General features: G+C 34.4%; 2 protein-coding genes and 1 long non-coding RNA gene across 6 annotated transcripts; 1 reads left to right on the top strand and 2 right to left on the bottom strand.

Moving 5' to 3' along the window:
- Nucleotides 1-27,546: 27,546 nt before the first annotated feature.
- On the bottom strand, nt 27,547-47,032 carry LOC120168085 (uncharacterized mitochondrial protein AtMg00810-like). The gene is made up of 3 exons (XM_039176918.1): nt 46,938-47,032; nt 46,639-46,829; nt 27,547-27,977 (listed from the first exon to the last, which is right to left on the bottom strand). The coding sequence occupies exons 1-3, from the start codon at nt 47,030-47,032 to the stop codon at nt 27,547-27,549; spliced, it is 717 nt and encodes a 238-aa protein (XP_039032849.1).
- Nucleotides 47,033-54,716: 7,684 nt separating this feature from the next.
- LOC120167938 lies at nt 54,717-56,561 on the top strand. The gene is made up of 7 exons (XR_005520085.1): nt 54,717-55,170; nt 55,301-55,411; nt 55,505-55,662; nt 55,787-55,857; nt 55,945-56,032; nt 56,190-56,345; nt 56,489-56,561. It is a non-coding gene; the product is annotated as an uncharacterized LOC120167938 (long non-coding RNA).
- Nucleotides 56,562-57,959: 1,398 nt separating this feature from the next.
- Nucleotides 57,960-59,239, bottom strand: LOC120167933. Of its 4 annotated transcripts, none has more exons than XM_039176827.1 (5): nt 58,992-59,121; nt 58,869-58,953; nt 58,475-58,763; nt 58,308-58,385; nt 57,960-58,216 (listed from the first exon to the last, which is right to left on the bottom strand). In XM_039176827.1, the coding sequence occupies exons 2-5, from the start codon at nt 58,901-58,903 to the stop codon at nt 58,160-58,162; spliced, it is 459 nt and encodes a 152-aa protein (XP_039032758.1). In that variant the 5' UTR covers nt 58,904-58,953; nt 58,992-59,121; the 3' UTR covers nt 57,960-58,159. The 4 variants fall into 4 exon arrangements, with proteins under 4 accessions (XP_039032758.1, XP_039032757.1, XP_039032756.1 ...); XM_039176825.1 differs by adding an exon at nt 59,128-59,239 and having other exon boundaries at nt 57,964-58,216; nt 58,869-59,088; XM_039176826.1 differs by having other exon boundaries at nt 57,963-58,216; nt 58,475-58,745; nt 58,869-59,121.
- Nucleotides 59,240-62,484: the final 3,245 nt, after the last annotated feature.

Genomic DNA, 62,484 nt, shown 5'->3' on the forward strand with positions numbered 1-62,484 from the left:
ATAGATGTTCGATGAAATGCTTATGAGAAAAAAATGGGGTTAGAAATACAGAGTTTACAAATACTACTAAGATGAACTAAGTATTCTGAAATTATTTTTGTATAAATGGCTAATAATAATTTCTTCGTTTGATCATTGTGGTTAAAGATTTTCCAACAGATGATCAAATTTAATGAAATCCTAAACAGCGCATTTACCTCTCAGTCTCTTTCGCTCACATGCACTATTGTTTGGTTTTTGTTCTTCACTTTTCCGCCATGTAAAATTGTAAACCCAAGCAGTGGTCTGTCTTTCAGCTTTTCATTTACAAAAAAAAAATGGATGAAGAATTGCTAGAACGCAACGCTAATTGCGTTTATTTCTTAGCCTCTCCCCTCACTTGTAAGAATGTATTTATTTTCTCTTTTAGGCTATTCGGAAGTAAGTTTTTCCTCTATTGCACTTTTCCATTTTCAGCTCACATTGTGTGTTTTTTGTTGAAATTTTTATGTTTCTGGAACTACATGTCAATGATTTGGATATTCCGTGTTATTTTTGAACCAAAACCATCTAATTTTATTTCTTTCTTCTTAATCAAAACTTTGAGTACTCCTTATGAAAGATATTCAGTCCATTAGAATAGAAGTGAAAGAGGGTCCTAGGCTAAATTTTTTTGATCTTCTTGTTTGGGTTTTCTTTAAATCAGGGAATTGGTTGTGAGTATCGACATAGTGAAATTGCCAGGCTCAATCCAAGAGACTGATGGTACTAATTTACTGGGAATTGTATTGATTCGACCTATGGTTTTCAGTGTCCTGTGAGCTCGTATTCTTTTTAATAAGTTCATGTTGATTACAAGATTGATATATCGTGAACTAATTGGATTTTTTTCACATGTTTTGGAAATTTTACAGTTGAATTGTATTGAATTATAGCTTTAGAAGAAAATTTTGCATGCATGTAACTCGAAAGGCATCATGATTGGGTAGTATATTTGAAGCTGCTACTTGACCCTGTTATGATGCCTTTCAAGTTGCGAAAGAGACTGAGAGGTGAATGCGCTGTTTGAGATTCCATTATATTTGATCATTTGTTGGAAAATATTTAACCACAATGATTAAACGAATAAATTATTATATGTCATTTATATAAAATAATTCTAGCTTTGTTGGTGACTTTCAACAATGATACTTAGTTCATCTTAGTAGTATTTGTCAACTCTGCATTTCTAACCCCATTTTTTCTCACAAGCATTTCATTGAACATCTATGCTTCACCTGAGATGACTTGTATCTAACATTACACATTGAATCGTTGATGGTCCCGATAGTCCCTTCGTCGGGTCTTATCTCAATGAACCCTTATTTATGTCAACACCTCCACATAATTCAAAGTTAGATTATAATTTTCCATGCATCCTTGACTGAAAAGTTACGTTGGAAATGAGAAGAGAGAAGGGAAAAAAGAAATTCGAGATCGAAAAGAAATTTGGGGTTTAGAATAAAATTGAAGATTGCGTTGCAAGTTTTAAAAGTTGGGGGACCTAAATGCAAGCGCCTAAAAAGTTCAGTGATCATATTGCAAATGTACTAATGGCAGTGTAACGACGGGGACCATATTGCAAACGGATTAAATGTTGAAGGACTATATTGTAAGTTTTAAAAGTTGGGGGACCTAAATGAAAGATTTAGAAAATGTCAGTGACCATTACTATACTTTACCCTAATAATAATATTAATGGAATAAATATTCAATCAATTATATTAAAATTATTTAAATTTAAGTCATTTGGATTTTTTTAACTAATCACTAGTATTCATCTAATCTATTGATCGATTAATCCAAATCAGATTTTACAGAGGCTCATTATGTGATCGAACCTTCTAACCTAGTTTGCTGCATACACAAACATCAAGATTCGATCTACTGACTTTGCTTAAATAATCTAATATCTCATCCCACTATATTAATTGATTGTTGGTTAAGTCATTTCGATATTTTAATTCTTCCTTTAAATCAATTATATAAATGGTTGTCCCTTTTTCCCATATATATGGGGTAAGGGGGAGGTAAGATAGTAGGCTACCCCCAACACCAGATTGAGAGCAGCTTCCGTAAGAGACCTCCAAATTATGAAATGCCCTCCGTGGGACTCGATCCCACGACCTCAAGGTTAAGAACCTTGTGCTCTACCAACTGAGCTGGATGGTCATTTCAAATCAATTATATAAGTTTTAGTTATTTTATTATAAAGTTTTTGAGTTTCCATATAAAATAATTATATGTTACATATAACCACAATATAAAAAGAAAATAAGGGTAAAGTACATAATTGGTCCCTGACTATAATATACTATTTTATTAATTCCCTCGATTATTAAAAATTACAAAATGATTCTCTAACTATAAAGTGTTATTTTGTTTAGTCCCTCAACTATTAAAAGTTAAAAAAATGATCTCCCGACTATTCATTATGTTCTAAACTCATCTTTTTCTGTTAAAATATTGATGGTGTTTTGAGTTATACATTAATTTACTAATTGTGATATGTTAAAATATAATCCCATAATCTCAAACGATTATCGTATCTCAGTCATCATGTTAACGTCCAACTTAGACAATCGTCAATATTTTAACAAAAAACGAGTTTAAAATATAATGAATAGTCGGGGTGACCAATTTATAACTTTTAATAGTCGAGGAACTTAACAAAGTAACATTTTATAGTCGAATGATCATTTTATAACTTTTAATAGTCGAATGACTTAATAAAGTAATATCCTATAATTATGGGACCTTTTGTGTACTTTACTAAAAAATAAAATATGCAACAGAAAAGATAAAATAAGATAAACACATTATGAATAAAAGAACGTATAAAATTACTCATAAACTGAATTATATAGATATATAAATAGAAATTTATCAATTGATTTTATTGGTTAAAAAGAGTATTTTTATTTTTAGAGATTCCAAGTTTAAGCATTTACATCTATAAGCAGAGCTATCTCGAACATTTTCGAGCCCTTGAGCGAAAACTCAAAAATAGGCCCTTATTGAACAAAATTATATTTTATTACTTTAAACAATTAATTTAATATCATAAAAAATGATTATACTCTTTCGAACATTAGTTTCATAGTTTGGTTAAGAATACACTTTAAATAAGACTATGAGAATAAAAAATCGAATATGGGATATGGAGCTTGATTTTGAATAATAAATTAAACAATAAAGAATAGTGTATTATGTTAATGCTAGATTGAGATTAGAGGAGACTAAGAGTTAAAGAATATTTCGTAAATTGAAAAATGAGATTTGTAAAAAAAAATGACAAATACGATTAGATTTAATTCAAAATTAAATGAATTAACGAGAGAGATGAAGAAAGGGATGAGAAATTGAAAATTTTATGAAATTGAAAAAAAATAGAGCCTTTAATTTTAACTATAGAAATTGAGATTGAAAAAAATAGGAGCCTCAATTATAAAGGTATAATTGAGATTGAAAAACTTAGGAGCCTCAATTATAAAGGTAGAAAGTGAGATTGAAAAAACTTAGGAGACTCAATTATAAAGTTAAAAAAGTGGGATTAAAAAAATTAAGGACCTCAGTTATAAAGGTAGAAATCGAGATTAAAAAAATTTAGGAGCCTCAATGGTAAAGGTAGAAAAGGTAGAAGTGAGAATGAAAAAACTTAAGGGTCTCAATTATAAAGCTAAAACGTGGGATTAAGAAATTATGGGTCTCAATTATAAAGGTAAAAAAAAAGAGATTGAAAAATTAGAGACTTCAATTATAAAAATAAAAGGTGAGATTGAATAAAATTAGGATATCAATTATAAAGGTAAATTTGTTTTAAAAAAAATTAGAGGCCTAATTACAAAGATGAAAAAAAAAATAGGAGGCCTAATTACAAAGATGAAAAAATAGGAGCCCTAATTACAAAAATAAAAAATAGAGCCCCTAAGCAATCGCTGAGGACCCTCCTCCTAATAGCTGATCCTGTCTATGACTATATTTATATTATCAATGATTAAAAAAATTATACACACGAACCAAGTGACTTCCGTGGTAAATGAATTGTTGTTATTTCTTGAGGACTCGGGTTCGAACACCACAGATGCTAGGAGTGTGAGAGTTCAATACCAAAAAATTAAGAGTGTTCTTTGAACAAATACTATCTTATATTTACCCAAATTAATAAATTTTTTAAAGAGAAAATAACCTCAGTGACCAAAAATCCCATATAATATACGATTTTAACCAACTTTTTCCGGATTTGCCAAAATGACCAACAAAATCGCAATGCGATCGCTAATTCGCAACGCGATCTCCATTATCGCAAATTCGCGTTGCATTTTCGCAATGCGATAGTTGAAAATCGCGTTGCGATGGTCTACAGTATCGTTGCGATTTTCCCAATTCGCAATGCGAATAAGTAAATCGCAACGCGAATTGGGAAAATCGCAATGCGAATAAGTAAATCGCAACGCGAATTGGGAAAATCGCAATGCGATACTGACTATCGCAATGCGATAATAAAAAATCGCAACGAGATACTTACTTTCGCAACGCGATACTGACTTTCGCAACGCGATAATACATAATCGCAATGCGATTTTCAAAGCGCCATTAGTATCCTGGCCAAGTATTTTATTTTTAAATTCCAAACATGAATATTAATATATGGAACACTGAACTGTCCACAGTATATCCCGTAATCGCAACTCATAACCTAAAACCTAAAATCACAACTCAGTCCCATCTCCATCTCTCACTCTCACCCATCTCCGACGAAATCCGTCCCCATCTCCGGCGAAATCCGTCTATCTAAATCTCTCAGAGCCACCCTCACAATCAGAAATGGAAAATCAACCAAATCAACCAACGAGGGTTAGTTTTTTTTAATTATTTCTTTTTGAAATTTTTGCATTATTATTAGGTTTTTCATATTGAAATTGATGATAAGTTTACTGGTAATTTCAATAATAGATTAACCATTTCACTTAGATTGCTTATTAAATCAACCAAGAATCGCAACGCGAAATGCAAATCGCAACGCGATTTAGTTTCGCGTTGCGATCTCTCGTTGCGATAGTCATTTTCGTGTTGCGATTTCATTTTTAGAAACTATTCTTCTTCTGCAAATTGAAACTTGAATGAATTGCATTACTTCAACCAAAAAACAAAGACAAATACGAAATTCACAGTGTTGCATATTTAAGTTTGAAGAATAAACTACTACTATTTATGTTTATTATTGTTTTGGTATATCTTCACAGTGTAGTTTTTTGGTATATCTAATTTAGTATGTTTATTGTTTTTGTAGAACTTTATTCGGCTCAATTGACCTTGAGAAATAAAGTCAGCCTGGCCAAAACAATTGCGTCGAAGCTTTCACCTGCACAAAGAAAAATGTTTGAGGATACATGCTTCGGGCTATGGCTGAAAGTACAACATCCCGGTGGAGATGCGATGTTGACACACCTGTTTCTTCAAACCATGACTAGAGATCTACCAGAGACTATACAACGTCGTGATGAAGAGATATGGTTTGATTTTCCACCGGCGTATACGTGTTTTGGGCGGGAGGAGTTTTGCTTAATCACCGGTCTACGCTTCGGACACGATGATGTAGGTCGGTACACTAGACACATTACCCGCCCATCATGGCTATCCCGGGTTTTTCCTGAGCTGGAGAGGCCGAGTCTACACGTAGAAGACCTGACAAGATTTTTGAATAATAAAGATGGTTTTACTCGGATGGATGACGTCGACGTTGTCCGAGTATGCCTTCTAATTCTTTTGCATGCCGGCTTTTTAGGCAGAGAGGCCAGACAACCTATTCCAAATGATCTAATCAAATTGGTAGAAGACCTAAATGCGTGGAACCTGTTTCCGTGGGGCTCGTATTTATGGAAAGCTACATGGAATAAGTTATCGTCTGCCTTTGATGATCGAAAAAGTTTGCATGGCGATGGTTCCAAATACACTTTGACAGGCTTTATTTTGGCCTTTAAGGTAAGAATTTTTATATAATGTTTCCAAAATTATAAGTAATTATTTAACAATTACTAATGTTTGTTATTATATTGTTTGTAGATTTGGATATTTGAGGCCTTTCCCGCCATGAAGACATATGCAATAAAAACTTCAAATAATATTCCCAGGGCTATTTCCTGGAAGAGGAAACGAACCTTGCAATGGGAAGATTTACTAAGGTATACGACAATAAATAATGTAAGTTAACATAAATACTACCATATGTTTATAAACAAGTTATTACTAGTACACATTTAACTTTGTTTGAGCTTTTATATTGTTAGGAGGCCAACACTCCTCTACAGAGGCTGACACCCACGGAAGCTGAGCTTGCCACTGATTGGTGGCAAGCTAGTAAGCGTTTTTTTGATGGAACGGTTGATGAGCAGCCTCCACTTCGGGAGCCATCACCTCGCCCAGAGCTATCACCTCACCCAGAGCCATCATCTGATCGACCCGGCTATACACCTCCACAACGACAGCCATCACCTATTCTGTCACATCATCGAGCCTCTTCTCCACCATCACCGCAAGATAGGCGACCGGCAAAGATGCCACGACGTTTATCTCCCTGTTCTCCACCTCCACCTCAACGGGATGAGTTAGGGGAGTTACGTGATGAGGTCAATGCCTTGCGTGAGGAGGTCGGTACTTTACGCAAAGACGATGGTGCATGGCGTGTTGAGGTGTCTACATTACGCGGTGAGGTAGCCGCTCTACGTGAGATGGTAGCATCGTTGCAGAATGAGGTTCATACTCTACGCAACGAGGTAAGTTTAAGATTTTTCATACTCGTAATTCATTCGGTTGCTGCCAATCTTTTTTTGTTAGTATTTGTTTTTGGTTTTGTTTTTGTCTTTTGGTTGAAGTAATGCAATCCATTCAAGTTTCAATTTGCAGAAGAAGAATAGTTTACTTTCGCAACACGAAAATGACTATCGCAACGCGGAAATGGCTATCGCAATGCGAAATGAAAACCGCAACGACAAAATCGCAATGCGAAATGAAATCGCAACGACAAAATCGCAATGTGATTTGTGTTTCGCGTTGCGATTTTGTCGTTGCGATTTCATTTCGCGTTACGATTTTGTCGTTGTGATTTTCATTTCGCATTGCGATAGCCATTTCCGCGTTGTGATAGTCATTTCGTGTTGCGATTTTAAGTTTCGTGTTGCAAAAGTAAACTATTCTTCTTCTGGAATGTTTATATATGTTGTCCTTTTAAATGTTTATATAAGTGCTTACTTCTGGAATGTTATCTGAGCATTTTGTGAACTATGATAGAATAATGATTTGGGCGAATACAATGCTAGTTTGAAACATATTTGTCTTTGTTTTAATATCATGTCTGTTTATTTACTGATTTATGTATTAATTTTTTTTAGCGGCCCGATAAGGTGGATGCTTTACGTCGGGTTTTCCTTGCACGATGGAGTTCACGCATCAGACAACGTGGACGTGCTATTACGTCTCCGTTCACCCCAATGGTGCGAAGACTCCGCAAGAAGAAGCCCGACTCACCGGTCATCCCTCAAGAGTCCCCTCCAATCGTTCAAGAGGCCCCTATTCTCCCTCAAGATTCCCCCCACCATTCAAGAGGCCACTGTCATCGTTGAAGAGGTCCCTCCCACCATTCCAGAGCCCGATTCACATGGGGTAATATATCGAAGTATTGAGAAACCCCCACCGGTTCCGGACATGATGGATGAGAGTTGGCTCTCGTATGAGTTACCCGGCTAGTACCCTTCCGGTATCTGAAGTGGAGAGGAGACAACTACCTGAAACAATTGTGGATAATACCCTTTGGGCTAAGACCGCAGTTGATTTTTATCTACATGAGCGGAGCCAAGGGTGTTACACTGACATCAGCAAACTCAACGATGAAATGTTTTTGTTGCTTGATCGGTCTTGGTGGGGTGTGCTATTAGGGGTTGAAGACAGTGGCTATTTGGATGGGGAGGTAAGACTATATTTATCTTATATATGATTTTGATTAATTTGTTTAAAAATTAATGTAATTCACTAATATATGTATTTTTTTGTAAAACAGCATATCGATGCGTGGGTGTCACGTCTACTAATAATAAAGAAGCTTAGGAAAAATAAAAAAAATTCGCTATATACAATAATGCCGACGGCTTTTCACGCAGTTCACTTGAAGAATCAACGAGATGAATCATTTTTGTTGGGCAATGGACAAGCTAAACTTTATCCTGCATGGTGGGAGGTCGATAAGGTTAGTGTTTATTTTTTACATTTTTTAAAGGTGTTAATAAATAAGTGCGCAAATAAATGAATTATTACTTATGATCGCAGGTGTTTATCCCTGTTTTGGAACGTCGTCACTGGCTTCTCGTCCAACTTCAGCTCTCATCCCTGAAGATAATAGTGTATGACATCATGATCAGTTACATATCACTGTCTGATTTGAGAGATATTTTCAAGGGATGGAGCTCTCATTTGGCTAAATTCTTGGATGGGATTAAGTATTGGAGTCATTCTGGACACAAGAAGCCAAAGAAGTTCAATGTCACAGTTGTCAGAGACGAGACCGCACCACAGCAATCGCCGGGAGCCAGAGGGGATTGTGGTCGTCTCGTATGCCTTTGCTTGGCGCGTTTGACGACGGGAAGCACAGAGTTTTTACCTCCCACCGATAGAGATAGAGCTGCAGTAGGCTTGTGGTTTCGGCATTATATGGCTAGAGCAATATTCGAGACGCTGCCTACATGCATCCGCGTTATGAAAGTGTCCATTGTTAATTGGTAAGTCAAATGCAAGTTTTGTTAACATATATACTCCTTTTGGTTTGAAAATGTTTGGTTAAGTACCTAGAATTCAATAATTTGCTGTTTGTTGGTTTTAGATGTGTAGGAAGTCTTGTTTGAGCAAATGTTTGGTTTCTGCAGGTTAATCCTTAAGTGAGCTGCGTGAAATGGATGTACGGGGTCACAAAGTTGTTGATTCATTGATTCAATAATTGATGAAGAAATAAGAATTATTATTATTTTTTGATTGTTTAATTGATTTGTAAAAGATGATTTGTAAATCTTGATTTGTTTAATTGATGTGTACATAATTTGTGTTGAAATGTAATAGTTGATTTGTTGATTTTCAATCTGCTTTATGTTGAAGGCAAAACAGACTATCGCAACGCGAAATGGCTATCGCAACGAGAAAATCGCAATGCGAAATGAAAATCGCAATGCGAAAATTGCAATGCGAAATGAAAATCGCAATGCGAAATGAAAATCGCAATGCGAAATGAAAATCGCAACGAGAAAATCGCAATGCGATTTTCATTTCGCATTGCGATTTTCTCGTTGCGATAACCATTTTCTCGTTGCGATAGCCATTTTCGCGTTGCGATAGTCAAATGAATGTCTAATAAGTGATGACAACTGAACAGATCATAGCAATGTTCAAACTCAAGTTACTAATACATGCCTAACTGAAAATGTTAAAAGTGCACACATAAAATACACATAATGCAAGTTTTGTTAACATATATACTCCTTTTGGTTTGAAAATGTTTGGTTAAGTACCTAGAATTCAATAATAATTGTTAAAAGTTTATGCATGTTAATCCTCGTTGCCTTTTTCATTTCGCATTGCGATTCTATCGTTGCGATTTGCATTTCGCATTGCGATGGTCAAATGATTGCCTTTCGCAACGCGATTCTGACTTTCGCAACGAGATAATACAGAATCGCAATGCGAGTTTCAAAGTTCGCAACAGGTTTTAGTTTCGCAAGCCAAATTTTGAGTGTATATATATACGCAGCAGCAATAACTCATAACCTAAATCCCTAAATCGCAACTCATTCCATCTCCATCTATCACTCTCTCCGGCGACATTCGTTCCAATATCCAACGACATCCTTCCCCATCCGACAATAGGTCTTAGTTTCGCATCTCGTTTGTTTAGTTACAACCATGAAATCATCTAATGTTGATCATGTTTGGATAGATTTGTGTTTTGGAGGGTCATGGGAGAATGTTCATGGTGTTTTACAATATATGCCTTTACCCATGAATCTTCAACTAAAACTGTCATTAAAGAAGTTAACTTATGAAACCCTAATGTTATGTGTTTCAAAGAAATTGAATTTAGAGCCCCTAAGTGGATTTAGGCTATCTTATCAGAGAAATGGTAAAGTTTATTTGTTAACCGACAATGAAGATGTTGAACGATTCATTGCTTACATTAATGTTTCAAGTGATGATGTTACATTGTATGTTGTTGAACCTAGAAGTAGTATTGTTGGGTCAGTAGCGGGTAGTAATCAACTAAGTGGGTCAAAAAACCCACAGCCTTTCTCTAATCTAAATCCAAATCAACTTTCAGCACCAAATTCCGGTTTTCGTATTGACCAATTAGACGATGATGAGCCAAGAGAAAAAATTGTGAGTACTAGTCAGTATTCGAAATTTGATCTTGGTCAATACCCGGACTTTGATATTGGTCAATACACGGATTTTGATGATGTTTCAGAAGAAGAAACAGACCCTGCGTGTAATGATTTTGATATTGGTCAATACCCGAATTTTGATGATGAACACCCGTTGCCGAGGAAGATGTTGTTGATGATAATGAGGAGGAAGTTACGACTGTGAATGAACATGTTGAACGTCCATTCTGTAATTCATATAATCCTGAAGAAGAAAAAGAAGAAGAAAAAGTCCCCGAAGAAGAAAATTATTCCAGAATTACTTGGCAACCGAAAGAGTTGATTGTTACACAAAAGTTATTCGTATCAAGAAAGATGATTGTTTTGATACAAAGGAAGACTTGAAGATAGCTTTGTATATGAAATGTGTGGAAGATGGCTATCAACTAAAAGTTAACAAATCAAGCAAAGATCATTTCGAAACAAGGTGTACGATTGACAAAAACTGTACGTGGCGTATGATTGCAAAGAGGATAAAAGATTGCGCAATGTTTCAAGTTAGGACTTTTATTGATAAACATACATGTTCAAGAACCCAAGTTTTTCCTCACCATAGACAGGCAAACAAAAAGGTTGGGTGGTTTTCTGGCTGAGTTAATGTTTTGAATGGCAGGGTATATCGGGGACATGAAATTATGACTGACATGAATGCTCGGTTCAAGATTAGTATATCATATTCTCAAGCTTGGAGAGCCAAATGTTATGCCTTGGAATTGTTGAGGGGGTCGCCAGAAGCATCGTTTGCCCAACTGCCGGCTTATTGTCACAATTTAAAGCTGAAAAATCCTGGGTCGGTAACTCATATCAAAACAGATAGAGATGGACGCTTTGAGTTGCTGTTTATCGCCATTGGTGCTGCGGTTAGTAAATCAATATAATTATGTTGACTCATTTCTGTTAGTTACATGCATTTAAAATTTAAATGATTATATTTCTTGTGTATATTATTTTGTAGATTCGTTCGTTTATTACTTGCATGCGCCCGGTTATTATAGTTGACGGAGCACATTTGAAAGGTCGATACCTTGGAGTAAACTTATTAGCAGTAGCCATGGATGCTAACAATGGGATATTGCCAATAGCTTACGGGGTTGGCAAATCTGAAACCTCTGATTCATGGACATGGTTTATGGGGCATCTTAAGGATTGCATAGGTCCTATTAGCAATCTGACAATCATATCCGATAGGGCAAACTCAATTGACAACGCTGTTAGAAGGTGTTTCCCAGATGCTTTTCATGGACTTTGTGGTGTTCATTTGTATAGAAATCTAAAATCAAGGTCTGCTGGTATAAAAAAACACAAATGGACATACTGGAAGGCTGTAAAGGCTTATCAGGAAGTGGATTTCAATAAGCATATAAACTGTTTAAGACGTGTTTTGCCTCAGTGCGCTCAAACACTAGAAGATGTCGGGTTTGAAATATGGTCAAGAGTACATCAACTTGGAGCAAGATATGGTTTCATGACGTCTAATAGTGCAGAATCAATTAACGCTCTAAGTCGTCATTCCCGGAAATTACCCATTACTATGTTAATGGAGTTTTTTCGAGCCTCTATTCAACAGTGGTACTACAAGAAAAGAAACCATGCAGGTATTATTTCTTTGAATTCGTAACTTATCATATATTTTACTAAGTATTATTTATTTAAATTTACAGGAACATTGGAACATCGTGTTACACCATGGACTGAATAAAAGATAACGAAACGTGTTGTGAAGTCAACGTCATGGAGAGTTGAACCATGTTCTAACACTTTGTTTGAAGTACTGGATAATAACTTAAATGAGCTTGTCGATCTAAATGCAAGGACGTGTAGTTGTATGAAATGGCAAACATCTGGTTATCCATGTGGCCATGTTATAAAAGTTGCTCTTCATCTAAACCAAGATGATTCAAGCACATACGCTATGGATTGCTACACTACAGAAGTATATCGACAGACTTATGCCGAGATTGTCTACCCTATTTCACATCCTTCTGAGTGGGACATACCATATGACTTACAAACAGTTTTTCCACCAGCCATGAACAGAAGGCTACCTGGCCGACCAAAAAGTCACGATCGTATACCGTCTAAGGGTGAAGAGAAGAAGAGATCGACATGTAGTCGGTGCAAGGAAAGTGGTCATACAAGGTTGACATGTGGATCACCAGTGCCATCACAATCATCTTTTCCTATACCAAAATATGGATCATCATCAAAATACAAAGCTCATATGGTGTCAAGAAAAAGGCAATCAAAATCGCAATCATCTTTAAAATCCCAATCACAACTGGCTTCACCTTTTGGGACTGTTAACTTAGGTGATTTTTAAATGCAAACGTTGTATTATGTAGATTTTATGTGTGAACTTTTAACATTTTCAGTTAGGCATGTATTAGTAACTTGAGTTTGAAAATTGCTATGATCTGTTCCAGTTGTTATCACTTAATAGGCAATCATCTTAATGTCCATCGCAACGCAGAAATTACTATCGCAATGCGAAATGAAAATCGCAACGAGAGAATCGCAATGCGAAATGAAAATCGCAACGAGAGAATCGCAATGCGAAATGAAAATCGCAACGCTAATTTCGCAATGCGAAATGAAAATCGCAACGAGGGAATCGCAATGCAAAATGAAAATCGCAACGCGAATTTAATTTCACGTTGCGATTTTCATTTTCGCGTTGCGATTCTCTCGTTGCGATTTTCATTTCGCATTGCGATAGTACTTTTTGCCCTCAACATAATGCAGATTGAAATCAACAAAATCAACCATTACATTTCAATCAATTAAACAAGCACAAATAAGAATTATGTTAACATCAATTAAACAAATCAACTTTTACAAATCACCTTTTACAAATCAATTAAACAATCAAAAAATAAGCAATAATTATTAGAGAAAATAACACTTCTACTATTGAATCAACTTTTGCATCCATACATCATTTTCACGCAGCTCACTTCTGAGATTAACCTGCATAAACCAAACATTTTCTCAAACAACACTTTCTACACATCTAAAACCTACAAACAGCAAATTATTGAATTCTAGGTACTTAACCAAACATTTTCAAACCACAAGCCTATAAACATACCAATTGTTTATGGACATTTTTATAACGCGGATGCAAGTAGGCAGCATATCGTATATATCGATCTAGCCATATAATGTCGAAACCACAAGCCTACTGCAGCTCTATCTATATCGGTGGGAGGTAGATACTTTATACTTCCTGTGATCAAACGGTCCAACGCCAAGCATACGAGAGGACCACAATCCCCTCTGGGTCCTTTCGTTGTTGTGGTGCGGTCTCGTCTCTGCTAACTGTAATATGAGCTTCTTTGGCTTCTTGTTTCCAGAACGAGTCCAATAATTTATCGCATCCAAGTATTTAGCCAAATAAGAGCTCCATCCCTTAATAATATCTCTTAAATCAGCCAATGATATGTAATTTATCATGCTGTCATATACTATTACCTTAAGGGATGGGATCTGAAGCTCGACGAGAAGCCAATGGTTACGTTCCAAAACAGGGATAAACACCTGCAATCATAAGTAATAATTCATTCATTTGCGCACTTATTTATGAATACCTTTAAACTCAATCTAAAATAAACACTAACCTTATCGACCTCCCACCATGCAGGATAAAGTTTAGCTTGTCCATTGCCCAACGCAAATGATTCATCTCGTTGATTCTTCAAGTGAACTGCGTTAAAAGCCGTCGGCATTATTGTATACCGTGTATTTCTTTTATTTTCCTTAAGTTTCCTAATTATTGGTAGACGTGACACCCACGCATCGATATGCTGTTTTACAAAAAAATACATATATTAGTGAATTACATTAATTTTTAAACAAATTAATCAAATGAAAATATAAGAAAAATATAAGACTTACCCCTCCATCGAATAGCCATTGTCTTCGACCCCTAATAATACGCCCCACCAAGACCGATCAAGCAACAAATAGATATCATCATTGAGCTTGCATATGTCAGTGAAACACCCCTGGCTTCGCTCATGTAGATAAAAATCAACTGCGGTCTTAGCCCAAAGGGTGTTATCCAGAATTGTGTCCGGTAGTTGTTTCCTCTCCTCTTCAGATACCGGTATGGTACTGGCCGGTAACTCATACGAGAGCCAACTTGAATCCATCATGTCTGGCACGTCAGAGGGTTTCTCAAGAATCCTACATATGACGCCATGTGAATCGGGCTCTTGAATGGTGGGAGGGACCTCTTCAACGATGACAGTGGCCTCTTGAACGGTGGGAGGGGACTCTCGAGGAATGATAGGGGCCTCTTCAACGATAGGAGTGGACTCTTGAGGGATGATAGGCGAGTCGGGCTTCTTCTTGCGGTGTCTTCGCACTATTGGGGTATACGGAGACTTAATAGCACGTGCACGCCGTCTGATGCGTGAACTCTGTCGTGCAAGAAAAACCCGACGTAAAGCATCCACCTTATCGGTCCGCTAAATAAAAATACAAATATCAGTAAATAAACAGACATGATATTTAAACAGTGAAAACAAAGATAAATATATTTCAAACTTTCAACCAAAAGACAAAACAAAGACAAATACTAACTTCACAGTGTTAAAGTAAAAAGTTTAGCAGTTTTGGCAGCAACCGAATAAATTTACTAAGCAATCTAAGTGAAATGGTTAATTTAAGTGAAATTACGAGTAAATTTATCATCAAGTTAAATATGGAAAATCTTAAACTTACCTCGTTGCGTAGAGTATGAACCTCATTCTGCAACGATACTACCATCTCACGTAGAGCGGCAACCTCACCACGTAAAGTAGACACCTCCACACGCCATGCACCATCGTTATCGCATAGAGTACCGATCTCCTCACGCAAGGCATTGACCTCATCACGTAACTCCCTTGACTCATCCCGTGGAGGTGGAGAACAGGGAGATAGAAGTCGTGGCATCTTTGTCGGTCGCCTATCATGAGGTGATGGTGGAGAAGAGACTCGATGATGTGACGGGATAGGTGATGGCTCTCGTTGTAGAGGTGTATAGTCGGGTCGATCAGGTGATGGCTCTGGGTGAGGTGATGGCTCTCGAAGTGGAGGAAGTGGAGGCTGCTCATCATTCGTGCCATCAAAAAAACGCTGACTAGCTTGCCACCAATCAGTGGCAAGCTCAGCCTCCGTGGGTGTCAGTCTCATTAATGGAGTGTTGGCCTCCTAAAAATATAAAAACTAAAACAAAGTTAAACGTCTACTATTAATAACTTGTTTATATATATAGTATTTGTGTTAACTTACATTTTTATTGTCGCATATGGTATTAAGTCTTCCCAATCCAACATACGTTTCCTCTTCCAGGAAATAGCCCTAGGAATATCATCTGAGGATTTTAATGCATATGTCTGCATGCTGGGGAAAGCCTCGAATATCCAATTCTACAAACAATATAATAACAAACATTAGTAATTGTTAAATAATTAATTATAATTTTGAAAACATTATATAGAAATTCTTACCTTAAAGGCCCAAACAAAGCCTGACAAAGTGTATTTCGACCCATCGCCCCGCAAACTTTTGCGGTCATCAAAGGCAGACGACAACTTAGTCCAGGTAGCTTTCCATATATACGAACCCCACGGAAACAGATTCCATGCATTTAGGTCCTCTACCAATAATATTAGCTCCTGAGGAATAGGTTGTCTGGCCTCTCTGCCTAGAAAACCGGCATACAAAAGTAGTAGAAGACATACTCGGACAACATCGACGTCATTCATCCGAGTAAAACCATCTTTCTTAATAAACAATTTCTTCATGTCGTCGACGTGTAAGTTCGGCTTCTCTATTGACTCATCAGGAAAAACCCTGGATAACCATGATGGGCGGGTGATATGACGAGTGTACCGGCCTACATCATCGTGTCCGAATCGTAGACCAGTGATTAAGCAGAACTCCTTCCGCCCAAAACAAGTATACGCCGGTGGAAAATGAAACCATATCTCTTCCTCACCACGTTGTATACTGTCGGGTAGATCGCTAGTCATGGTCTGAAGCCACAAATGGGTCAAACTAGCATCTCCACCCGGATGTTGTACTCTCTGCCATGGCCCAAAGCAGGTTTCTTCAAACAATTTTCTTTGTGCAGGTGAAAGCTTCGAAGCAATTGTAGTGGCTAGGCTAACTTTATTCCTTAATGTCAATGAAGCCGAAAAAAATTTCTACAAAAAAACAATAAACATACCAAGTTAGATATACCAAAAATTACACTGTCAAGATATACCAAAAACAAAACAATAAACATAAATAGTAGTTTATTCTTGAAACTAAAATTTGCAACACTGTTTTTGTCTTTTGGTTGAAATGAAAATCGCAACGAGATAATGAGAATCGCAACGCGGAAATGACTATCGCAACGAGAGAATCGCAACGCGAAATGACTATCGCGACCAGACAATCGCAACGCGAAATGAAAATCGCAACCGCGAAATAAAAATCGCAACGCGAAATGAAAATCACAACGCGAAATGAAAATCGCAATGCGATTTTGGTTTCGCGTTGCGATTTTTATTTCACGTTGCGATTATCTCGTTGCGATAGTTATTTCCGCGTTGCGATTTTCATTCTCGAAACTATTCTTCTTCTGCATTACTTCAACCAAAAGACAAAGCAAAGACAAATACTAACTTCACAGGCTAAACAGTTTAGCAGTATTGGCAGCAATCGAATGAATTTAATAAGAAATCTAAGTGAAATGGTTAATCTATTATTGAAATTACCAGTAAACTTATCATCAATCTCAATATGAAAAACCTAAAATAATGCAAAAAATTTCAAAAAAAAAAAAAACTAACCCTCGGAGGTTGATTTTCCATTTCTGAATGATTGTGAGGGATTTTTGACTGTGAATGGTTGTGAGGGATTTCGCCGGCGATGGAGACGGAAATCTTCGGAGATGGGGACGGATTTCGCCGTAGAGAGTGAGATATGGAGATGGGACTGAGTGTTGTGTTTTTGGGTTTGAGGTTATGAGTTGCGATTACTGTGGACGGTTCATTTTCCGATTTATTAAGAAAAAATACGTGTTTGGAATTTGAAAAAAAAATACGCGTTAATACGAATGGCGCTATGTAAATCGCGTTGCGAAAGTCAGTATCGCGTTGCGAAAGTAAGTATCTCGTTGCGATTTTTTATTATCGCATTGCGATAGTCAGTATCGCATTGCGATTTTCCCAATTCGCGTTGCGATTTACTTATTCGCATTGCGAATTGGGAAAATCGCAACGATACTGTAGACCATCGCAACGCGATTTTCAACTATCGCATTGCAAAAATACAACGCGAATTTGCGATAATGGAGATCGCGTTGCGAATTAGCGATCGCATTGCGATTTTGTTGGTCATTTTGGCAAATCCGGAAAAAGTTGGTTAAAATCGTATATTATATGAGATTTTTAGTCACTGAGGTTATTTTCTCTTTTTTAAATAGATACTACTTAGAGTGTATATATATACATACGTATATATGCGCCAATTGCACAGAAAAACGCAGCAGTAAAACAATAGGCAGATGGAAAGTGAGACATCAATTCATCATTAAAAGAATAAAAATAACTATGTTATAATTAAAAAATTTAATAATTAATTGTTTTTAACCAATAACATCATTTGATTCATTATATTCGTACATCATTCAATATATTAAATATAAAAAAATCGACTATTTTGAAATTTCAACTATGAAACCCAGCTGCCGGCGCATTCAAACATTTTGACATGTGTGTACGTATTTATATAAAACAGAGGATACTTTCTTCTCATTTCCATTACCAGAATTCCAACACAACATCAATGGCGGATGCCGCAGGTTCCCCTGTTTTACGCGACACTTTCGATCACAACATCAATGGTTGTTTTCCTTCTCATAACATTTCACCTTTATGTGAGATTTGTACATAGACGCCTTCAAGCCCGCCGCCGCCATCAAGCGTTTCTCAGACGCATATATTTCATGCCGAATTGTAGACATATATTTCTTGCCGAATGTATAGACAAGTGGTTGTCTTTGCATTCCACTTGTCTTCTTTGTCGAATCGAGGCTGAGACCCAAGGCTCGTGAAGGTCCGCCGACCGGAATTGTTGAACATTCACCGGGTACAAGGAACCCAAGGGGTTCTTCTCAGAGCACAGAGGGATTAATGCCAATAGTTGGATTACATGGGGAAGAACCTAAAGACCGTATACAATATCTAGAAAGACAATGACATCATATTGCTGCTATGTGATTTCGATTTAAGAGATTTTGGTGATTGAAGTTTTATTTTTTAATTTAATTATTTAACTTTTAAATTATTCTTAATTTAATTATTTTAAATTTTAAATTTATTTATTTTAATTATATATTAATAAAATAAATGAATATCATGTCAAAAAATATTATTAATAAAGTAAATTAGAGTTATTAAAATATGAGCAATTTAAAAGTTGAGTATTTAAATTGAAAAGTTTTTCTAAAAACCAATTCTTTTTATTTAATGGAAAACAAATTTTGAAAAAAAAAATCCATAAATCGAATTACATTTCCTAGAAAAGTTTTCTAAAAATCATTTTACGATGTTTGAATGATGTTGTGTAATTCATTTTCTACTTGTTGATAATTTTTTAAATTTTTTATTATAAACATCAAATACAATAAATAATTTATTTATTAAAAAATATTATTTTTAGAATATTATAATAATTTATTTAAAATTATTATTAAAATATTATAGCTATAATTTTATAAATAAAAATTTTAAAATTTTATATTTTATTAATATAAAATTATTATAAATTATATTAATTATTTATTAAAATAAGAATAATATATTATTAACTATATTAATTATTTATTAAAATAATAATATTGTTAAAATATTAAAACTTATATTGTTAAAATAAAAATTATTATATTTTAAGGAGCATATATTTAATATTTAACAATTCAATAATATTATTTTTATGAAATTAATAAATAATATTTATTTTATTAAATACTTTATTATATATTATTGAAATAAAAGTAATAATATTATGTATTATAATAATATAATTATAACAATATAATATTATGTTATATTATTAAAATTATCAATAAATATAATTTATTAATTAATATTTTTATTAGAATGATACTAAACTAATATATTAATATTAAATATAGAAAATAATAATATTTTGATTGTTTATGCTTTGAAGTGAAATGTTCATAAAATGATTTACGGAAAATTAGATGATAAGTCATTTTCTAAAAAATGTAAAGAAAATTTAGTTGACCAAGAAAATGAATTATATTGACTCTCTGTTTTCCGCCAACCAAACACTGGAAAATGAGGAAAACATTTTCAGGAAAATCAATTACATGGAAACAAACAGACCCTTAACGGAATTGTTACAACTTGTCACTTTTATGAGTAAATTACATCATTCATCCCTTAACTATATTCTCACTCATATTTTGGTCATTGAAGTTTAATTTGTTTTAATTTAATTACTTAAGTTTCAAATTACTCCTAATTTAATCACTCTAACTTTTAGATTTATTTATTTTAATTATATATTAATAAAATAAAAGAATATCATGTCATAAAATATTATTAATAAAATAAATTATAGTGATTAAAACATGAGCAATTTAAAAGTTGAGTATTTAAATTGAAAATTTTTAAACTTTAATGACCAAAATATGAGTGAGAAGATAATTAAGAGATGAATGATGTAATTTAACCATGAAAAAAATGTCACGTACAAAAGTTTCATTAAATTTTTAACGTCGGGGGTACTAAAATGAAACAAAAACTAAATGTTATGTATGATTTTGAAGAAAATAAAAGTTTAGATACTAAAACAAACCAAAATTAATAGTTTTGGTACTAAAAGTGTAGTTTACCCCCTTATTTTTCATTGATGGCAACACATAGATAGAGTCACTAGCGCCTAGCTAGCTCTTGATTTTTCTTATAAGCTCGTGTTCAACACATATATGAGTATTTGAATAGATGAAAAAACATTTGATAAACAAATGAACACATGCAAATATACAAAACTAAGACTTTTGCATTTATTTATAAAATCAATAAAAAGAAAACATAATCTCATACGCTAAAAAAACTTTGGTTCATTCTCAAAACCCCCGAATGGCGATGTGGGAAAATTAGTGTAACCCCCTCAGATCGATTAGGGTAACCTGATCCGATTCGAGGTGTCACATTAGGGCCACCGGAGCGACACACTGTAAAAATCTCAGAAAATTTAAAACTTTTATAAAAACATGTAACTCATAAAATGATTTATCAGTTTGCAGAAATAAAACAGATTTTCAGACTCGTATATAAAACAAAATACAATTATATGCCCCCTAATCACATGTACCATACTCTGCAAACAACGCCAGAAGAACTCTTTTACTGAAGTCGATAGCTGCACTGGTACAATTCTTTTAACTTGCAATGGTGAGTACTAGAGTGAGCTTCGGAAAGCTTAGTAATACAAAACTACTAGATGATGCTAAAGAACGTGCAGATACATATAAACATATATTTCCTTATTGGTTCAAATATCTACATATTTTTAGACTGAGCTGAGGTTCCACTGATATCTCAGGTAATAACAGACATTAAGTTTTCATATCAGAGAAAAATATTTTGGATGATTGGGTTCAAGAGATCAGGATAGGTTATCTAGTGTGTTCCCACAAAACTAGTGAAAAGATACAGATCTTTTTAAAACATATTTTTAAAATTAAAAAACCATAGTAATTCCCCCAACCGAACACGTCCAAAAAAGTGTATGTTCCCCAGAACCATACAACCTCGTCACGTCTAGTAAGGCACTGAGCACAAAGCCGAGAAGCCTACAAGTATTCTTCCTCCAACAATACCCCCCAAATAAAACATGTTCCGTCCGTAAACGAATATATAAAAAATCAAAACATAATTCAGGTCAAGTATCATATCAGAATCCAGGTCAAGTATCAAATCAAAATCCAGGTAAAGTATCAGATCATAATCCATGTCAGGTATCATACCATAATTCAAATTGGAAATTAGATAAAATATTCATGTGATTAGGGAACACACCAGAGTTTACAAATATTATTCAGAGGTACTGGATAATCTTAGCTGGAAGAGAAACACGAATCTTTAGTATACCGATAGAATATCGAAATTTAGAATCACTATGGGAAGAGTTCAATAACTGACGGAATCATCAATTATTCAGAATGAGACTTAAGCTGATAAGGAAGAAATGAAGGTTCAGGATATTTACAGTATGTGTCGATTTATCGGATTATCGAAATAATTCAAGCTGAACAACTCCCAGAACTAATGCAGGTTGACCGATTCATTCTTTGTCCTTCAGGTATTCACTCTTTAATAACAACAATTAATGTCCATAAATCATCTTTTGAGTCATCGCTGAATGGGTCTTCCAAGGGTCTTTATTTCATTTCCATGCTTCAACGATATCATGAAATGCTGACGTACTTGATTTTTGGTTCATATCCCATAGTAATTGCACACTATGTAAACTCATCAGAGTTTCCAAACTTATCCAAATCACTTACTTAATCCTCAGTCATTGAGGTTACTTAATTCATTTAGAAGTCAAGTCCATTCAAGTTACTTCGAAGTTTTCCAGAGTAATTCGGATGTTTCTGAATTTTGGATACATATTGTACTTCAGTTCAGTTCAATTTGGTCTTCATGGTTGATTTGTCTAACGAGTATCCACTTCTTAGTACCGAATGTGATTTAGCGTTGAGCTGAGAACTTCCAAAATTATCATCGATCCAAACTTGAGGAGAAGAACACACATTCAAGTGATATCTATGTCATTCAGGTACTGACATGTCATTAAGGTTGATCGACTTACTTAAGTTGTGTTCCATAACTTTTAATGGTAGTACAACACCCTTGTTTATTTGGATTCCTTAATTAAATCAAAACATCTACTTAGTCTAGGCCATAAGGGTATTTTGGTCATTCTGGCGCTCAATTTTATTCTGTTAATTTCAAAGCTCGAGGATATCCAATCATTCCTGAGTTTGGTAATATTCTTGGTTATTTCCATTCCAGGGATATTTTGGTTATTTTATAGATTCAGGGTATTTAAAACCTTTCATTCCGTCCGACCTTATTATTTAATTTAAACTTATCATTTATGCCAATCCTTTCGAACAATTCTTATAAAGAAGCACCCTCAATAATTTATTCTTCAAGTATATACTCTTAACTCAGAGATTTTCGGGTCAACTGCCTTCTCAGATGTTACAAACAGGTTGTCAGGAATTTTCTGTACAAAGACAGGATTTTAACAATTAAATATGTAATTTATCGGGTTAGGTGCTAATTCTCAGGGTACTTTCTCACTCAGAGACAACTCGGACTACTTAACTTCTTGAGTACTTTTTTATTCAGGGTCAATTCGACTACTTTTATCTATCAAGGGTAATTTCGTAACCATATAATTTTGGTATTAAAACTTTTAACAATGATAATTATAATTTAGAGATTATAGGGTTAATCGCTTTCCCGGATAATCTCTAAACTTTAAATTATTCCTTAACAAAACTTCTAGTATATTGTACAAGCCATATTGGATTTAGAAATCGGTTATCCAGATTTCCTAAGCAAAACCAGTATTTTCTGTACACATCAGTAGTTTCATCATATCAATATGTCTTTAAAAATTCTTATCCAACTTCTAGGGTCAATTCTTGTCCTTATTACAATATAAGGGTATTTTTGTAATTTTACCTAATCGAAGTATTCTCATAATTTATCATCCAAGTAGCTTTAATGAGAGAAATTATAATTTACATATTCAAGACTGATTCCTTTATCACTTAATCACAGGACTTGTAATTCAATAGAATCTTAACTAATTTATCACTTAAACTGTATTCTGTTCGAATCCATCCATAATCCAACATGCATAATAGACCAATCATATATATTCATGCATTTATCCATTATCAACATGTTCCATAAAGCATAAAGAGGTAGTAATGTATTACATCAATTTTTATATCATACTTATCGACCATTTAAACTCCACTCGAACGTCCTCGATCTTGAAATCAACTTCCAATAATTCCTTGGATACATATCAACAGAAAGTTCATTAAAAACAGAGCTTAATTGCAAAAAACGGATCGAATTAGGTGATTAATCAGTCAAAAATAGTTTACCGGGTTCGAATTTGATGAAACGGACTTCAAATTCGGATTCAGAACGTCGAAAAATATAAAATATGACTTTTCAAAAATTTTGCCTTTTTGGTCAAAGTCAACGGGATTGACTACCAATTTCGAGGTTTTGGGTTTGAATTTAGAAAAATGGACTTCAGAATCAAACTCAGGACGTCAATAATCATAAAATATGACTTTTAAAAAATTTTGACTTTTTTTGTTAAAGTTAACGGTCAACGGTCAACGGGTCAGGTCGGGTCAATGGGTCAGGTCGGGTCGGGTCAATGGGTCAGGTCGGGTCAACGGTCGGGTCGGATTGGGTCAGGTCAAACCGGGTCAACTGCCCCAACTGTTTTCGAACCTCCCCCACTCGTAGGGGCGGCGCGTGGACAGTGCTATGGTGTTCGAAAAATTCTAAAAATATTTTATGGCATTTTTAAGACACTTACCAAGCTTGGTTCAAAAAAATTAAATGATGGAGAGCTCGATTCTGAAACGTCAGAAACTTTGACTTTCTCACCCCTCCACGTACCGGCGACAACGGAGACGCGACGGACATCGGTTGACTCGGAACAACACCAAGGAACACAATGATGCGGGAGGTGTTGAAAATGGGTGGACGGATCGACGTGCATCGACGGAAAACCAACGAAGATTGAGTTAAAACCGATGATACTTCTGATTGAAATTCACGACGAACGACGCTGATTCACAACAAGTGCTTTGAAGGGTTTTGTTCTTCGGTCGACAACGAACGCGATGGTGGTTTCAGATTGTCGAACGGTGGTTGGACGGTGAATAGACCATAGCTAAAGTAGTTGATCGGTAAGGTAAATGAGGAAAAAATCTGCAGAAACATACTGGGGAGAGGTTTATAATTCTCTCCAAAAGAAAAATAGGTAAATTATGAGTTTAGTCATTGAATTTCTTGCACTTTATAAAATGGTATGCTAACTTTGCGATTTTACACTTTAATCCCCAATTTCTTCCAAAATACCACTTTAAATTTAATACTTTATAATTTCTAAAAATTTAGCCCCTAAATTTGGGTGTTACAATCAGACAAAAATCCCATGCAAATAGAAAGTAAACAAAAAGGTGGGGGTTTGCCTTTAAAGCATATACAATTAAGGCTATAGACGAGCCTAGTCAAACTCGAGTATTGCTAAGCTCGAGTATTGTTAAGCTCGACTCGACTCGAAATCTATGAAATGAAGCTCGACTCGACTCAACTCAAAACTAGCCAGCCTAAAATTTTCAAGGTCGACCCGAACTTGAAATCATTAACTAAAGCTCGTAAAAGCTCGAAAAGGCTCGAAAAGAAAAAAGAATTTTAAACTTAACTCAATTAAAGCGTCAAACTCAAACTTGAATTTCAAATACATGAAACCTTTATATTGCATTTAAAAAAAATAACACATAAATGTTAATATTATTAATAATTTATTTTTTAAAATAAAATCTTAATATATTATATTTTCGAGCTGCTATTGAGCTTTTCAAGTAGAGTATCAAGTAGCTCATTTTGGCTCGTTAAGAACCCGATTTGATCTCGAGCTCGAGTCAAGTCTATTCGAGTCGAGTATTTATTGATCTCGAGTAGCTTGCGATCTGCCTCGTCTCATTTACAATTCTATATACGATGTAAGAGAGGAAAATGACAAAGAAGCATCATTAAAACACATGTGAAATATAAAAAGGGTAAAATACATCATTCCTCACTGAACCTTACTCTCTCTCCTATTTTACTCATTATTTCAATTTTTCTAATTTACTTACTGAACTTTTGAATTACTCATATTTTGATCTCTCTAAATAATTTTATTATTATTTTCGTATGATGTGATATTTTTTATGATTATTTAATATAAAAACAATTTAAAATATAAAATAAAAATATAGGGTGGTCGGACGCCACCATAGGACGTCGTAGATAGTGCCCATTGGGTCCCAAATTTCATGGGTCAGTTCGTCTCGACCCCCTGAGTTTGAATCTGATGGTTGTTTCACCGAAAATATCCCAAAACCCGTGAATCTCAACTAAAACATTTCGGCTTCCTCACTTTTGATCTCAAATTCATGGACTTTGGAGCAAGTTAGATAAAATAAAGGTCGAATGAGTCGTCGAGATCAAGTGACCCATTAAATTTGGGATGGAATGACCACCATCTACGACAATCGACGATGGTTGGCGGTGACATCTGACCGTATTCTGTTTTTATTTTATATTTTCATTATTTTTATATTAAATAATAATAAAAAATACCATATCATATAAAAATAATAATAAAGTAATTCACATTGATCAAAACATGAGCAATTTGAAAGTTCAGTGAGTAAATTAGAAAAAATGAAAGTATAGTGAGTAAAATAGGAGAGAGGGTAAAGTTGAATAGGGAATGATGTCATTTTCCATATAAAAACATAAAAATAATTCCACAGCCCTATCGTTAACTTTCAAATGGTGAGGTACTAAAATAAAATAAAAAGTAAATCTTAGGTATGATTGTGAAAAAATTAAAAGTTTAAGTAATAAAATAGAACAAAATTGATAATTTAGATACTAAATATTTAGTTTACCCTAATTTATATATAGTAGTGAAAATTCATTGATCTACAGCGGATTGAAAAATGGTCTGCAATCTTTATATTTCTTACATTTTTGTTAGGGTAAATTACGTAGTTAGAATCTTAAATTTACTCTCTATCTTATTTTATTTATTGTAGTTTTATTAATTTTAATTTTATTACAAAACTTTATATGTTGATTTTTTTATCACTCTTTGATTAAATTACTAACAAAATGATGACATGACATTTTAAATTAAAATTTTCTCATTTGTTTGACTTTTCAACTTTCTTATTTTCACATAATTTTTACTTATTTTTTAATATTTCTTCTTGGCTCTGCTAGACACTGAAGCTATGAAAAGTAAAAATTGGAATCTGATTTAAAGAAACTCGGTTTTTATAGGAGATGAATTTAAGGGAAAAAGAAGGTTTGATGGTGAGAGATCTATGGCTCCAGTGATTGCTGTTTGGAGGGGGTTTCATCATTATGGTTTTATTATTCTTTTTATTAATTAGCATCCTCAAAAAAATATAAAACAAAGAGATGACAAAAACTACCATTTTCCAGCACTCAACTCAAAGAAGATGATTGATAAGACCAGCTTGCAGAATGATCTCTACATTCTCTCTTCCTCTCAAAACCAAGATCTCCAAATCTTTCACCGCTTTAGGAAAAGTTGATATTGTTATGTTATGGTACTTTTGTTTAGGCCATCCTAGTTTCTGACAAAAACCATGAATTTTACTGTAATTCACTCTTATTAAACATATAGGAAACTTACAATTATATATACAAACCTAAGCCTTATCTTATGTAACTTCTAAACTAGGTAAGAGACTAATTCTAGTAATAAAAAATCCCTTAGATTTAGGGATACTAACTAGATAGAATATTTACAAATCCAACTCAATCTTCTTAACTGAGGTAACTAATCTTGGACACTCCCCCTCAAGCTGGGAGCATGGATATATTCCATCCTCAGCTTGCCTGTTAACTTCTAAAAATACTTAACAGGTAGACCCTTGTTAAGTATATCTGCAACTTAATCTCCAGTGGTCACATAGGGAGTACAGATCAGGCCACAGTCAAGTTTCTCTTTTATGAAATGTCTATCCACTTCAACATTTTTGTTCTATCATGTTGAACTGGATTATGAGCAATGTTGATTGTTGACTTGTTATTACAGTAGAGTTTCATTGGTCCATTCCACTTCATCTTCAAGTCTTCTAAAATAATCTTCAACCATAATAACTCACAAATTCCCAATGCCATAGCTCGAAATTCAGCTTCTACACTTATCTAGCCACCACATTCTGTTTTTTGCTTCTCCAAATAACTAAGTTTCCTCCAAAGAAAGTGAAATAGCCTGAGGTTGACCTTCTATCAATTATGGATCCTACATAATCTGCATTTGTATATCTTTCCAGAGTCAAGTTCCCATCTCTTCTAAATAGAATTCCTTTGCCTGGTGTACCCTTCAAGTACTGCAAAATTTGGACAACAACTCTTAGGTGTGATTCATTGGGATTGTGCATGAATTGGCTCACAACCCCAACAACATATGCTACGTCTGGTCTGATGTGTGACAAATAGATAAGCTTTCCCATCAGTCTCTGAAAAACACTTCTGTCAACTGCCATATCATCATCCTTTGAGTCTTCAAGCTTATTCTTGACTTCTATAGGAGTTTCTATCGGTTTACTTCCTAATTTTCCAGTGTATACTTCTGTTGAGATATAAAAATCCCTTGTTGTGAGAGTGCTACCTTAATACTTATGAAGTATTTTAATCTTCCAAGGTCTTTTACTTCAAAATCATTTATAAGACATTTCTTTAAATTAAAAATTCCTTCAGAATCATTACTTGTAACAATTATATCATCTACATACACCAATAGTGCAGTTATTCCCCCAGAAGGAGAGTATTTCACAAACAGAGTATGATCACCTTAACTCTGTTTGAAGCCTTGTTTTAGCATTACTTTAGTAAATCTCCCAAACCAAGCTCTTGGGGACTGTTTTAGTCCATAAAGAGCTTTTCTCAATTTACACACTGCCTGTCCAGTATTTGAATCAAATCCAGGTGGAATATCCATGTAAACTTCTTCTTCAAGGTCCCCATACAAAAAGGCATTCTTGATGTCAAACTGCTGCAAATTTCATCTTTAAATAGTTGCTAAGGATAATAAAACCTCACTGTGTTCATTTTTTCAAAAGGGGCAAAAGTTTCAAGATAGTCAATTTCATAGGTTTGAGAGTACCCATTTGCCACAATCTTGCTTTGTACCTTTCTAGAGAACCATTTGATTTATACTTAACAATCAATACCCATATGCATCTTACTTTTTTCCCTTTATGGCAGCTTCACTAAATCACATGTCTTATTCTTCTCTAATGACTCCATTTCATCTTTCATAGCCTTTTTTTCAGTTCTCATTTTCTAATGCCTTAGATATTGTTTTAGGAATAACAATGTCTTTTAGGCTAGTAATGAAGGTTCTGTAATTGGTGGATATGTTTTTGTAGGTTAAAAACATATAGGTAGGATGTTTGGTGGTGCATGTTCTTTCTTACTTTTCTAATAGCAATGAGAAATTCAAAATCAGAAGTAAATATAAACTTTTTAGCATCACTTTGTTCAAAAGGAGTTTCAGAGTGTACCTCAAATTGTATAGGAGCAGGAGTAGGAGAAGAGGATGATTGAATCTACATAGGTGCCTTCTTCCTCGAATAGACCCTTAGGGGACAAGTAGTGTCCTGAATATTGGGCTGTGATGTATTAATCTTTGGTTGAAGAGTTCTAGGTTCTGATTGGGGAGAGGATGAAGTAGAAGCATGTTGTGTTTCTATCTGTAATTCTGTAGAATATATAGGTATAGGTGTAAGTGTAGGAAAATCAACAAGGGGCTGAAGTAAAAACAAATCTGCATCCTTATCTTCCCTAAATGATATCTCCCCCTAAAGATAAAGAATTGTAAAATAACTATCTTTCTCCACAAAAGTGACATCAGCAGAAGTGTAGTATTTTCTTGTAGGAGGGTGTAGCACTTGTAGCCTTTTTGAGTGGAAGAATACCCAATAAAAATACATTTTAATACCCTTGGATCAAGCTTCCCTCAGCCTTGAGAATGAATGTGAACAAAAGCAACACACCCAAATACCTTTGGTTTTAGGTTAAGAGATGGACTGAAATTTGGAAAGAACTTTGTAAGGGTTTGAAGGAGACTTTGGGATTCAAGAACTTTAGTGGGTAGATTGTTTATCATGTAAGTGACAGTTAACATAACTTCTGTAACATCCCAAAAGACATGTTAGTGACCAAAATAAAAGTTTTTAAAACTTCACAATCAATTTCAGAAAAGATTAAAAGTTCAGGGACTTAATTAGAAAATTTTAGTGTTAGAGTTAATAGAAAAGTTTGAAAGTATAAAGGGTATAATGGTTATTTTATAGGAAAGATTTTTATTTTTTTCCTTTGTAAATTATTTAACACATGGAAAAGGAAGGAAAGGAAAGAAAAGTCTGGAGAGTTGGGTTTGGGTTCAGACTGCTTCTTCTTCTTCTTCCCGTGAGCTCATTTAAAAGGTGAGTTTCTTACAAGTTGATTATTCCTTTATTTTATAATAGGTTTTGATTCTTGGGATAATAAGAAAGCTTAAGGAAGTTTAAAGATAAGTAAAAACTCAAAGATGAACAAGTTATGAGAAATTAAGTAAAGGGAGTTTTTAAGTGAATTATTGAAAAAGTAGAAGATGGATTTGGAAGTTAAATTTGACATGTCATAAGTTGAAATAAGAAATTCAAAGTGTTAGAAATGAATTGGGAACATGCTGATTTATTGGCTTGATTATTGAATTCAAGTATGTATTTGGGATATTGGATATTAAGATGAGTTAAAGTGATCTAAGTTGATTAGAATAAGTGTAGTTAAGCTTAAAGAACTAAAAGGAGGTTCTAGTATAAGATATAAGTAAGTTTGGTAAATTTTCGGGTATGATAAATGAATTTTGGGTAAGGAGTATCGGTAATATTCATCAAGTACCGATACTTCAAAGAGGAAATGAGTGTTAATTGAAGCATGGGTATCGATATTGGTTGAATAAGTATTGTCGTAACCGGTTTTCGTCCGGGCACGAATTTTTTACTTGGCGGGAAAAGTGATGTGAATAAATGGTTTTTTTTAATAATTTGGGAGTCGCCATCGACCTTTTAGGTCAGGTAGGTCGAATACCTAAAAATTATCTTTTAAAAGAGTTTTTAAGAAAACATCATTTAAAAGATGAACTGATCTGCGTTTATAACCAAAAATTCGTTCTTTTTATTAATAAAAAGGGATTCGTGGTCGGTTACGTTTAGGGAAGGATTAGCACCCCTACAACGCCCAAAATTGGTACTTTTTAATTATAAATTGTCTCTCATAATAGAATTTTAAGAATTCAAATATATTTAATTTATAATTATGTTATTTCAAATTTTATTACTATAATTTTTAAGAAAATATATTAATTTAAATATATTTATAAAAATATTTATTTATTTAGAAATATCAGAAAAGTACTTCTAGGTTCCTTAAGACAACTCTTTTCTTTGATATTAATAAATAAATAATTAAAACAATTATAATTTATAAAATAGGATATTTAGTAAAAATATCAGAAAACAGACTTCTAGGTGCTTTAAGACAGTCCTTTTCTTAATATTGAAAAAATAAATATATATTAAAATATGATTATTAAAAGTAATTTATGAAATATAGGATTTTAACAAATAAACAAATATTATTTATTATATATATATATATATTTATTTATTTATTTATTTATATAAATAATAAAAATAATAATAATGAAATAATAATTAAAAAATAATATTGCAAATAATATTGCAAATAATGATTAAAATAAAAGGAAATAAAAATATAGTATTAAAATGTAAAATATTAAAAATCATAGTCAAAAATAAAAATTAATGATTAAAATGTAAAATTATAAAACTAGAGTCCTAATTCGAAATATTATAAAACTTGAGTGCTAACAGTGTGATTTAACCTATATTAATTATTAGGGATTGAAATATTAAATATAAAAATATGAGGGACTAAATATGATATTTATCCTAAATATATAAATACTGGTATGGATTAAAACATAATAAAATAAAGTTCGAAGACTAAATTAAAATGATCAAGAATTGCTTTTTAGTGACTAAATTGTAAGGATTACAAACTATAGTGACTGAGGACATGGTTTACCCCTGATGAAAATTACACGCACACTCCTCCCCAAAATGACGTCGTTTGGGGAAGGATTTAAATACCCCAAATGGCCGGCCCTTCGGGCCATTTATTTCATTTCCTCTCTTTTCATTCTCTCTCTAACTGAGAGAGAATGAAAAATGCTCTGTCATCTCTCTTCAACTCCCTCATCTGAGGGAAAAGAATTTCGGCCGTCCGCCTTACTCCGGCGCCGGTAGCCACTGCCAGCCACCGTTTAAGGTGGCCGGAATTTGGAAAATTATCCCAAATCGTAGATCTCTATATCTTAAGGTCAAATATGACCTCTATTTATCCTAAAAACCCTTAGAATTTCCTAGATCTAGGATTTTACCTTCGAAATCCGAAGGTTTCCGACGATGTTTCAAATGCCTCCGATGACAAAGTAAGCTCTCTTTTCTCTTCTCTTTTTTTTATTGGTTTACTGTTGATTGGGATCGTTGGTAGCTTTCTGTCTTCCTTTGTTTTTCTTCTTTCGTCTTTGTTCTCTGTTGCTGTCTCCTTGCTCTCCGTGGCTGTGTGTCCTCTTTATTTTGCAGGTAACGGTGGCTTTTATAGCCACCACGGCGTTCTGTTTGGACCGATCCTGAGAGGGAAACCTCGGTGAGTCACCAAAGCTAGGCTGGTGACTCACCGTAGGGAAGGCTGTTGGTTGCCATCTGGCATTCTCGAGCGACGGCGTGGCAGCAAGGCGTCGGCAGGAGTTGGTTGGACCATCTGGCTTGGGAAGTGTCGGTAGAGGCGGCTGTTGGGAGTTCTTGGAGACATGAGGCGGCGCCGCGCGGCAGTAGTGCTAGGGTTTTGAAACCCTAGCTGAAACCCTAAATATTTAGGGTTTCATTTTGGTTTGGGCCGGTTCTGGTTGGGCCTGGGATTTGGGCTTGTAAACGGGATTGGGCCTCTGATGTAATTTGTAATATATATATATATTTAATAATAAATAATAATAATAATATATTATATTAATAATAATTATAATTATTATTATGAAAAAAATTAATGTCTACAGCTGTCCCTCTTTGCTCATTCTTGTGTTAACAAGAATAGAGTAAAGACGAAAAAGACAATAATTTTTTTGGCCTCTATTGAGTAGGATGAAAATGTTTGAAAACATCATGCACTGAAGGGCTTATAGATAACCCAAAGGTTTTTTTGAAAACATCAAAAAGCTCCCGAAGGCTTTTTGGAAACATCATGCACTGTAGGACTTACAGATGACCCTAAGGTTTTGAAAACATCAAAAAGCTCCCGAAGGCTTTTTGGAAACATCATGCACTGTTGGACTTACAGATGACCCGAAGGCTTGAAAACATCAAAAAGCTCCCGAAGGCTTTTTGGAAACATCATGCACTGTAGGACTTACAGATGACCCTAAGGCTTTGAAAATATCAAAAAGCTCCCGAAGGCTTTTTGGAAACATCATGCACTGCAGGACTTACAGATGACCCTAAGGCTTTGAAAACATCAAAAAGCTCCCGAAGGATTTTTGGAAACATCATGCACTGTAGGACTTACAGATGACCCTAAGGCTTTGAAAACATCAAAAAGCTCCCGAAGGCTTTTTGGAAACATCATGCACTGCAGGACTTACAGATGACCCTAAGGCTTTGAAAACATCAAAAAGCTCCCGAAGGCTTTTTGGAAACATCATGCACTGCAGGTCTTACACATGTGGGAAACAGTTTACTAAGTAAGAAACTATGAAAATCGTTTTCTTACTTTTCAACAATTTCATTTTTAGAAAAGATTGAATGAGAAACTATGGAAATCGTTTTCTCATTATTTTTCAAAATAACATGTTGATTGGGTAACATGCCCCAAACTCAAGATAAGGCTGTTGGAAATAGTTTACTAAGTAAAAAAACTAAGAAAATCGTTTTCTTACTTTTCAACAATTTCATTTTAGAAAAGATAAAATGAGAAACTATGAAAATCGTTTTCTCATTCTGTTTTTTGAAATAACATGTTGATTGGGTAACATGACCCACTCTGAATATAATGCTCATTTTTGTGGATTGCGTCCATCTCTTCTTCAGATGTTTGCATGATTCATATATTTATGGTTTTGAATACCTTCTTTGTGTAAGGTATTTTTTACCATGAATCTTCTTGTTTTTCCGAAGATCTGTAAAACTTCATGTTTGAATGCACTCAGATGTATCAATGTAATGCATTGTCTATTGTGTAAATGATATTCTTATGAATGCATGAATATTGATGCAATCTTCATTTGACTTTAAAGTGGTGAACTTGGTCTTCCTTCAATTCATCATTTATTGCCAGGGTTACCCCTGGATATCAGTGTAGAAACTTATGCTATCCAGCTTGCATTTCTGCAGAATCATCTGATCAACTTGTATCTTTGCATCTTCTTTGCTTTATTTAAGTCTCAGAAGAAATGTTTCACTTGTGGAACTCTTGTCGTAGTCAAAATTATGACCATGATGCCTCATTTTGTCTTGGATAAAATCAACTTTATTTGCTTGTACTTGTGTAGAAATCACATAAAGCTTTCATCTTTGAAAAGAGAATCTATCATCTTTAAAAGAGAATCTATCATCTTTGAAGAGTGTAGATGTAGATATGTCTAACTCATCGGGGATTAATTAGGGGAGTAGAGTCTGTTCTGATTTGACTCTTGAAACACATCATAAGGAGAATTTATCTCAATTCCTTTCATGTCTCCATATTTAATTGGTTCTCGAACAAGGCAACTTGAACCATATCATGTCGAGATGCTTAACCACAACCTGTCGTTCAACTAGTTTCTTGTTGTTAAAATTTCAGCTCTCCTTTTTGCGGAAAGAAATCTTCATCATATCTCAACTTATAATCTTGAAGTTGAAGAAGACAAACTTCATCTTGGATCAAAAATGGAAACCATATGATCACAACATTGGTTCAACATCAGAATAACTAGTCCGTAAAACATTTTGACAACATATTCTTCATCTCATGTGGTTTCAGCTCAAATGTTCGTAAAGCATTTGACAACACATTCATCTTTTTTGTGGCTTATGCCAAGATTTCTCAATCATTGAATCTCTTTGCATGGTGTTCAAAGTTTTTGTATGATGTCACAAGACCATTTGAGAACATAACTCAATGGGAATTCAAGTGTGATGTTGGTATGACCAAAAAGTTGGTCAAATTCACAAGATATGCTGGTGTCGAATTGAATAGAAGACACTAATTACTCTTGATATCATCTCGGGAAAGGGCAAATGTAATATTGATCACGTTTTCTTCTGTAATGAGCATTGTAGAAAGTAGAAACACTTCAGCTATAGGATCAATGTACAGAAAGATATCCGTGGATTTCTTGCTGCTGGGGATGAAACGCACACGATAAAACCCAAAATAGATGGAAACTCAGTTCATCTTGGCTAGCAATGATGATCCCAATAACAACAGGAATAACAGTAATATAAGTGAGAGTCGAGTCTCCCTTTTCAATGTCATCAAGTAAGCAAAAACTATTGTGAAAAACAGCTTCGTAATCCCAACAGTATGGTTGTAACTAACTGCCAGGAATCTCAAAGAAATATTTCCAATCATCACCGACACATATAATACAAAATTCAAAGATGAGATCTTGAGGAACTGAACCCTGGATCGTGTAGTCTACCTGGGGATCATCTTTATTCATGCAATCATGATGTAGTTTATCAAAGAACACATTGTCATGTGACAAATGGTTTAAGAAGATTGGGTATTTGAAACCATACTTGCTGAGTAGATATTTATTCAACAACATGATCATAATATAACTGCTTGATGAACGAAGCAATTATGTATAGTCAGCTCTACTATCACTGCTTCACTATTTTCATTCTTCACACCTTTCTGTCTCATTGGAAATATTTGTTCAAGTCAATAATCTTGACACAGGATGTTGTGGGCCTTCAGCATGCCCCAACATTGGCTAATACAAGTGTTCAAGATGCATCAACAGTTCTGATTCTGATTGAAATAGGCTTTCAGCATGCCCCAGCATTTTGCTGATAAATATTCAGAATATTTCAACATTTCTGATTCTGATTGAAAAGGGTTTTTAGCATGCCCCAACATTTACTTCTTGTTAATCTGAGCCTTCAAAATGCCCCAACATTTGCTGATACAGATGTTAAAAGTATGTTCACATTATTTCTTGTTGAGATGAGCCTCCAAGAATGCCCAAATATTCATATTGCTGTGAGCCTTCAAAATGCCCCAATATTCTATTTCTGGTTGAAATGGGCCCTCAATATGTCCCTCTAGACCTGTCTGAATTGAGCTTTCGAGATGCCTCAATTTTCTATTTTTGGTTTACTCTCGACGTCTATTTGACTTGAATATCATGATCCCTACAAGGTCCAATTTTGACAATGAACTGTTGTAGGTACTTGTGGCTTTATTCGTGATCCAAATCTGTTTATCTTGAATACTCTCATTCTGGTGTCACTAAACAGCAGTATTGTCAGGTAACTGGAGGAATTCTCTTCATGTTGTCACAAATTTAAGAAGTACTCAATCATTTTGACAAAAACGTCTGAGATATGTGTCTTCTGAATGAGGTGACCATTTTCTGTATCTGGCGGGATTTAGTCAAACAGAGCAGTATAAATTGCTTGATAATCCGTTCCAGGCTGACACAGTGGTTTATCATCTTTCAGTGAAGGTTATTTCTGGAATATATTTTTTTGTGGGAGAGAAACCAATTTATGAAAACAGTAATATGATGCAATAGCAAGATTAGATATACAGTGGTACAGGTTCATCAAAAATCCACACCCATGCAACATGTTGATTCTGATAACAACTCATCTGATTATGAAGCGATCTTTCAAGCTGATTTCACAGATATTGATAGTTCTTTCTGATACCGAGGAAATCCTGAATTCTGATATTGATGAGGAGAATAAACTGTTATACTTGACAAAAACAAGATATTCAGAGGCTGAGGCTTCAATAGCCATGGAGAGATGTGGTCTGGATTCATCAATTGCAGAGTTGACAGATTTTATATGTGCTGCTCAAATGGCTAAGGCTGCTGACACACTTCTTTCAGTAGAAGATAGGAAGCAATTATGCAATGACCCCAATTACAAGCAAAGACGAAACTCTGGCTATGATTTTTGGAAAAGGAAGAAACAGAGGAAGCCTGAAAAGAAGCTTCTTAATGAAGACGATCATGCAGTTCATCTTCCTAATCCAATGATTGGTTCTGGGGTTCCTACCGAACCAGATCAGATAACTCAAAGAACACTTCCAGAAGATGCTATTGGGTCTCCTTATTTCTACTATGAGCAAATTCATCTTTCAAATCCAATGATTGGTTCTGGGGTTCATACCAAATCAGATCAGATAACTCAAAGAACACTTCCAGAAGATGCTATTGGGTCTCCTTATTTCTACTACGAGAACGTGGCACTTGCTCCAGTTAATGTTTGGACTGGAATATCACAGTACTTATTCAATGTAGAGCCAGAATTTGTAGATTCGAAGAATTTTCATGCTGCTACACTGAAAATGGGCTATATTCATAATCTGCCAATTGAAAACAGATTTCCTCTTATCTTGTTTTCTCCACGCACTATATATTATATTTTTCCATTGACAAAGAAATGATGGCCTTCCTGGGATCCAAGAACAAAGTTGAACTGTTTACAAATATGTACAGGAAGTACCAAATTGACAGAAAGGATCTGTAAGGCTCTTGAAGCTTATGACGATGAGCCACCTTCGAGTGTCCAGAAGTATGTTCTTGATGAGTGCTGAAAATGGAATCTGGTATGGGTTGGAAGGAATAAAATTGTTCCACTTGAACCTGATGAGGTGGAAATGCTTCTAGGTTTCCCTAAAAACCATACATGAGGATCTGTATAGAGACATGTTCCATGGTGGTATCAATGTCCTGTCTCTTTTCTCTGGAATCAATGATGCAGAAGTTGCCTTTTACTGTCTTGGTATACTTTTGAAAACAGATGAGCAAAAACTGAATGATGATCGGTTGGAGCAATTGATGAATAGATTTGTCGAATTCGACCTTGTTATCGGTGTCATCCAGCGTAACAACCTTAATGGAAGCACTAAACATCATCAGGATGAACTAAAAGATTAATGACTGCTACGACAACTGTTTCTTCTTCTGCTCCAATATATCTCACTCTTTTCGACTCATGGAACGGTTTAGTTGACAGTAAAACTGGTCATCTTCAACTTTTGGAATCTTGTAACCAATGTTACCCTATATAAAAGGCCTATAAGGGTAGATTTTGTTCCAATGTCTTATTCTGTGCCATAAGTCCTCAAATTCAAATTCAGCAATCTTCTGAAGGACATAATGGATATCATCTTGACAAAGAAAGTGATAGGCATAGAAGAAGTAGCAATGATGTATCAAGACTTGAGCCAGCATCACGGTATAACCAGAGTGCAGGTAGTGACTTGTTCATGGCTCTATGATGTAATCTTCTAGAGAACATGAATTGATGGTTGGGGAAAATAATTTGTCTGGTGATTCTTATCGCCCTTAGCATGAGATAAACGATAATCTTTCTTGATGAACTGCTAATAATGTCATAGGAGAGTGTCACAAGTTCAATTCTCCAGACTTTCTGGCTTCTTGGACCACTTACCTTCAAAAATGTGAAGTGCTTCATTATTCTGGCCTCGTTCATTCTTTTTCTACAACAGAGGTAGAATAAGCAACAATTGCTTCAAGGACCTTCCTCATTTGAGACTGTCCTATTTGAAAATGTTTTTTTCTCCTTTCTTTATTGAAGAATGAAAGAATTTTGCAAAGTATTACCCCTTTCAGGTTCATAATACAATCAAATCATAAACAATAAGTTTAATGAATATCCAATAAATCAACTACACTTTTAAATCATTCAAAAATCATAGTCCTATGGCAAGTGTCAAAATTATTGACTGATTTGAGGTGTAGGTTGATTTTGGTAAAGTAGGTTCTTTCAAGTTAGTTCAGTATGTCGCTTCGGCTTCCACTAACTTGAAAAAAAGGTTGTTATGCTCATCTTGTAAAGATGTTTCTCGTTTTCAAAATCTCAGGAACGTCTTTGGGATGTGCGGTGCTTCTTTTAAGAGCTTAAAATCGTCTCTTATGTCATTGTTGCACCATTCAATATTTGAGCCGCCTTTTCAGGTTTTCAACTCGAATCCTCCATTGGTTTCAAAATGTTATTTAAAAATTTACATCTTGAACCCCCCCTTTTATCATTTTTATATCATGCATTAAAGATTTTAAAAACCAATTTTTGCAAATAAAAATCAATCTTGAGAGGCGGAATGAATTCTGAAGATATTCTCTTTAGATGCCTTCAATCTTGCTTTGCTTGACTTGGATCTGCTTTGTTGGGGATTTTTCTATCATCAAGATCCCTCTAGACTGCCAAATTTTTTTTATCCATTCTTATTTTCTCATATCTTCAACATTTCTTACTCTTCTTGTTTATACTTGATTAATCTTGTAACTTGAGGCTCAATAAGTCACCCATCTTGATTCAATTTTCCTCCTTTTTTTCTTTTTTTTTCTTTTTTTTTCTTTTTTCTTTTTTCTTTTTTCTTTTTCCTTTTTCATCTTTTTTCTTTTTACTTTTTTTTTTCTTTCTTTCTTCTTTCTTTGCTGGATTTTTCTTTTTTTCTTTCTTTGTTGGATGAGTATAAGACTTCAATTGCTTTGAACACCTATTTTTCCTTTTTGTCCTTTTTCTTCTTCAAGTATAATATTTCTTGACAGAATCTGAGTTTATTTGGTTTCTCAGAACTTTCCCATCTGTTTTTGCCAAGATCAACGCTTCTCGGGAAAATGCCTTTTTTATAACATACGCCTCTTGGATGTACTTTCTGTTCGTGACCTTTCATCATCCATTTCTGATACATCTGCCCATGGCAAATAGCTTTCAATTGGTTCTCATCAATAAGGTTTAATTGATCAAATCGAAATTGGATACATTCAGTCTTCTCCAATTTTTCCTCCTTTAGGATACAAAATAATGGGATCTCAACTTCAATTGGTAATACTGCTTCTATTCCATAGACTAAACAATAAGGTGTTTCCCCTCTAGATGTTCGCACAGTAATTCAATATGCATATAAGGCAAAAGGTAGCTTCTCGTGCCAATCCTTGTAAGTTTCAGTGGTCTTTGTAATGATTCTCTTGATGTTCTTATTTGCTCCTGCAAATGCCCTATTCATCTTTGGGTGATATGACACTGAGTTGGCGTGCTTGATCTATGCGCGAAGTTTAGTCATCTCATACATAGAAGTCCTTGTAAAAAGAGGTATCTCCAGGGGGATAAATATTCAAGATTAACTTTACTTACATGAAAAAATGTAATTAATGCATGATATATTTATTTCAATTAATCACTTTTTCTTTCTTCTTGAGTATGCCCTAATCACTCGAAATTATCTTCAATGAGTTGATCCATGATGCCTCATCTCGTCTCTTGATTCACGGATAATTGAAAGTTTGGTTCTTTTGAGGTCTTTTGGTTTATGATGGTTTTGTGTTTGGAAGGACAAATGTGTGACTTTTAAAGTCATGTATATGGTGGAAGGGGTAATATCATAAACCAACCAACTCTATCCGAGAAGGTAAACATCTAGAGTTGGTGTCTCAAAAATAGGTAGAGACATTTCTTCAGAATTTCAGATAAATGTACGGTCAAAATTTGGTATTAGTAAGGATCAAGTAATTGGCATTGGATGGGATATGAAAGATATAATTTTACCACTTGCCAAAGATCTATAACTCTTGAAAATTTAAAAGAATATTTAATCTACTTGATACTCAATAATCTCAAGATTAAAACTTGATTCTTTGCTCATAACCATAAAAGCAATACACATTTATTTATTACACAAAAGGTGGAGAAATGAACAAAAAAATAAGTTCAAACAAGATACTGAAAATAGAAAGTACTATAGTGGTAGATAACACTTCCACTTGTTTATGCATCATGCCTCATTATTCCTATAATGTTGGGTATGTAATAGGATCAGGGTTCTTTTCTTCATTCGTCCCCCATTTCTTGTATCAAAACCCCTTTGTCAGCAAGCATCTCAATTTCTTTTAACAGTGGCCTACAATTGCCTGTAGAATGCCCAGATACCCCTAAGTGAAAATTACAAACTCTATCTTGATCATAGCTATGAGCAGAAGGGTTTGGTGTCACTTTAGTTGGTCTTGGTGTGATGTATTGACCTTTAATCAAATGAGGGTACAAGCCTGAAAAGGAGGTTTGGAACACCTCCAAAGTATTTCTTGATCGCATGACTTTCTTTGGTCGATCTGAACAACTATTTGCTCCTTTTCTTTTGCAATTGCGGGCACTTTGGATGTGATACTCATTCACATTACCAACTTTAGCTCTCTGATCAATCGAGCTATTGGATGTGACTTTTGAGTTTCATTCACTGATTACATTCTCAATTAAATCTCCACTTGTCATAAGATTCTTGAATTCCTTCGTCGGATTTGCCTGCATTACCTCGCAGAAAGGAGCGGGAATGGAATCCCGAAACATATGTGATATCTCTTCTTCTAACATGGGAGGTTGAACTTGTGCTGCCACTCATCTCCATCTTAAGGCATATTCTTGAAATCTTTCATTGGTTTTCTTCTTTACTCTTCGAAGATCCATACGTGTTGGAGCTAAGCCTTTAACATACCGATATTGTCCCAAAAATGCATCAGCTAGATCTACCCATCTCTTGATTTGTTATGGGGTCAACTGATTGTACCAGACTACTGCTGGGCTAATAAGGCTATCATGGAAAGAGTGAATTAATAGATCATCAGAACTCAAATATCCTTCCATTTTTCTGCAAAACATTCTCAAATAGATTAAGGGACAACTGGTGCCATCATATTTCTCAAAATCAGGCATTTTGAATTCATGGGGAATAATCAAATCTGGAACCAAGCTGAGCTCTCTTGCTTCTAATTCTTTGTGGTGGGCACTAACATCTTTCATGTTTCTGATTGCTTTCTCTGTCCTCTTGTCTCTCTCCTCATATTGTGAATAATTAATGAGGCTATTCTTTGGGTTTGAGTGGGATGCCCCAGGGTATGTTATCTTTCTCGACTCTTCAATCTGATAGCACGATTTCTCTTTAGCAGTTATCTATTCTTTATCAAATTCCATTCCCTGAATAATTTGATCTGATTCATCTAGTACTGAATCTGACGCTTCTTTCCTTGTATCCCGAGGTAACCCTGTCAATTGTTCTGACCATTGATCTTGTAGTCCCTCATAAGATTGCTCCATTATGATGATGGTAAAGTAATATGAATGAATGATCTTGGTTTTACTGTTACAAAACCTTTCATGAATTATTTACATGTTTTTATAATTAATGTATTTAACAATACTTTAAATAATAAAAAAATGTAATGTAAATGCGAAAATGCATAAATTCCAAAAATAAAAATGCAAAATGTGCAATTCAAAGATATAAAAAGTAAGAATACAAAATGAAAATACACAGATACAAAATGTAAATGCATGTATGAAAAGGTGTTACTCAAGAGTGATCATCTTAGAACAGATTTCATTGAACACAAAAGCTTCGGTACATCAAACAAAACTTTTACATGTAGGGGATAGCTGTCACTCCTAACTTCTATATTTCCCTTAAAAGCCAAACTAACTTCCACTCATGCTCAGGTGTGAAGTTCTCAATATGCTTTAATTCTCTTGCGAAGCCAGCTATGTCCACCAGCTTATGAGCCACATTGTTTGCTTGAACAGCAGCTTCCTTCATGATAGTGTCTTTTTTCTTCATATTCTGTGTCAATTCCCGGAGCTGTAGGCACTGTTGCTCATTTTCCCTTGTAAGGGAATCTTTATGGTTACAGAGTTCTCGTACAAGATCTCCATAATCATCTACACATTTCTTCAATGTCTTGTTCTTGTCAATAGTGGCTTTTAATTCAGTATCAATATCATGCTGATGGATCTGATATGATGCTTCCATGTTGGTCATAGCACTATTCAACATTTGATTTTCGACTTGACATCTTTTCAATTCACTGATAGATGCATTGTATCTTTCTTCTGCAACTCGTGAATTATGATAAAACTTCTTGGCTCGACCTTAATATATGTTACAGTTCTTCTTCAGTTTGGTGGCCCCAGTTATCCACTCTTCTGGGGTGTTCCCTATACCAGCATTTTGAAAGGCTTGACTGACCTTCTGGAAATCTTCTTGTATGATTTCCATTTCAGTGCTCAATTTATCATTTTGATCATTCAAATGACATATTTGGGCTTCGAATATCAGCAAATCTTCTTCCTTCTGGACGTCCTTACTGATGTTATTACCTTTGAATACATTTGGTGTTGATATGGCAGGATCTTCAATTACCAAACTAGGTTGATCATTTATTATAAACTGCAAGATTCCCTGATCCAAAAGACTTTGGACTCGACGTTTGAAGGCAAGACAATTTTCAATGGTATGTCCTTGAGCTCCGGCATGATATTTACAATAAACGTTGATGTTATACCAATTCGGATACGGAGGTTGGAACAGTTTTATATAATATGGATCCACTTCTCGTGCTTCAAGTATCTTCTCATACAACTCTATATATGATATGGGGATATTATCAAGATGAGAACCACCTTTTGTCTTGGATTAAACCTGAGTCTTAGACGTCGGGAGCAGACCAAACTTTGATGATTTCTGATTACATGATTTCTTCTCATCTCTGGGAGCTTTTACAGTGGTCACCATTTCTTTGGTATCTCCAGACGATTTGTGAATACAAATGATAATTGTCTGCAACTTTTCAAATTGGTTAGGATCAGAAGTCCCTTGTATATCTGAAATTGCAGGATTATGTTCATTGATCTCTATATCTTTTTGTGCATGAATCTCTTTTCCTTTGGTCAAAACAGATATTCTATCCATCATCTTGGATATCTGCTCTCTTATTTCTCGTATCTCCTTTTGCTCTTCAATGGGCATACGATCTTTGGGTGCATAGCTCTCATCTATCTTCAGAGTTCCCTCAGGAGGTCTTTTCTTGGCCGCATCATATTTTGTTTGATCATAAAACTTTTTGTCCATTTATGATTTCTTTCCAATATGATGAACAGTCTTTCAAGTAAACACCTTTTGGTTATGCCATGATCATGCAATGTAAACAAAAGAAATCAATATAAACATATTAGAGCAATGTAACATGTATGAAGAAAAAAAATAAGAAAAAAAATAGAATAGTTAGTACCAACTAATGGAAAGAAAAATTTATATCTATCAAGGTATAAATCCTAACCTCATGCTTTCTAGTTTCATGCTTTGTTTGGAAAATTTAACCTAACCGCATGATTACTAATTCGCGTGCATTTATTCAGAGAGAAAAATAATAATAAATTCAAAGCTAAAACTTATTTCTCCTTTGTGTACACCTATGGAAATGGTTTCAGTATTGTCTTAGATTAGGAGAATTTCTAGGGTTTATTATATGCAGGTTTTTAGTTCTAGGAGTAAAGGTACTCGAACTGTCTTTGTTGATGCCCCCTTGGGTTGTTAACCCTCAATCCTAGTCCATCACAGACTAAAGTGGATCGAGTTCAATTCGAGGGGATACACTTCTCTATGCCTGACACGGAGAATAAATTCTCACGAAGACATAGAGCATATGAACCCCGAAAGTTACTTGCTAGGTCTAACACGGAGAATAAATTCTCACGAAGACGTCGCTTTCACTCCCACTTAAAAGGGACAAACTCAATTATAGAGCTTTATGTTATGCAATGCAAGTGTTGTGTGTGAGGAGAAATGTTCAAACCTCTAACAGACAAATAAAATAATTAATACCTTCATAAAATAAATAAAAAAATATTAATAAAATAATATAAAAATAATAAGTAATAAAAAATTTAAAAGAAAAGAATTAAAAATTAAATAAATGATTTTTTAATTTCTAATTAATAGAGACAATTTATAATAGATTATTCGCAGGCATTTATTCAGAGAGAAAAAAATAATAAATTAAAAGCTAAAACTTATTTCTCCTTTGTGTACACCTATGGAAATGGTTTCAGTATTGTCTTAGATTAGGAGAATTTCTAGGGTTTATTATATGCAGGTTTTTAGTTCTAGGAGTAAAGGTACTCGAACTGTCTTTGTTGATGCCCCCTTGGGTTGTTAACCCTCAATCCTAGTCCATCACAGACTAAAGTGGATCGAGTTCAATTCGAGGGGATACACTTCTCTATGCCTGACACGGAGAATAAATTCTCACGAAAACATAGAGCATATGAACCCCGAAAGTTACTTGCTAGGTCTGACACGGAGAATAAATTCTCACGAAGACGTCGCTTTCACTCCCACTTAAAAGGGACAAACTCAATTATAGAGCTTTATGTTATGCAATGCAAGTGTTGTGTGTGAGGAGAAATGTTCAAACCTCTGACAGACAAATAAAATAATTAATACCTTCATAAAATAAATAAAAAAATATTAATAAAATAATAAGTAATAAAAAATTTAAAAGAAAAGAATTAAAAATTAAAGAAATGATTTTTTAATTTCTAATTAATAGAGACAATTTATAATAGATTTTAAAGTTTGACGGTCCCCAGCAGAGTCGCCAAGCTGTCGTAACCGGTTTTCGTCCGGGCACGAATTTTTTACTTGGCGGGAAAAGTGATGTGAATAAATGGTTTTTTTTAAATAATTTGGGAGTCGCCATCGACCTTTTAGGTCAGGTAGGTCGAATACCTAAAAATTATCTTTTAAAAGAGTTTTTAAGAAAACATCATTTAAAAGATGAACTGATCTGCGTTTATAACCGAAAATTCGTTCTTTTTATTAATAAAAATAGATTCGTGGTCGGTTACATTTAGGGAAGGATTAGCACCCCTACAACGCCCAAAATTGGTACTTTTTAATTATAAATTTTCTCTCATAATAGAATTTTAAGAACTCAAATATATTTAATTTATAATTATGTTATTTCAAATTTTATTACTATAATTATTAAGAAAATATATTAATTTAAATATATTTATAAAAATATTTATTTATTTAGAAATATCAGAAAATGACTTCTAGGTGCCTTAAGACAGCTCTTTTCTTTGATATTAATAAATAAATATTTAAAAACAATTATAATTTATAAAATAGGATATTTAGTAAAAATATCAAAAAACGGACTTCTAGGTGCTTTAAGACAGTCCTTTTCTTAATATTGAAAAAATAATATATTAAAATATGATTATTAAAAGTAATTTATGAAATATAGGATTTTAACAAATAAACAAATATTATTTATTATATATATATATATATATATATATATATATATATATATATATAATAAAATAAAATAATTAAATAATAATTAAATAATAATAATAATAAAATAATATTGCAAATAATGATTAAAATAAAAGGAAATAAAAATATATTATTAAAATGTAAAATATTAAAAATCATAGTCAAAAATAAAAATTAATGATTAAAATGTAAAATTATAAAACTAGAGTCCTAATTCGAAATATTATAAAACTTGAGTGCTAACAGTGTGATTTAACCTATATTAATTATTAGGGATTAAAATATTAAATATAAAAATATGAGGGACTAAATATGATATTTATCCTAAATATATAAATACTGGTATGGACTAAAACATAATAAAATAAAGTTCGAAGACTAAATTAAAATGATCAAGAATTGCTTTTTAGTGACTAAATTGTAAGGATTACAAACTATAGTGACTGAGGACATGGTTTACCCCTGATGAAAATTACACGCACACCCCTCCCCAAAACGACGTCGTTTGGGGAGAGGTTTAAATACCCCAAATGGCCGGCCCTTCGGGCCATTTATTTCATTTCCTCTCTTTTCATTCTCTCTCTAACTGAGAGAGAATGAAAAATGCTCTGTCATCTCTCTTCAACTCCCTCATATGAGGGAAAAGAATTCCGGCCGTCCGCCTTACTCTGACGCCGATAGCCACCGCCGGCCACCGTTCAAGGTGGCCGGAATTTGGAAAATTATCCCAAACCGTAGATCTCTATATCCTAAGGTCAAATATGACCTCTATTTATCCTAAAAACCCTTAGAATTTCCTAGATCTAGGATTTTACCTTCGAAATCCGAAGGTTTCCGGCGATGTTTCAAATGCCTCCGATGACAAAGTAAGCTCTCTTTTCTCTTCTCTTTTTTTATTGGTTTGCTGTTGATTGGGATCATTGGTAGCTTTCTGTCTTCCTTCGTTTTTCTTCTTTCATCTTTGTTCTCTGTTGTTGTCTCCTTGCTCTCAGTGGCTGTATGTCCTCTTTATTTTGCAGGTAACGGTGGCTTTTATAGCCACCACAGCGTTCTGTTTGGACCGGTCCTGAGAGGGAAACCTCGGTGAGTCACCAAAGCTAGGCTGGTGACTCACCGTATGGAAGGCTGTTGGTTGCCATCTGGCGTTCTGGAGTGTTCCATGAGGCGGCGGCGTGGCAGCAAGGCGTCGGCAGCAGCTGGTTGGACCATCTGGCTTGGGAAGTATCGGTAGAGGCGGCTGTTGGGAGTTCTTAGAGACATGAGGCGGCGGCGTGCGACAGCAGTGCTAGGGTTTAGAAACCCTAGCTAAAACCCTAAATATTTAGGGTTTCATTTTAGTCTGGGCCGGTTCTGGTTGGGCCTGGGATTTGGGCTTGTAAACGGGATTGGGCCTCTGATGTAATTTGTAATATATATATATATATATATATATATATATATATATATATTTAATAATAATAATAATATATTATTAATAATAATTATAATTATTATTATGAAAAAAAATTAATGTCTACAAGTATCGATACCATAAGGCACAAATTTATATAATTGTTCAAAGAGTATCGATACCAAACGAGCAATATTGATACTGAGTGTACCGATATCATCTAGCAAGTATCAATACCATTTTGAAATATGGATGGCAGAATCGAAATGGGGTATCGATAACGTGGAAGGGTATCGATACTACAAGTATAGGGGTATCGGTACTGTGCTTGTAGTACCGATACTACTTGATCTGGAAATTAGATTTTAGTGCTTTGATTAGATTGAAATATTAAGGACCTTTGCAAATAATTCGAATTCCAATATTTATTGGATTGTATATGTGTGTAGATAACGATCAAGAGCAAAGTTCGGAGAAGTTGACCAAGCAGTAGGCATCGAGAAGGAGATTGATATTGACTAGTGAGGCCAAGTGAGTGCTTAATATTAGGTATATGAAGTTTTATGGAAATAAGACTTGCGATGAGCCTATTTCCATGTTAAAGTGTATGAATTCATGAATACAAACATGTGTTTGTTATGATTAGTATGTATACATGAGTATATGTGCTGACATGTTATTGTATGAGTTGTGTGATCGATGTGCTGCATGAGATATGTGATTATAAGAGAACAAAATATAAACTATATGATAATGAATTATGAGACTATGTGAATACATGTTTATGAGACAAATTATGTAATAATATGAGAATATGATAAAAGTGAGTTCATGATAAATGATATGAGCTAGGTAAGCATGTATAAAGGTTATATAAATAATACGAACATGAGTTAGGCAAGTACATGGTTGTGTGATCATTTATGTAAACTAGTATAATAGAATTATATGATTAAATGAGAAGTGAGATAAGCTAAATAAGAGTGACCTATATGATAATATGAGAATAATATATCAGTTAGGATAATTGAACATAAGTGATGATACGAACATATAAGATAAACTATATTGGGAAAATTCATGTGATTAATAAAATTGTGACATATGGGTTATATTATATATATATATATAGATAGAGAGAGGCATATAAGAAGGTTATAGGAACTATATGGAATTGAATTAAATAAATAGATTAAATTAGTCTATAAATGAAATAATATAAGTGATATATGTGCATAAGTTACGTGATTTATGTGAATATAAGAGAGTGAAGCATAAATTATAGGATATGATATAAGTTATTATATACATATATGATATATGTTATTAAAATGGACATATGTGATTTTGAAAAGAAGAATATAAACTATGTGAATACAAGTATATGTAATATGATATATAACTACGAGTTAAGAGGATATGATATGATCTACACAGGGATAAGTTATGAGACTACATGTGAAATGAAATGAGTATTTATATGTGTGATGAAATGGTTGTCTATATGAACATGTGAATATATGTAGAAGACATAAGAATAAGATATAAGCAATACGACAAGAAATATGAAATGTCATGAGGAGTTGATATAAGCCATGCAAAAAGTAATCTACGTGACTATATGTATATGATATGTGATACAAGTTATGTGACAAGCATAATGATAATGCCCATGTTATGTGATATGAGAGCTAGAGGTATAGTTGGCATGCCAAGAGTTGGGGGTTACATGGGTCATTCGGGACATAGATTTCACATGCCACTCAGTGGATCCTTATACGAGCTGTGGTGACAGCATATGTGCACAACCTCTATGTACTCACATATATTTAGTTCTCACATATGTACATGGGCTAATAAAAGGATAATAATAAATATTATATATGTGATGTCTATTCTTTGTGATATGAAACGTGTTGTTTGGTTAAATGAATCGTATGATAGTTAAGGATGTTAAGTCCAAGTTAGATCCTAAGTCTTTAAAATGTGTACTGGTTGGGCATTATTCACTTAAGAAGCGTTATAAATGCTATCATCCTCATTCTAAATGATTTTTTACCACTATGGATACAACATTTTATGAGCAGGATCCCTATTTCACTAAGGTTGAAATTCAGAGGGAAACATGGAGGGATTTTCAGCCACATCAGGTATCTCCTCCTAATCTTCATTCTCAACCTTTAGAATTGCCACCATTTTTGCCTTTACCTACAGATTTATCACCTGTGACTGCTCCCATTGATTCTCCTGTAATACCTATAACTGATTCAACCACACATACTTTAAACTCCCTTCCTGAAAATATACCTACTCCCATTGAAAGTATTCCAAAAACAATACCACCCAAACAACTTTGTGTCTACATAAGGAAAAGAAAATATATCCCTGAGGCTATTTTACAATATAATTCTTGTCGAGAATTGAATTTGGGTCCAGCCGCCGAAATGGAAGAAGAAATCAGTAAGTCCACTTCTTCTACTCTAGATGACTTCCCTATTGCTATTAGAAAAAGGGTTAGACATTAAACCAAGCATCCTATTGGAAATTTTGATGGTTATAATTCATTGATGCCTTTTTTTCAAGCATTTATAATAACCTTGGATAAAGAATAAGTTCCCACAAGCATAGCTGAAGCTCTAAAGGATCTAAAATGGAGAAGGGTTGTTGAAGAGGGAATTTGTGCACTAGAGAAAATGCTACTTGGACCGTTACAGGCATTCCTCAAGGAAAAAATGTTGTTGGTTGTAAATTGATCTTTGCTATAAAGTATAACTCCAATGGTAGTATCCAATGATACAAAGCTAGACTAGTGGCCAGAGGTTTTACGCAAACATATGGGATAGATTTCACAGAAACTTTTGCACCTATGGCAAAGCTTAACATTGTTCGAATACTCCTAAGTTTGGTTGTAAATTACGATTGGCAAATACACCAACTTGATATAAAAAACACATTCCTTAATGGCATGCTAGAGGAAGAAGTCTACATGAAATTGCCACCTTGCTTAAAGTTTGTTGGAGGTAGCAATAAGGTTTGCAAGCTCAACAAGTCTCTATACAACTTAAAACAATCACCCAGAGCTTGGTTCGAGAGGTTCACTAAATTCATTCTTAAAAACAACTACAAGCAGTCCCTCGCCTATCATACTATTTTCATCAAGGTAACTTCTACAAATAAGAAAGCTATCCTAATTGTGTACGTAGATGACATAATTCTTATTAGAGATGATGAGGAAGAGATTAGCAATTTAAATAAGTTGTTAAATAGGGAATTCGAAACCAAGGACTTGGGAAAACTAAGGTATTTTCTAGGAATGGAGGTGGCAAGATCAAAAGAAGGACTTTTGATCAACCAAAGAAAGTATGTACTTGATTTATTGAAAGAAACTGGTTTTCTTGGTTGTAAGTGGGTGATACACCAATGGAAACAAACTTGAGATTCAATAAAGAAGATGTGTCCTTATTAGACAGTGAGAAATTTCAAAGATTAGTTGGGAAACTAATTTAGTTATCCTTGACAAGACCAGATATAACCTTTCCCGTAAATGTGATAAGTCAACACATGACTAATCCTACTGAAGAATCACAACAGTAAATAGAATTCTCAAGTACTTGAAGAAAACTCCAGGACATCGCTTAATGTTTAAGAAGACAAAAGACAGAACTGTTAAGATTTTTACAGACTCTAGTTGGGCCGAAGATCTCACTGAAAGAAAATCCATTAGTGGCTACTACACTTTTTATTGGGGTAACTTTACAACTTGGAGAAGTAATAAACAATATCTCGTTTCAAGAAGTAGTGCTGAAGCTGAATTTAGAGCACTAGCATTGGGAATATGCGAAGAAATTTACTACTTAAACTACTAAAAGAACTTGACACTAATCAGGAGGATCACTTTAAAGTTTTGTGTGATAATCAATATGTCATTCAGATTGACAAGAACCCAATTCAACATGACCGAACAAAGCATGTTGAGATTGATAGGCATTTTATTGCTGATCAAGTCAACAAAAAGACAACCACCCTTTCATACATTCATTCAGAAGGACAGATTGCAGACATTCTTACTAAGGCTTTGCTAAAGCCTGTTTTCAATAAATTCCTATTCAAGCTGAGATTATACAATGTGTATTCTCCATCTTGAGGGGGAGTGTAGGAATTATAGAAATATACGAGCTATTACCATCCCTTTAGTTAAGAGATTCTGTAAATATTCTATTTTTTTTATAATCCCTAAGTGGATTTTTTGGTATTTGTCCTGAGTTTGTCAATATCAGTAATGGACATTTCGAGAAAAAGGCTAATATGAAAATATGGGTCCAATAGGCCTTCTACTTTCCATATCCATTAATTTCATTTTACTATGCCTTCTCATCGAGTCTAAGCATTTAGAAGAGCTCCCATACCCCTGAAATCTCCTATTACTTGTGGTTGACAGTCTATTTATCTTTTTCAAGGAGAACTTCATGTGTTCATAATTACCATCTTAAGGTGAATGAAAGTAGATCGTTTCACAGAACTTCAGGGTTGCACTTTTAGAGTGTTCTCATTGTTACAGAGTTGCACTTTCATATTTTATTTGTGCATCCTTCATTCATTTTCTTGTGTGGGCATAAATGTAATCTTGAAACAAGAAATTGTGGAACTTTTCATGTGCCACTAATAAATAATTTTCTGCTGCAGTTGTCTTCATTTTAATCTTCTTCCCATTATCCTTTTAATGAGTCTCTTTCTGAGCATCATTTTTTAAAAAAAAGGATAATATTATTAAAGTTATATTAAGAACGCAACCAAAGCTAAAGGCCTCATTAAAAACCACACTAAGCTTAAATGGAGGAAAGAGAATGCCCAAGGTTGAAGATACAAACACGAGCATAGCTCAACATAAAACCCTGAAATGATCACACAATCCGCAAAAACCGAACTAACCAAAACCAGCAACAAAGGCAAGCAGGCCTAGAGCCCTAGCCCTATATCAGCCCCACCTAATTCAGCACCATACCAGCAACCTAGAAACACTGCACCAGAGGCAAAGAAAGCGCCTGTTTGGCAAAGAAATCGGTCATCCAATTACACAATCTGGGAGTATACTTAATGGCAAAATTATCATTCTTGGTGATCAAAACCATAGGACTAAGAAAGTTGGCCCAATCTGAAGGACCAGTAGAAGGCAACTACAAGTACTAGGAGATTTCAGGGGTATGGGAGCTCTTCTAAATGCTTAGACTCAATGAGAAGCCATTAATTTTGTCAAAATTACTAGGAAAGTTGGCAAAATTCTCTTTTTTCCTTTGGCTTAAATGTTTTGTGGCCATTAATTTTGTAATGATATCCAATGTTTGATTACCATTTCTGGTATTAACTGATTTTACTTCCTTTATTCACATGAATCCTTTCCTTTTAGTTATAATGATTTTCTTGTCTGCTTTCCTCCCACCTCTTTTTCTTTATTTTTGTTCAGTATGGCTTTTTTGCTTGGCTGCTCAGCACTTTTGTAGGGCTGCTGCTTTCTTTCCTGAGGTATGGTCTATTTTACACATGGATGAATTAATTACTGCCATTGCATTTTTTTCCTTGGTTCAACTGTTCTCATTTTTGGTTTAATGGTGATTTCTGTGGAATAAAATGTGTGTAGTGATAATAATTTGATTTCTTATTCAAGATTTTTAGATTCAGCTGAATGACTATTATGGTTCCACGTATTCATTTGTAACGTGCTAGAATTGTTATGTAATGTATGATTCTTTTTTTAATCGTGTAAAATTGATTTATTTTATTTTCATCTGCTTCCGTATCCTCTTTCATCTCTAATTCATTTGTCTGGGTAAGGGTTGCTATAGTGTCAATGAGAAATTTAAAACTGCTGCCTGCTGGGTTTAATTTTTTATTTCTCTAGGATCATCGATCATACAAATGCGGGGTTTCTTCTTTTATCCTTTTTATTTTTTAATTCTTTTGTGTTTGCTTGTGTGTTAAAATGAAATACTAAGTTGTTACGTGTCTGTTTTTGAACAACTTTGCCTTGGTTCTTTCAGTCACTGGTACATTAGCCAACCCCCACTTTTGTATTTTTAGTTCATTGTGTGACATGGAGTTAAGAATGCATACTATTTGGGCTCTGTTCGGTTGATACTTTTTACTACCTAGACATGCTTGTTAAGAATGTTCCATTTGTTGTTATCATCCCTTTTTCACTATGCTTATTAACATCTTTTATACTATTGCTGCAATTATTGTTGTAGTGTCAGGTTAGTTTCCTGTCGGTTATTAATATCTGTTTCTTTCTGCAGCAAGTCATCGGTACTTCTTGGATTGTCCTTGACAGTTCCTCTCATGGTAGCTTGTCTCTCTGTTGCAATTCCTATATGGATCCGCAATGGCTACCAATTTCAATTCCACAAGTTCAGTGTACAACTTTTGCCGAAAATCATCGACCTTCTGGGATAAAGGAGGTTTGTTCTGCCCCTTCTATTTGGTTCCTTCTGGCAGCATTTAGTTCTTCTCCTTAATTCAGTCATCAATCATCTTTCAACTTGTCTTGAGGATTTTTTATATAGCTCTGTTATTTTTCAAGTTTTCTGCTTGTAGCTATTTTGGTGCTATTGTTAGGGAAAATATAAAAAAAGCTATAAAGTTTAATGGGATAGAAGTAGAGCAGAAACAAAAACAATGTAAAAAACACCAAATCAGTTGCTGAACACCATAATAAAGGCTAAAATTGATGCAAAATTGAAGGTGTGTTCCAACTTCAATTTAGCATCAATTTCAGCCTTTATTCTGGTGTTCAGCAACTGTTTCGATTTTCTTGCAACCCTCCTTTATTCTGTGGTGTACAGAAGCTTAATCCTGCTTGCAATATGAAGTCATTAAGTGATTGCATGCTCATTATTTGATCACTTAAGTAAAAGTATAATTGTTGAGCGTATAACTAAACTACTATCAGAAAAGGATGCATAATAATATACTTGGTATAGTTTTGAGTTGGAACAAGAATGCTATATTATGGTTTATTATTGCATTATAGTTATATCAGCTCTTTAATAAAAATAGAAATACATATAATTAAATATCTAACATAAAATAGCATGTAATAATAAACACAGTATAGCAGCTTCAACTTAGATTTCTGAATCCGGGCTTCTCAATTGATCCTCTTCAATCTAATTATTGTCAGAAGCTGTTTCGCCCAACCGTTTTCTAAAAATTGCCTCCTATAGCCTTTACTTCCATTTTTTCTGCTATTTTTTTTTTGTCTTTTTAGACGTTTCTGTAAAAAGAAGTGATTGCCTACTCCTTCAGTATTCTGGTTACACATGTTTTTGCTCTCTGGCAGTAATTTGTAGAATTGTATTTTCTTTTCTGTTCTAACATTCATTTCTGTCCTTGTCAAGTGGTGATTCTTACTCTTTGCATAACTTTATTTGCTGGTTCTGTACTGGCACTGGGTGCAATAGTATCTTTTACGCCTCTAGAGGATTAAAAGATACAAGGGATGGACTGATGAGCCGAGTAACTTTACTTCTCCATATGCATCATCTGCTTACATTGGCTGGGCCATGGCATCTGCAGTTGCTTTAGCAGTTACTGGCGTGCTTCCCATCATTTCATGGTTTGCATCGTATCGGTTCTCGCTCTTTTCTGCTATATGTGTCAGTATATTCTCAGATACATTTTCCTTTCTTTTTCATTCTACTTTTGGCTTATCAATTGAAACTGTTTTGTTTGTGTTCCATTTAAGGACTATTTCATCCATTTCTTAGAGGTTATGTCATTTGATCTTACTTTTTGCTGCTGCTATTTTGTTAGCTGTACTTGTCGCATTTAGTGGCGCCTCCTATTTGAAAATTGTGAAGTCTAGGGATGACCAGGTTCCTACAGCTGGTGATTTTCTTGCTGCTTTTTTTCCATTGGTGTGCATTCCAGCACTGCTATCTCTTTGCACTGGATTACTTAAATGGTTCGTAATCTTCCTGGATTTAGCAAATAATGAAAGCTTAAGCCTCAATCTGATGTATAGTTGACGTGATTTTGTTTTTAACTTCTTGTTGACCATTATTTTTCACTATGAAATTCATGCTACAATGCAGGAAAGATGATGGTTGGAAACTTTCTCGAGGTGTATATGTATTTGTTACTATTGGTCTATCCTTTTGCTTTCTGCAATTTCTTCTGTTATTATTGTAATTAAGCCATGGACGGTAAGTGAGGTTTATTTTGATATCCTTGATTTGGCTTACTCTTTTATAGCTATTTCCCTATCTTATCTGTTGTCTTTCTTGAGTCACAAACAGATTGGGGAAGCATTTCTGTTGGTTGATTGCTCTTGCTCTTGGTGTTATCCACCACTGGGCATCAAATAATTTCTATTTAACTAGGACACAAATGTTCTTGGTTTGCCTCCTTGCTTTTCTTTTGGGTTCGGCAGCATTTCTTGTTGGTTGGTTTCAAGGTAAACATAACCAGCTTCCTACCTATTTTACTTTTTGGTGCTTTATCCGTAAAAGATGTAGCTCTGATGCATAACACTACAACTTATACTGTTGGTGTCATTCCATTTCACCTTTACTTTTCAGACAAACCTTTTATTGGAGCATCTGTTGGTTATTTTTCATTTCTGTTTCTGTTTGCTGGGAAGGCTCTAACGGTGAGTTATTTTCAATCATCTTGATAAAAAGTTTATGTTATTCTCTTGCTATTTCATTTTGCTTATGAAGATACTCTTTTTCTTTAGGTTCTTCTCTCACCTCCAATTGTTGTCTACCACGAGTGCTTCCTGTATATGTTTATGATGCTCATGCAGGTTGTGGAAAGAATGTCAGGTTTGTTAAGATAGACTTTACTGTCTGATGGATTTCCAATATATCTACAGTCACATCTGCTTATTTATTACATGTTTTTAGAATTGTTAAATTTAATGATGAATCTAAATGTTTAGTCATACATTGACATGAAATTTTGGCAATTTGCTGCATTTAGTGCCACATTTCTTGTCCTGTATGGGATCGCACTTGCAACTGAAGGCTGGGGTGTTGTAGCTAGCTTTATGCTGGTGCTGCTGTATCTGCTGTATCTGCTGTAACCATTGTTGTAGCCTTTGGTTTTGCTGTTTCTCGTCCATGCTTGACTCTCAAGGTACGAGTCCTTTCTGATAAGTTAACATGCTTGTCACTACATTTGGAGCTAAATTTTTTGGCATGTTGCCTCAAGGAGATGTCAATTTTCTTCTTTAAATTGATTTGCATGCAGCCTTTTATGTCATTTGTTATTACTACCAGATGATGGAAGATGCAGTTCATTTTCTCGGCAAAGATACCGTTGTCCAAGCAATTGCTAGATCTGCTACTAAGGTGTGTGAGCATGTTTCTACAAATAGGTTTCAACTCTTGAATAGATTTTTCCTTCTTTTTGATATCTTGTAAAATTTTATGTCTTGCGCAGTTCTAGGAAGTTGAATATAATTTTCCTTGAATTTGTATCTATTTTCTAAATGATTGTTAAAGTTTCATTTTTTGATTTCATTTTCTTGTTTCTTTATTACTATTCTCTCTCTCTCATTGGCATTAGATGCATAAAACTTCCTTAATATTTCTTTTCTTGTTTTTTCCCCTTGAGAGATTATTTGTTTAATGTTCTTTTGTACCGATTCCCTTCCATTCACTCATTGCTTGTTTTTTCCTTTAAATGACTTGTTGTCATTTTCTTGTTTAATATTTCATTTCCTTTTAATGTCAAAATAGTCTTCTCCGGAAAATCTTATTTGTGATTTTGTTATTTTTTTTCTTTACTCATTATTAAGTTATTGTTATATTTCCACAGAGGTCTGCCAGCTCAGCGGCTCTTTTGGTGGGAGACCCTGCTGCTACATTTGACAAGGGAGGGAATTTTGTGCTTCCTAGAGATGATGTCATGAAATTAAGAGATCGCCTGAGAAATGAGGAACTAGTCACTGGATCGTTCTTCCATAGAATGACATATCGTAGGGGGTTTAGGCATGATGGATCTTCATCAAGTTTATTACCTCTTTCTCTACTCTCAGAAATTTCTGAACTCTAGTGGCATCAACTGTCAGGCCGTTAGCTTCTCAAGAACTGCAGCTGGTTTTAGGAACTATCAATCTAGTCATGACTCACAGATGTTCTATATTGGAATGAGGATACTCAAAACCCGCAGACGTCTTGCTGCTTACAATATTTACCTACATGAATCTGTTGGTGTTACAGATTATGTGAATTCTCGAGAGATATCACGTGAAATGGTTTTAGAGCCTGAACCCAAGGGTTGCACAATAGTGCCTACAACCATACATCCCGGAGAAGAGGCACCATTTGTTGTTTCTGTATTCACAACAGCGTCAGTAATCGTGGAACCTTTGTAGTTATTGGTGGTGGCTTCTCCAGGATGCTCGTCTTTCGGGCTGAGGCATGCTGCCAAAACGATTGGGTGCTTGGGTTGTCCGTGAAACTTTGTGCACCTGTGGGGCAGGTCTGATTTGACCAAATCAAGTGAAAGATGGTAATTCAACAGACTTGTTTTCGGACTTCTTGGGGAGCAGCTTGTCACTGAATTGTTGCTGAATTGTTATGTTGTCACTGAACTTTTTACAAAATAATCATAATTTTTTTAAAAAAATTGTAAAATGATCACTGTGATAGTATCACGAGTAATAGAATCTGTGCTTTTGGGTTTTTATAAAAACTGTAATGGAGTAATTAATCAGTTCCAAATTTGATCATAATTTTTGCCACCTACAAAGAACAAAATACAGACAACAAACCCTATTTGGCCATTTCTCCCCTTTTCTCTTTTCTACAATGGCACCATATACGAAAATAAAGGGGGGGGGGAATTACAGAAAAAGATGAATAAAACTATTATATCATTAATCTTCTCTCCATGCCCAAAAAGCAACAGAATTTGTTTCATTCATTCTTCTGTAAATTTATCAGTCAATCTCTTTCAGAATCAGTCTCCATACTTCCCATGGCCTTCAATCCTCTTGGTTTCTGCATTATAACAAAAGGCAAACAATTGCCATTATCAATCAAAACCCAGAAATAGTCTGTTAAAAAATGCCAAAACTAAAATAATTTATACCTTCTTTGAAGTCTTCTTCTCCCTCACTTGATACCTCTCTTGGCAGAGATCTGATAGCCATGTCCCTGGACTCACCAACTACACAAAAGACCAATCAGCAAAACAAAACAAAAAACGAAGATCTAAATCTCCACAAGAAGGAATCTAAAGGGTAGATTTGAACTCACGAGAATGCTTCTTTGGATCAACTTAGCCCTTTTCTTAGGCCTTTGGGGAAGCTTACATCCCTTCATGGCCATGAAATCTTGCTCTTTTTCTTTGTTAGATAATGTGGTGAACAACCTTGGCCACACAATCTTCTTGTCTTCCTTAACTTGTTGATCCATCAAACCCTTTGTGGTATTGTTATTATCATCCAGCATCAAGGAACCCGATCCCCTTGTTGCATAATACCTATCTTCTTTCTCCGGTGATGCCAATGCCGATCTTGGCTTATTCGTTCCCAAATCCGAATTCCTGTCCACGAAACCCAAACCCCAGATCTATCATTACACTCAAAACTCGTTTACTAGTTCTGGTAATCAATAAACAAAAAAAATGAAGAAATTGTTTTTATCTTACATTTTGTGACGATTGGCAACAAGCGAGGAGCCCATTTTCTTGTTGTTGGGCAAAAGTAAGGACTGTGGTGGCGTCGTGGAGCTGCTGCCGCCGCCGACGCCGTTGCTGGAGTTGACAAAGTGGCGGTGATGCTGTTTTTTGAGTTTGTTGAAACATCTTAGCCTCTTTCTGTTCCCCCATTGCAACAAGAAATCTTTCTCCATTTCCCCTCCTTGCATTTCCACTTCCCTCTTCCTCAAGATCTGCCAAGGAATATACAACTTAACAATGGCTTCTGCAAAAGCATTAAAGCACAAGATTACTGGCTCTCTCCTTGTCCAAAACTTCCGAGTCGAATACTCTCATCTAATACGGCGCTTTTATGTTTTCTTCTCACCAAAAGCACGCACCCGTTTCTCTCTTCTTTTTACGCCCTGTTTTATTATTTTATTTTTTTCTTTGAATTTTTTTTCTTTCTATTATTGGTTATTGCTAATAAGGGAATTACAGCTTAGGGTGGTAAAAAATAAGTCTGTAAACGAATCGAACGCATACGAAAGTAGGTATGTTCATGTTGTTCATTTAATAAATAAATAAACATAAATAAAAAAAAATTGTTCATGTTTGTTCATTAAGAAATATAGTTTGTTCATATTCGTTCATTTAAATGATAAACAAACATAAATGAACGTAAACGAACACAAACGAATATAATAAATTAACATAAACAAACATAAACGAACAACACAAACACAAAAAACAAATTTATTCGAATACAACAAATGAATGTAAAAAAAGTAAACAACAAGAATAACAACTTAAAATTCATTAATATAACTTGTAACTTTAGAGTTAATTTGTTCGAATACGACAAAAACATACATAAATCATAAATAAGTTATATGAACATAATAAAGTCTTAAAGTTAATTTGTTCAACAAAACAATCTTCTTGAAATCCAAACAACTTCAATAATCTTCGTAACACATTCAACTTGCTCTTTGTTTAAACATAAATGAACGACCATAAACGAACATATAATCAAACGTTCACGAACGTAAATGAACGAACAAGTCATTTGTTCGTGTTATTTCGTTTAATTAAATGAATGAAAAATCTTGTTCATGTTCGTTCATTTAATAAATAAATGAACATAAACGAACTTTCCGTCGTACGCTTCATGAACGGTTCGCTGAACGTTTAGTTCATTTACAGACCTAGTCAAACAACATAAAATTAACATTTATTACATAAATTTATGTAGCATTAAAATCATAAGTTTGTAAAAAATGATAAATACATAGGCCAATATAAGTATAATAAGATTATGGTGGATGAAGAATCCATTGAGTGGTCTTAACGATTAAATGATTATATTTAAGTTCATAAAAAGCATATATAATACTAGAAATAATTTTTTAAGTGAAAGGGGTTTTTAAATTTTCAGTCATTGCAACTATGAGTGTTGGGAAATTAACAGCGCATTCAACGTGTAGAATATTCTTTTTTACTGATTTGCCTTCTACCGATATCTAGGTTATTCTTGAGCATGCATGATGTTAATTTTTATTAGGTTAAAATAATTATAAAATAATATATATTTTAAATATTTTTAATCATTTTATTGTAATTGTTGGTGATATTATAAATATTATAATTTTTTGACCTTTTAGGGGTAATTTCAATCGATCAAAGGTAATTATTTTGAATTTAATTTTTAAATTTCAATTTTAATTTTAATTTTAATTTTCGTAACTAAGACAACTGGCAAATTAATTGGTACTGAAAGGGCAGTAGAAGGGTGCTAATCCTTCATTGACTGTAACCGACTCCCGAATCCGACACATTTCTGGTAAAACGCAGATCAAGAAATATGGTGTCCGATCCACCTAAATGTTTTTAAAATGATCGGTGGCGACTTTAACCAATTTCAAGTCGAAGCCTAATTACGGGCCCCCCGAAAGAAGGCCGTGACAGCTTGGTTACTCTGCTGGGGACAGGTAAGTGAGTCAGGCCAGAATTAATTTCGGTTATCTTTTTGCGCAAAAATTATAAGTTTAAATTATAATTTATTTATTCGATTCTAATTATTTATCTTTTATTATTTTTCAAATAAATAGTTGTACTGATGTTTTCTTTCAATGATTTCAGATTTTTGAAAAAATTTCATCTCTGGCTCTATACCCGAGTTCCAAACCCTTTTAAGTGGGCGTGAAAGTGACGTCTTCGTGGGAATTTATTCTCTGTATGGGCCTAGCAAGTAACCTTCGGGATTCATATACCTTATGTCTTCGTGTGAATTTATTCTCCGTATGGGCATAAGAGAATGTATCATCTCGAGTTTAACTTAGTCCACATAAGCATATAATGGGCTTAGGACTAAGGGTCTGGAAAGCCCAAGGGGGCACCAGCAAGGAGAACTGGGGTACCTTTCTTTAGAATCTAAACCGGAAGACTACAGGGAATTAGAGCCTACCCAAAACCTCGTTTCAAACCCTAGGCTATTCTGAGATTATTTCCTGCTTTATTTTCTGTTCAGAGCATGTGAACTAGAAATTTATGTGGTTAAGACTTGTTCAAAATCAACTTACGGGATAGAGATCATGTTCGGGTAAGAATAATAAGCATGTGGGGTAGATATCATGTGGGTAGGACTTTTATTTTCATTATTTTGATTATTATCCTTACCTCACTAACTCTTTTCATTTTTGTTCTCTTTCATTTTATTTGCATCATTTGCATCACTCAAAAGAGATGTTGATCCACTAAAAATGTGTTCATTAGACTTAAATAATTTACATTAATGGACAAAGGGGCTATAATACAAGAGACGAAAAGCTAAGAAGTTCGCTATGGTTAGAAAAGACTCAGAATAGACCGGGTTTACACCAAGCACATCAAAAGTCAACTTTTCCTAAACGGGTTGGCAAAAGTTGCAGGGGCAAGACGAGAAAAATATTACTAACCTGGGGAGTCCCTTCAAAGGCAACAAGAATAAGATGGCAAAGCGGTAGCTGAAACTGGAGGCCATTGTTGACGAATTCAAGAAACAAGCAGATAAACTTTGGATAGTTCCTATCGATGGAGGGCTTCAATGGTGTTTCCATTAGGGAATAGACTCAGAAGAGAGTGAAAACCAGAGATGCAACCATTCAAGACTTCTTGGGACAAGTACAAAAAATAGCTTAGAGAGGCCGAAACGGTTCGACAAGGTATTCAACCGGAGATAAGAGAAGGTGGAAGATGAATCAACCTGTTAGAAGTTTTTCAGGATCTAGAATAATATACCTTTAAAATGTTTTTGTCTCTTAAGAAAAAACACTTTTGTCCCCAATAAGAATTATTCATAATAATAGACACATTTTTGGATCAATGCCTCGAAATTTCATGCATCATGCATTCTTGCATATTTCACATTATGTTTTTCTTTTCTTTTTTCATTACATTCACTAATAAGAGATGTCTCATAAAAGGAACAAACATTGGATACACCGCTCAAAGAAAAGGCAATTAAAAGAGAAGCTTTTTGAAGATTACGTAAAACGTGTTTGTAAAAAGATTCGAAGCGATGAATGAGATACTAGCGTGTGTTGGTAAGATTGAAAAAATTCAAGAGCAACTCGTAAAAACCCAATAT

The sequence above is a fragment of the Hibiscus syriacus genome, unplaced genomic scaffold, assembly GCF_006381635.1.
Source record: "Hibiscus syriacus cultivar Baekdansim isolate YM2019G1 unplaced genomic scaffold, ASM638163v2 tig00111708_pilon, whole genome shotgun sequence".
NCBI lineage: Eukaryota > Viridiplantae > Streptophyta > Magnoliopsida > Malvales > Malvaceae > Hibiscus > Hibiscus syriacus.

Coding starts and splice junctions, on each gene's coding strand:
- LOC120168085 (XM_039176918.1), bottom strand. CDS start 47,032: ATGGTCCAACCAGCTGCTGCCGACGCCTTGCTGCCACGCCGCCGCCTC. Junction 46,830..46,937: donor AACCAACAGCCTTCCATACG/GTGAGTCACCAG, acceptor TGCAAAATAAAG/AGGACATACAGCCACTGAGA. Junction 27,978..46,638: donor GAAACCTTCGGATTTCGAAG/GTAAAATCCTAG, acceptor ATATCTCAACAG/AAGTATACACTGGAAAATTA.
- LOC120167933 (XM_039176825.1), bottom strand. CDS start 59,086: ATGCAAGGAGGGGAAATGGAGAAAGATTTCTTGTTGCAATGGGGGAAC. Junction 58,386..58,474: donor TGATCCAAAGAAGCATTCTC/GTGAGTTCAAAT, acceptor TCTTTTGTGTAG/TTGGTGAGTCCAGGGACATG. Junction 58,217..58,307: donor AGAAGAAGACTTCAAAGAAG/GTATAAATTATT, acceptor GTTATAATGCAG/AAACCAAGAGGATTGAAGGC.